Below are 71904 nucleotides of genomic sequence, written 5' to 3'. Positions count from 1 at the left end.
TCTCGGCACTGAGGTCACTGAAGCAGAATGAAATGGATGAAGAAAGACGCAGTGACTTCCTTTTGCTGCTCATCTACGTGCTTTTCCTGATGGCCCTCCTCTTTGTAGTCTCCATGTTTGTTTTCTGTGGGTCCTATAAAAGGTGGAAGCGCCACGGCGCACACATCTTTGTCACCATCTTGTTCTCCATAGCCATCTGGGTGGCGTGGATCACGGTGTTGCTGAGAGGCAAACCAGATTCAGTGAAGCGGTCTGACTGGGATGATCCTGTCATCAGCATTGCTCTGGTGGTGAACGGATGGGTCTTTTTGATCATGTATGTGGTGCCTGAACTCTGTTTCCTCACTTCGCCACGGAGACCTGGAGACTACCCTCCAGAGAACAATTTCTGCCAACCTAAAGTCCTGAAAAAGACTTCTGGAGTGGAGAATCAAGCCTATGCACAGGAGGTCAACGCACAAGGTATGATAAAACAAAGCAGTCCATATGTGTGGTATTGGTAGATGTTGTGGGTGGGAGATTTGGCCAAACAGAAAGGAATCAGGTTGTTTTCAGTGCAGAACTGAACAGAATTAAGAAGCCCGAGATGTTTCCATGTCATAACTTTCTACAATCCCACTTGGTGTGTAGAATACAAAAAAGGGCCACACAATAAGTGGCTTTGGAAAAGTCAGATACCTCTTTGCTCTAGGTGGGAAGACAGTTGCCCAGAGATGTCAGTTGTGGGAGCCCATTATCAGGCCTAAAAACAAGGGAAGGAACAGCTCAAGCCATTCTTGTATTTCTAAAAATGGGTTTGATTTATTTCTAAAATTTACCATTTGCCTGCAATAGTATATGGCCGGTTGTAATTGGCTATATGATGACAATCGCAAACTTAAATCAAAGTCTCATGGAAGCCAAAGCCAGCTAGCAAGAAGAAAAATGCATGATTACCAAGTTACTTTCAAAAATGGCAATTGCCAACAGACTAAATAATTTTTTGTGGAATAATCAATGACAGGTTACACACATGATATGTTCAGCAGTCACACTACATTTAAATACAAACGGCCTGAGTGTTGATATGGCATTTGATGTGGTGGAATAGTAAGATAATTTATCATTTAAAACGTGCTGCTATTCCTTGTTCTAAGCAAAGGATATGTTACTTTCCATTCCTTGCAATTGCAACAAATCTGAACAAATATAACTTCAAGACATAAAATATGCCCTTAGCATATAGTTCTATCAATTAAAATTTGTCCCCAATGATTAATTGTGCCCTCCTCACTGATTAATCAGCTTGCAGCCCAAACCTAACTGGGCTTTACAACAGAGGTCTGCTGTTGTAAATTAGTCATAGTGGTGCACCCAGGGCAGGTAAGCAGGTACAGTGGGAGGAATGGGGTGGGGATGGGGAGGAATTAAAAGTGCAGTCTTAGGCACTTACTGAGAAGTCCTACTGAGTTCAATGGGACTTACTCCCAGGTGTACATGGATTGGATTGTGGCCAAGTACTCTGAACAATAATAATACTACAGGTATTTATATACTGCCTTTCTTGGTCATCAGATTTCTCCTCAGACTTTGATTCAAGGCGGTTTACATAGGCAGGCTGTTTAAATCCCCGTAGGGATTTTTACAATTAAAGAAAGGTTCTATCTTTCAAGAACCACACAACATTTCAGATGGAACTTTTGCGGTCTGTTATCACTTTCTGGCCTCCTCCCACACAGGCTGACAAGCAGCTCCTTCCAAAGAGCAGGTGGAATAACTCAGCTCAGCTTGTCAGCTGCTTCAAGGTCTCGCCATTCATGGTGCCGGTGGCCTCAAACTGGCAACCTTCAGATGTTATCTTCAGGCAATTGGAGGCTCTAGACCAGACCTCCTGCCCAGATATTGCATTTGTTTGAAGAGTTGGTAGCACATTTGTAGTTTATTTGGGGGAGATACGGGCGTCTTCTTTCAAGGTCCTGCCACATTTGCAGTTACTCCAGTGTTCCCTCCACGGCTGGAGGTATCTAGTGTGAAATGTGATTGTCCCTCTTTTTGCTAGTACTGCTGGTGCTATTGGAGTGGAGCACAAAATGGGAAATCAATTTTTGTGAAAAACTTAAATCCTTGCAAAACACATCTGCTTATTTAACAATCTGGGAGGAGGAACCTGCAAAATGGGGCAAAAAGATTTGTGACATCATCATAAAGTCATATTTGATGGGCTACACAGCATCATGACAATGCAGCCTGTTCAGAGTGAGGGCAATGCTTTCCGCCCTCACTCTGTGCTGGCTTCGAGATGTTCTGGAAATGTGGCATTAAGCAGATGTGTAACAGTCATCTTGCCTCGTGACCAGATGCTCCACACAACTATCTCTTTACCAGCGGTGCTGCTACGAGGGTGTGGGCCACACCTGGTGAAGCGCATGGGGGAGGAGGGTGACACCACTACTGGCCAAAATTTTTTAAATCTTGGTATTTTTGAATAATACCATTATGTTACATATCATTTGATGCATAATTTCATGCAGAATTCAATGAAACAAACCGCATTGAAATATCTCGATTATATCAAAAGTTATAGCCAAAAAACCAGCAAGGGTGAGGCAATGGTGCATCAACATGTCCATTGCTGGGGTGTTACCTCGCCCACTGCATGAGAGAAAGTCCATTATAGAGTGGCGTGTTGGCCTCCTGCACCAGTTGACGTAAGCCCTAGTGTCACCACTGCTCAGTACATGAATGCAGAGAAACTACACAAGGATATCTACAGTGCCAAAATTGTTGTCTGAAGCTAAACTGAGTCCTCTGTGCATATGTGGTCATTCTTAAGATACCCGCTGACTGCCTTTTTTTTTCTTTGCCTCTTCTTTTGTTGTTCCTGAAGACAACGGGGATCATTCATATGTGCCTTATACAACTCACTTCCAGCTGGAGGTCAGTAAAATATCTACTTTTCATTTTTAGTATTAGTCGGATTTGTAATCATTCAGCCTCATTTTTTAGTCAAACAGCCTGAAGGGGAACTTCAAAACTTGTGTGTAATTAGACATTTGGAAAAAAAGGCAGCTGCTGCTAATATAAGATTAGCTAGGTTTGGGTCTTTATGGGACGAATCTCAGGATATATGCACTTTAAAATACCATAATACAGGCTGGGTCTTGTTATTCATGAGGTTTCCATTCCCAGAACTCACCTGGATGGCAAAAATCGCAATAAAGCAAATCCATTTTAAAAAAATGTCCCTTTGCTGGGCAGTTTAAAAAAGCACTTGCTTGCCTTTGTGATGTAAGACAGAGTCATTAGGCAGACAGTCCATCCATCAGTCTCTCTCCAGGCGCTTAGAAAGGCTTCACTCTGAGCCAGTAACCCCTCCCTTCACCCAGAGCACAGCGCCTGGAAAGAATGCAAAGTGATAATCATTCTTTCATGTGCTCAGGGGGAAGGGAGGGGTTGCTTGCCTTGGAGTGAAGCTGGAGTGAAATGCCTAGAGAGAGGATGATTGATGGATTGTCAGCTGGCTGCCCTCTCTCGCATTAAAGAGGCTATTGTTAAATGACTTTTTCCCTTTAATTGAAAGGGCCCTTCTCATTGTGTATTGAGATAAAACCGCAAGTGAAAAATCTGTGGATAATTAGGTTATACCTGCAACTCTCCCTTTTTTTTTTCTTTACTCCAGACGCTTGAGTCTCGACAGGATTTCTCCATCCCACGGCCTAAAACTCGGCCCAGCCCATACCAAGAGTATTCTGGAGGGAAAGGTCTCAAGTAAACCCTCCACAAAGTACTCCAGAGCGGCAGTGCAGAATCATCGGAGGTGCTGCTGGAAATCACTATGTATAAATCGGTGCTTTGGTTTTACTGAAACAAGGACAGACCTCAGTGCTACAGTGGATGAAGGAAGATGGTCTCTTCCCCCCCCCCACAAGCCTTTTTATTTGTCTGCACATGTAGCACTTTATACGTCTTCATTCATCCAGTTCCTTTATTTAGTGGACCTCTGTGGCTTCTTTCAGTTCTGCTGAGGCTTCTTTTCCTCAGCATTCTGTACAAACTCATTTTTTCCTTGTGATATGTGAGTAGGATAAAGATGTCCTATCCTATTTATGAAACGAGCTGAAAGAAACAGGAGCGAAGACTTAAGGGATGATTCTTGGCCCAGGCCACATCTCTGAGTTGCCTATCTATGTATACCTATGTATTTGTCCTCTTTGCATTCTGGAGCACTGAAATGAGCAGGAAGTTCAGTGATAACTTCCTGCTGGTAAGTGGCCTGCCAGTGAATCTTCTTCGTCTCGTTACATGTTCGTGATTGAATTCTAGGTCCAGATACGGAGGTGTCATTTTCCATTGTAATGGTCACTATTCATTGAGAGGTCTATGAAGGGGTTAATCCTGTTTCAAAGGATCTGCATCAGGGGCTACTGCCACACCTTTGTGGCAATGAATTCCATCCTTCAGCAACTTCCCGCTCTCTTGACTAAAGTGAGAGTCCAGGGAGTCTAAGTAGCTACCTTGAAAAAGCAAATTCTTTTTTTCAGGGCTTAAGCCATGACTCCTGCCATGAAGATGGCATGGCTCTCATAGGCCTCAGCAGCAACAGCTGCTGGGCAAGCACAAGTGAGAAGCCAGTGTGAAACATAGATGGAAGAGAGGTAGGTGGACTGAGGCATATCCATCTCTCTCCAAAACTGCACTGTATACATGTCACCATATTGATCCCAGGAAATATAGGCAAGTCTATACACAGAGCACTTCCTCAGACTTCTTCCTAAAGAAGTCTGTACACGCGAGCCTCCTGCATACTGATTTCTTGTCCTCATTCTTAGTGCACTGCAGACCACTCTAGTATTGATTCATGCATTTCCCCTCCATCACAAAAGAAGAAGACAGGGCACGTACATTTCTCCTCCCCAGCAGCGATTGTGTGGAGAGGCCCCCTGGGCTATGTGCTTCGTAATCAGCTCTGTATTGCATCTGTAGACAGTTGCAGAAAAACACAGAGAGCTCTCAGTGTGTGGGAACATTGTATGACAGTAGCCGAAACAGCTAATTTCTAGAGGAAAACATGAGATGATGTCTATCATCTGTGACATGACATGAAACCCAATCCTAGCATCTGTTTGCAAGGGGTCCTAGAAAAGCTACCCATTCACCTCCTGGCTATCCCCTGATAGCATATTGGGCACTTCTACTACCAACATGTCTGAGGTTTCTAGATAGCCATTGGCCCTTGGCCAGGACCTAAACCAACAGATCCATGACACTATCCCTGTTTCAGCTTTTTGTGAGACAGAAAGTTACAGGGCCTTGAGTGCATTCTTAACATTCTTGCTTTGGAGGTTGTAATGAATAAGGACTAGGAAGAGAAAACTGGGGAACAAGGTAGCGGGTGGAATGCAGTGGCAGCCACTAAGTGGCTTAGCAATGTTCCTTAGAGGTCAGCATGTCAGGGTAAACTGCAGCTAGTGAAGAAACTCCAGACAGATGGGTCAGATCTTAAAGAAATCCATATATAACCAAGAAAAACAAGGCACGGCCCAGCCAGAATTAAGCTCTTTTATATATCATTGGTTTCAATGGGGCATGTTAAGGGTGTGTTTACTTTGCTCCTGCTGAAACAAAAGTGCTTAACTTTGGCTGGATGTAGCCCCTAAGCCTATGGGAAAGGGGTGTTCAGGTTTTTTTTTTTTGCTTAAGTGTTTGTAACTGTATTATAATATTTATTTGTTTATTTCCTATCCTACACTGAGCACATGGCCAGCATTTAATAAATAATTATATATCGTGTGTTGTTGTTCGTTGGTTTCTGTTTATGAAGAATGCTCATCAAATACGCTCTGCATATGGACAGAGACTACAATGAGGCTTCCTAGCTTATAGGACATGTCCACCCAGACCTGAGGGCCTGTTGTTCATACATATCAGGCTTCTAAGAACACTTTAGAACAGTGTTTCTCAAGGTGTGTCCTCTGTCGTACCACTTCACATGGTCCTTCTATTTGAAGGACCACCAGAAGTAACTGGCGATGACATCATCACCTGTTATTTCTGGGGTGGGAGTGGAGGCGTGATGTGACAAACACCAGTAAGAGGTTCAGGGTGGACAAAAAGGCTTTTTTGAGCGTGGAAAAGCATGCTTTGGAGCTCTGCCCGCCAAGCCGAGCTTCCTATTGCTGTTTGTAGCATTGCATTCCTGATCTTGCTGCTAGGTGGCAGGGGTCCAAAGGTCCTGCGAGTACCACCAGACACCACCTCAGGTACCACAGATGGTAGCTGTACAACTGGTTGAGAAACACCACTTTAAAACCATCCCCGGTCCCCTTGCCACAATGTCACTCTAATGCAGGATCTTGAAAAAGGAGTAAGAGGCATCTGTAATTCTACATGTCATATAATAACATCTTGGTCACCCCTTTATACTCTTTAGCTGCTTCCGTTGTGTGTGCATTTAGACTTTAGAGGTTCTCAGACAGAGAAAAGAGTGTGGTGGGCATTGCTGGGGAGATAAATGGAAGCAAAAAGGCCTGTCCCTGGGGAATAATGGAGGGAGGGGGCAGAAAAGAAAAAGTTTAATTTGCATGGAAGGACATATAAAAAGAAAGCCAGTCATAAAGTAAGGAAAAGTACATATTCGCATTCTGTAACAGCAATGCCCTCAATGCGCTGGGTGTGACACCACCTTTCAACCCATATCTCCTCCTTGCTGCAGCTTTGCTGCCTCATCCCTTCTCTGGGTGTGACTGACAGCATGATGACCTCTAGTTTTCAAAACCAAACGGGCACCAGTACAGCATTTCTCGTCCTTGCTAGCTTGTGTTCAGTCTCACTGTGCTGGGTGCTTTCGCCCAGCCTAGTCCATTCCAGTCCCAGGCTGTTGAGTCTGCATGGCTGGTTCCTTGCACAAAGGGCATGGTTGCCAAGGGAGGGGACAGGGCGCATGGTGCACTCCCTATTATGCCATAGGATGTGGTGATGGTGTCTGGCGTGGATGCCTTTAAAAGGGGATTGGACAAGTTTCTGGAGGAAAAATCCATTATGGGTACAAACCATGATGTGTATGTGCAACCTCCTGATTTTAGAAATAGGCTATGTCAGAATGCCAGATGCAAGGGAGGCCACCAGGATGAGGTCTCTTGTTATCTGGTGTGCTCCCTGGGGCATTTGGTGGGCTGCTGTGAGATACAGGAAGCTGGACTAGATGGGCCTATGGCCTGATCCAGTGGGTCTGTTCTTATGTTCTTATGTTCTTATGCTATTGTGACTGGCCAGATGTGTGGGGCCAGTAGTGTAGCTAGAGGGGATGCAAAGCACTAAGTTTGGCAGGTGCCTGAATGCGCCATGCAAGCGGCCCTTCCTTCTGGAGCCATTCCAGGTGGTGGGAGCAAAATAGAGACAAACAATTTGTACCCCCTCTGGTTACACCACTGTGTGGGGCACTGTCTTTTCACCTCAATATGCCTGCAGTGAGAACTCCAAAAGTGTACCTTAGAGTCAATTTTCCATCCTCAGGTTTGGATGACAAATTAGTTTTGCCTGAAGTTAGAGAAAGGATCAGGGCCATGTGCTGTTGTAGGAGTAGTAGTAGTTAAGCCTGTCTTTCTATGCTATTTTATTCCATGTAAATTGCTTTCCCCTTTTTATCTAATCCATTAGGGAAAACTTAAGAGTACCCACAAGTTTTCCCAAATAAGGTGGGGTGTTTTGATATTTTTTCCTGGTTCAAAAAAAATCTCCTTAGAAAATAGTTTTAGAATTGCTACCTTTAAAATATGATGTGCTTCTTTCCCACTCTTCTTTTGAGGGTAGGGCAAAGAAAAGGGAAAAGAGGGGAGGGAAATGGATCTGTTTTCATGAATTCTGTTAGTAGGTGTTCTTTCAGATTTTCCACCCATTTGAGCATTGTTATTAAATGAGCAGCACAGAAATGGGTTGATCACCACTGAAACAACTTTACTCCCTTTAACATCAAAGACATTGGAGGGACTAAACTGGTAATCCTAAATATCCTGTCTAGGAATGGCATCCCTTCCTTAGAATCAGCAAAGCTTTCTTCTGAGCAAATAGGTCCAGCCTTTAAAGCTGGAAGTGTGCAGGCTGACAATGTGATCCTAGGCCTGTGTACTCAGAAGGAAGTCATACTTTGTTTGATGAGGCTTAGGCATGGGTAGGCATGAGGTTTGGATAGATTACAGCTTAGATGATGAGTTTAGATGATGCAGTTTATGGGCTTCTTTTTTTACTTTGAAATAGCAGCTATGTGGAGGGCAGCTCTGGACTGGGACCATAATGCAGAAACTGAAGTTATTTAACTCAGTACTCCTGTTTTCCCACCATGGAAACACCCTCTATCTCTGTCCCTCTACCACCCACGTTCCTGATTTGGATCAGGACTCTTCTGCAGTCACCAATTTAAAGTAAAACTAAACATGCCACTTACTAGGCAATAATAACACGTGCCATGCCTTGTCTAGTTTGATTCTTATCTCTCAAGGTTTCTAAAGAGATGCATGCACTAGCTCACATTTCTAAGACCTGTGCTTAAATCCAGAAGTGCCTCTTTATTTCACAAAACACAGCCACAGGGAATTGGCAGGTGCATCCGCCCGCCTGCCCCACAACTTTGATTCAGAAAGGAAGAGGGGAACAGAGCAGAAGTGGAAGTGGAGCACAAGAGATACCGTGTAGTCCATCACTCTTCTTTCGTCTACATTTCATCTTCTGCTCCATTCCTAACTTCTTTTCCAATCCAGGATGCTGGAGGAAGCCTGGCAGTGACAGCTGGTCTACCAGAAGGTCTCTGGCTGACCTTGAGTATAAGAGAGCCACTCCTTGAAGGTGCCCTTTGCCCAGCTAGCAGGGCTCACAGTTGACCCGAAGGCTACAAACTCAGGACAATCTCCTGCCTCTCCTTTGGTCCCATGGAAGATGTGCTGTGAGGTGTCTCTTCCCTACTTCTCTCCCCTTCTGCTGCCAACCCCCATGGATTCCCCACTACCCTGCCCTCCACATGACCCTCCCTGCTTCTGGTTGCCTTCCCCCCTGCATTTAGGCAGTCACTCTTTGATGTGGGCTTCTCCCTTCCTGTGTCAAATGTTCCGGACTGTCCTGCGTCTCCCCCGCCCTGAAAGTCAACATGTCACTGTGCTGGGCGATCACAAGTTTCGAAGGAAGCTGATGTTTGCTTTCCCTTCGCTATGGTGAACACACACAGGGCTGCATTATATAATGAGTCATGTGCCCCTTCCATTTCAAGCACATGGACATGACTGGTGAATAAGGTGTGGTTTTTGTGTTTTTAAATGTTTTTCCCACCCAGCCCTAAATGAATGAGAAAATACTGGGCTAGGTGCCCAACATGAAAATGAATAATATTAATGGACAAATCAAAGCATTGTAGAGCCAATAGCTTGAGTATTTTAGGTTGACCACAGGATGGTTTCAGACTCCAGGTGTGACACGTTGCATGTGTAAGAACATAAGAACAGCCTCACTGGATCAGGCCATAGGCCCATCTAGTCCAGCTTCCTGTATCTCACAGCAGCCCACCAAATGCCCCAGGGAGCACACCAGATAACAAGACATCTCATCCTGGTGCCCTCCCTTGCATCTGGCATTCTGACATAGCCCATTTCTAACATCAGGAGGTTGCGCATACACATCATGGCTTGTACCCCGTAATGGATTTTTCCTCCAGAAACTTGTCCAATCCCTTTTTAAAGGCGTCTAGGCCAGATGCCGTCACCACATCCTGTGGCAAGGAGTTCCACAGACCAACCACACGCTGAATAAAGAAATATTTTCTTTTCTCTGTTCTAACTCTCCCAACACTCAATTTTAGTGGATGTCCCCTGGTTCTGGTGTTCTGGTGTTATGTGTGACTATTACAGAAATGAAGAAATGCTGGAATGTGGGGAAGCTCAGTGGTGGGGCCATCTATGAGACTGCCTAAAGCAGTGAATTGGTAAGAGCCCCCTATCTCTGCCTGTGCTTTCTCCTTCAGCTCCTTGGATTCGGGAAGGAACAGAGTGGAAGTGTGGAAGAGTAGAAGGGAATGCCGTGCTATAGTGTTGAAGACACTCTTACCCACGACTCTCCTCTCCTCTTCTTTTCCCCACTTTCCTTCTGTATCCACAGAGCAGATGAAGTGGAGGTGGCAGCTGGCACTCTGCTGGGTTAGAGGGTGGTGGGCCTGGACAGAACAAGCATGGCTGCCTCCACTTGTAGATCTCTCTGAGGGCCTGGTCTGAGGGCCATGATACAGCTACCTTGCTGTAACTAAGCAGGTCCAGACCTTGGCCACTGCCTGGATGGATGACTACCTGGGAACTCCCTGCATTTCACTTTTACCTTCACACTGGAAGAAAGGCCTGAGGTACATGAATAGCTGCTGTGGCTACATTTCAAGGTGAAGCTTCAGAGAAAGGAATGGGAGATGACAGATTTCCTCATAATCCCCAGAATTAGCTCTGCCACCAAACTCAAAGGTCTAGAAGTATTTAGAGTCAGTGAATGTGCAAGTAAAAGCAATATATAAACTGAATGTGACTAGCTAGTTTTTCTAAGTGCAGAAGATTTTAAGTTCTGAAGATGGCACATCTTCCTTCAATCAACACCCTGTGTCAAAAGGACAGAGTTATGAATGAGTTCATAGGGGTATAAGAAAACCAAGTGTCATGGAAGATTAATTGCAAACACCTTGCATTAAGTAGCTGGTGTTACCTCTTTTTGTTTCATAAGGATCCAGAATGTTAACTGTATGCTGTCCCTCTCAGTCATTGCTCTCAACCTCAATGTATTTGGCCAAATTATGCACATGCTTAAATGCGTTTTAAAGCAACATGCTTAAACCCAGAAGCACCTCTTCTTTCACGCAGTACATCTGGAGGTGGGTGGAAGATGGAAGATCCTGATTGGGAACATGGGATCTTATGGAGGGGGGAGGTTAAATCTTCCTCTTCATGACATTTTCTTGCCCCCAAAATTGTTCCAAAGCTCCACTCTGGGGACAAATAGAAGATTGGGGCAAATTTTCAGTGGGAAACTTGACTCCAGGGAAAAGAGTTAATTCCACCGTCCCCATGTGCTATGGACTTGATCACACTCATCTTCCCTTCCACCTCATGGCTGCTTTTTGTGAATGAAGCAACAGTGCTCTTTCAAATGCATTTCAGCCAACTCATAGTTTATCCTTAAAACTGAAGGTTTAGAAGCCATATTCCACTGAACATACCATTATATGGAGATCAAGAGTGGAGAGTTGCGGGGGAGGGGGGAGGAGGGGAGCTATTGCTTTCAAGTCCTACCTTATAAAGCAGCAATTTTCAATCAGTGTGCCATGGCACATTGGTGTGCCAAGAATTATCAGCAAGTGTGCTGCAGGAGTTTGTGGGAGGGTCATTTATTAATAGAGCCAATGGGGAATGTGACACCCCCCCCCCACTGGCAGCGTAGTGTGCCTTGCAAATTGTCAAAAAAAAATGATGGCACGCCCTGAAAATTTTAGCGCATTCTCAGTGTGCCGGGAGAAAAGGTTGAAAGTCGCATTCCAGAGGCATGGCCACTGTGAGGCCTTGTCAAAGGCTGAAAGGCAGGAAAAAAAAGAGCTTCAAAATAATGAAATAAAAATAACTAAAGGTGCTGGACTGAATGAACTTTGGTCTGCCAAAGACCCATCTAGTTCAGCATCCTGTTTTCCACAGTGGCCCACCAGCTTATACAAGCAGATAAGGGAAGGGGGACTTCTCTCTCACTGCCCCTCCCCTGCTACTGGCATTCAGAGGCATATTATCACTGAACACTTAGCCATCCTGAGGGCTAGTAGTTTGGGGAGGGGCATAGGGCACATCACAGACTACAGGTGGGACCTCGGTATTCACTATCTGGTATCCATTGATTTGACTTACCTGTGATACCGAGGTTCATCTTTAAATGCCTTGTAACTAGGAAAAAAGCACCAAAATCCAATTTTCTTCTTTCGCGCTGTTAAATAATTATAATTTTATTCCACTAGATTCCATTGTGCACCCCATCTAGTGGCTGAATGCAGTATAGCAGCTATACCAATGCATTCTGGGGCAACAATAGAGGAGCAAGAAACCTGAAAGTGGATCTTTATTTTTTCGCTCATTTGGTATCCACTGATTACACAGGCCTACAAAACTGAGGGTCAGAAAAGTTTTTCCCAAACTTTATGGTGGCTTGATATGAATTTGGGATGCCGATTCCAAAAATAGCATCCGTTTTGTCCTATCACATCTAGTGTTGGAGATATAGTATAGCCGCATTAGTGAATGGTTCAAGCAGCTTCCTCATGAGGAAGCCATGGTGTAGGCTTCCTCACGAGGAAGCTGCTTGAACCATTCACTAAAGGGGCTATGCCGTGTCTCCAAAACTAGACGTGATAGGGCAAAACGGATGCCATTTTTGGAATCGGCACCCCAAATATACCCAGGAATTGGTGTGACGCTTAAGGAAGCAAAATGTGTGTTGGCCTCTGTTATTTTTGTCCACTGGGGGTTCCTGAACAGAACCCCCATTGGACAACCAGCACAACCTGCACTTTCACATTAGTCATGTGGACACTTGTTTGCCCCAAAATTCTGCCTAACGATGCTTCCTGCAGAATGGATGAATAAGGCAGGAAGACCCCACCCTCCTGGCCTCACCACTCTGCTCATGCTCAGCTCTGCATGGCGGGCAGTGGAATGGCAGTGGCTGCTCGGTTCCGTTCAAGAGAAATGGGGTGGAGTCGAGCAGGAAGAAACTGATTGGAACACAGGAGCAGCCTCTTCAGCAATGCCACGTAGCTACCAGGAAAGGGAAATGGAGAGGCCAGTGGGTTGGGCCAGGGTTCCTTGGACTGTGTGCGCTCATGTGTGTCCTTGCTACAGGAAGCACTGGTGTAATCTGCTGTAGCTCATAGCAATTGTGTTTTTTGCATGTTGTGGAAAGCTGTGGCATAGCTAGGAGGTGCAGGGGGTGGCTATTGCACCATGCAGAAAACTTTAGGGGGGCAACAAGTTGAGTTGCCAATGGCCAAAATTGTGAAAACTGAGATGGTTTTATGTAATCCAAATTACGGTTTTATGTAACCAAATTTGAGATGGTTAGTATGTAACCATCATGTTATACATCACTGGAAAGGTAATTAAATGCTGAATTCAATGAAACAAACCAAGTTGGAATATCTATATTATGTCAAAAGTTATGTCCAATTAACCAGAATACTGTTTATTGACTTAATAAATTAAATTTGATTTCATTGTGGAAGGTTTTTTTTTTTTTTTTAACAAAATCTTATTTGATAATGGGTAGCAGATACCTTAGCTATGTCAGTTCCAGGGCATCATTTTGCCCTTGACACTGGGCTATACTTTCATTAGCTATGCCACTGGTGGGAAGCTGTTGCAGCAACACAAGAGGCCTCAAGCATCTGATGAAGGAGAAGATTAGTGCTTCCAACAGCTCATGTCACATTTGTAGCCCTTTAAGGTGCCGCAGGACTCTTTTTCAGACTGGTGTTCCCATTCCAAAAAGCAGCAGCAGCCCAAGCCCACAGTACTGTGGACAGTAGCTTGAATATGAGACCGAATGTGCTAAGCGACTCCATTTGATTTTGAATGTGTCAAATTGGAAGTTCATGGTAACAATTAATTTTATCAAGTGCCTGCTGTGCCAGGAAGGTGAGGCTGTGCTATAATAACTTCCACTTCATAATATGGCTAATGAGAACTTGCTCATAAAGAATTGCCATTGTCTTAGTGCATGTTTTTACTGCCTCGATAAGTGTTTATATTTGGAAACAGGTGGCTTGTAATAAACCTGCCAGCTCCTGCTAATTGAACAGGTGATAACTGAATAAATACTGATTGCTGAGCTGCACGAATGGATGTTTAGAAAAGTATTCTTGGTTTTATTGTGAAACCTGTCATAGTTGGCCGCTGGATGGCAGACTTGCACCAAAAACTCCTCTATTTTCCTTCTAGCTGAATTCCTGCTAGATCAGGCTAGTAATTTGTACAACAGATTCATTCAATCTGCTTGTGTGCTATCTGCTGTCATTCTTACCAGCACAAGACCCCTCCCCCCCTTTTTTAAACAATGACATGGTCTTATTCTTCTTGAAAGTACCAAATTATTAGACTGTAACAGCCTTTCCAGATCTGGTTTGCAGTCTGCTAGAATTATGGAACAGGGTGGCAATTAGATTACAGTGTGGACTGCATTTGAGATCTGAATGAAGGGGTTGTGCTTTCATTGTCCTATCACGCAGGCCTCCACTCCATGAATGCTCAAATCATGAAACAGGGAGAGCAAGCAGCCTGAATATCCACCCACTCATTTTTGAAGATAAATCCACATAAACCTAGACTGCAGTTTCGGCTTGTGATAAAAGCAAAGAGCAAATGCACATCAAGTATAGGACACCAAAATGCCTGGTGAACAGATAATTCCAGATGACAGATGTCTTAAGGAAGTGAGCCTGGTTGCATACTAGCATGCCAAGTTGGCTGACTTTGGTTACAGCCTCAGAGGACATAAAACAATGTGTTTGAAAGGCTGTTTAGCAAGCTACAAGCAACATTTTCAATGCCATGGGGAGGGGTGTACAGTCTAGATTACTGACTGTTCAAGCAACTTAGTATACACTATATTTACCTTTCAGGATCTCGTAGGGTTGGCTCTATTCAGTTGGTTCAGTCAAAGGCTCTGGAAAGCTTTGCAAATGGTTGTGGGGCACACTGCATCATGGGTATTGCAGTCGTAAATCTTCATGAATGATGCTGCTCTCACATAAATGTCTCATGGGAAATATGACTAAAATATTAGGATAGAGATGGTTTGTGAATGGAGATGTAAACATTTTGTGAGAGCACATGTAGCTTAAAAAGAAATATCTTGAGAACATGGACATCAAAATTATACCTAACTTTTGTCCATGTAAATGGGATTCACAAGCAGATTCTTCAAAAGCATAGTGGAGTCCAGAATAACCTACCAGAAGTTTTGAATTCAGAAGGACAGAGAAACAACATTCCATTCAAATTCAATCTTTTAAAAATCATTATTTTGGCAAATAGAGATGCCAGATAGGTCTAAAGGTATGAATCAAACAAGCACAGAACACATAAGATTACAGAGAGCATACTTCAGCTCTGATGTATTCCAGAAAAGGAACATTTTGAAATAGTACAGTGAAGATTTTTCTGCTTTTAGTTTAGCCCAACCAAGCTAAAGATCACTCAGTGTAATAAAATTGTGCAATGCCTAGAATGAGTATGGATAAGGGTTCTACCAGACTCTTAAGGGATCATCCCCGGGGCTGCTGATAATTTGCAGCCTGGATAGGAGCAGGCCCTGAAGCCTTGGCCTGACTAAGCCAGCACAGCATCCTGGGAGCTCAGGCTGATGCAATATCTGGTGACACATACCAGGTGATTGTTACCTGTGTGTTTGTGTGTGTGTGTGTCACTCCATGCAATGTCAGAGTGACTTGGCAGTTTTTACTGCATTCTGATTGGCTGTCACTCATATAAATTCCAGCAGGAGCAAGCTGGGGTGTGGGAGATGCAGAGTGGATTTTGTGCCGAAGGCTACGTCAGTGTGAACTGTGAATCGTGTACTATTTGGACTGTTGCTGTTGTAAATATTGTACATAGTAAAGAGGCATTTGGTGGAGGACTTCTGCCTTGTGTCGTCTTTGTCGCCGGGAGTGTGTGTGCTTTGACCTCGGGAGATACGCAAGCCGAGCAGCTGGACAGCAGCTAGCTGCGTGAACGTCTCTCCAGCTCGCAACAAGACATTCTGAGCTCTGACAGGGACTAGATGGGATCTCATCTCTCCCTTCCTCTCTCCCTATCTCTCATGGTTCCAAAGACAAAGATGCAATCACATGTCCATCTCGGAACATCTGTGGTTAATGCATAATAAATGAGAGCTATGCCACCATATTCATGCTCCCTTGGACCACTTTCATCACCTGGAAGGCTTTATCTACCTCAATATGCACAGAGATTCTTGGCTCTGTTTGTTAGTGCTGTTTCATGCTGCCGAGACTGAGGATTCTTGACATAGATGCAAGGAGGGCAAATCAGACTCAAGGGCACTGTGAATTGTGTAGGTAAACGTTAACGAGATGGGGAACAGAGAATGGGCAGCTCCAGGTGTGCAGGCAGTTTTAGTAAAATCCACCTCCCCGTCTGAACCACTGCAGCTCCTGTGTCCAGGTTTGGTTTGGTGAGATGCCTTCATTCATCACAGACAAAATCATTAACTGGAGAATTAAAGAGTTTTCAGTGAAGTCTCCAAGATGGAAATGGAAACACTTTCCTTGCTTAGGTACCCATGGCTGAACAGGCACTGACCTCACCTCAAAAGGACTTGTTAAGCATGACAAATCTGTCTCTCGGAGCTATAAAATATAGTCTTTGGTGCCTATGAGTCCTTCCTGGGAAATAAATAACTGATTTATTAGACCACCAGCAGAACCTCTAACAATACTGAGAAAAATCATGCTCCCCTCATGGTAAGAGCTGGATAAGCAAACATAAGTCTGCCTTCTCTGGCCCACTATGTACTTCTAATGTAAAGTGTATGACTGGAGGAAAGATGGTTTCTGCACAGGCAGTTTTTTGTGCTATCTGTTTACGGCAGGGGTGTCCAAAGTTTTTGGCAGGAGGGCCACATCATCTCTCTGACACTGTGTCGGGGGGGGAAAAAAGAATTAATTTACATTTAAAATTTGAATAAATTTACATAAGTTTACATAAATGAATATATTAAAGATGAACTTATATGAATGAATGAAAGTCTTGCAATAGCTCAAGGCCTCTAAAAGGCCTTGCACAAAGCAAGGCTGGCCTTTCCTTTGCTGCCGCTACTGCATCACAGATGTGCAACAGCAAGCAGTGGAGGGAGCCCTCATCCCACAGCTCATGCGAGAGGTCAAACAGTCGCCCTCAAACTGAGAGCAGTTGCGTCGGGCCAGTGTGGGCTCCAACAAATCTCCAGAGGGCCAAAGGCTCATTTTAGACTAGGGGCTCCCTGAGGGCCGCATTGACAGGTCTCGAGGGCCACAAGTGGCCCCAGGGCCAGGGTTTGGGCACCCCTGGTTTACGGTATTCATGTGAGGAGGGGGTCACAGCCAGTACCACACCCTCTGATCTGTCACTGTCTATTTCCAGATTTTCTCACACAAATATGATTGTGCTTCGTTGAAGAGAGAGAAATGTTTTGCATGGATGTTGGAAACTGGCTACTATTAGGCACTCCTTCTCTGCACCCCCCCCATGTTTTCCCAGTGCAATGCATCAGACGGATCAGAATGTGTGTTTGAACACTGATGCAATTGTGCACATTCAGTGTTTATTAATTCACTGCAGTGTGGGGCTGGGAAACACATGACAATTGTTTTAGGCTAGCAAGGCACTTATAAGTGGAATGAAATTAAAAGGAAGCCATAACTTGCCCAGAGATTAATTCCTAGAATGAGAGATGCCAGTACAGAAGTTCTGATTCTGAGAGCAGGCAAGTCATGTGGATGTGCAACTTGATTAGTCCCCCTTATCTCCAGCTTTGGCCTGATATGTTCCCTGAAAGGTGCGTGAGAGCGTTTTCTCACCACACAATGCCACTCTGCTCCAGCCCTGTTTGGCGGAAGACATCATTTAGGCTGGCTGCATTAAGTGGCTCCTTCTCACAGTGCCTGAGCAAACAGAAGGGCAAGCCTGGTATATATACCAGTGCTTCCCAAACTTCTTAGCCCCAGTACCCTTTGAAAATGGCACTCCATCAGGATCCACTGAGCTTTATGAGACTTAAAAAAAAATTTCACTTTCCCAGCCTCTCAAGCCTCTGTTTTTATCCTTTTTGCTATGCTTTCTGGTGCACTTGTTGAGCTTACGTTCATCAGATTGGGACTCTTCTGGTGGCCATACATTCCACTTCACCTGGTCTTAGATAAGAGCTGAGGCACATTCACCTTTTCACTGGTAAACATGTACGGGTGGCTCAGTTTTGCTTTCCGTAGGGCTCAATTCATTTTCCTTGTCAGCTTGAAGGGGGGAACTTCTGTCACAAGAGTTTGTTGGGGCCTGCATGCATCAGAATGGGACCATTCTGGTGGCGTTGTGTTCACTTTGGCCTGCCCTTCAAACAGGACCAAGAACAAGTTTTCCGACTCACAGGTAAACATGCACAGACACGTGGCTCCTTTTGGTTGCCACACAGCTCAATACATTTGTCAGCTATCAGCTTGTCAGTTTTGCAACCCACTAAAAATCCAGTCGCAACCACTGGTGGGTCCTGACCTACAGTTTGGGAACCACTGGTCTAGAATCTTCAAAGACTACTTAGATCAGAGCAGCAAAGCGACTATAAAAGGAAAGTGACAAAGAGGGCTGGTAGAAGTGGAAGATATTGATGAAGCTCTCATTGAGAAGCCACCTGCAGAGAATAGGGTGGAGCACAGCACTGTGGGTATATGTGTAGGAGAGGGTGAAGTTGCAGCACAAAGAAGCAGTCACTGTTTCATGACAAGCCCTTGGCTGCCTCTGCTTGGATTTTGCTCACGTCATCACAGCCTTGCTCAGTGCCAGTCTTTGGCTGGCTTCACAGCTCTCCATTGTGTCCTGCCTGAATGCAGGGTACAACTCGGTTCGGCTTTGAGGTTCTGAGAAAGAAGCAGGATTGCCCTACGGTAATTTTGAAAACGGGTCTTTCTACCAAATTTTGGATTTAAAACTATCTTCAGCAATGGCTAATCATCTCTTCTTTCCAATGCAGCGATTCCCAAATGGTGCACCAGGGCATTCTCGTGTGCCACAAAAGGGAGGCTGTGATGTGCCCCTTGACACCCTGCGCCACCACAATGGGTGCAGACAGAAACACCTCTGTGCCTCTAGGGTTGTCCTGTGCAGCACTCATCTCCCACCCCAGCTGCAACAATGACCCTAGAAACTCCCAATTCAATATTTCCCTTACTGAGCAGTTCCCAGTTTGCTTGCTGATTAGTGAGAAAGGGAACGGAAATCTTGTTTTTAGGAAGTGTTGTTGGGTTTCTCCTCTTCCCTGAAGGACCCAAAGGAGAGACGTGGTGATGCTGACAGGAATCGGGAGATTGAGGAGGGGTTGAGGTCGGGCAGGCTTGGTTGACTGTTTGTAGGCTTCCCAAGGTGAGAGGTGCCAAAAATTGATGGACCCTGAGTGTCAAGGACCTCAGTATGTCACTGTTGGGGGATGCTCTCATGCTAAAACTGGCATATCAGAGAGGAAGGTTCTAGCTCAGAGAGCTTCCAACTGTGTTAGTTCTCTCTTGCAGAGATTCCTTTTTTCCCCACATGGGGACACTAAATATGTGATTGGCTACTAGCAATCTGAAATGATACCACAGCTGCAGCCAGGGTCACCTACACTGCCATCTTGGGGTGGCATCTCAGACACCCTCTGCAGCCAGGCACTCAGGGCCAGGGACTCCCCCCTGGCCACTCTCTTTGTTATGTGAAAAGCCCCCTTTTTGCCTTTTAGCTGTGATTTTCTCTCTATGTATCTGGTTATGCTATTATGGACTATAATATCATGCAAGCTAAACTGTTCTCCCAGCATGCAGGCCACATTTCCAGGACTCTGGTCAAGCCACAAGCTCCTGGTTCCACAACCACCCTTCCCATAGTCACACATTATGTGAGGAAGTCTTGTGTTTTAATCCAATCACTGTTTAAGCATCTCCTACACTACTGTATGCAAATGATTTTGGTGTTGCTGATTCATTGCATTGTACCTATGTTTTCCACAGTCTTTGTTAAGTTCCCCCTTGAGGAAGCCAGCCATCCAACCCTGATTGAATTTGGCTGATAACTGACATCCCGATCCCCATTCAAATGTATACATACTCCAAGCACCCGGCCAAGGTTGCTCAGAGGTCACAGATAAAAGTTGGGATCATTGTTGCCACAGCCTGAAGGAGGAGCCACAGTGGTCCTCATGATGACAAATGATGCAGCCACTCCAACTGAGAGCAGCCGCTTCATGAAGGAGAAAGAGCTGTGACAGGAAGAAGACCCTCACCCAGGCATTCAGCAACTCAACGTTCTGAGCGCAGTCATTGGCGCTGATGCATGACTCTGCTGTCAGGGTCATTTCATTTCAGTGATGGATGAAAATTAGCAGTGACATGAGGTGACTTTCCAAACAAAAATATATTTTTTTTCCACAACAAAAAAGATGGCCATAATTCTTTGCCCATTCTTGTCTTTCGGTTTCTTCTAGAAAGGTCTTTGGATGTCTTTGTGAGACTCTTTCCCCACACAGCCTCTAAGAAGAATATTTCATCCAAGAGGGGGAGTTCAAGTCATTTTGACACCTGAGGAAGAAAACTCAAAATGATGTGTCTCCTCCCCAATACAGTAAAAATATAATAATAAATTTAACTGGCAATTTACTACGTTTTGGACAAACTTGGCCCACAAGCACTTTCTCTTTATGAACAGAAGAGCTCTCTAAATATGAATCATCCATAAAAATTATGCATGGGAACACTCCTGTCTAATTGTCCTCTATTATTTGGGTGGGAGAAGTAAAAGTACATTGTGTCATTGGATCAACATCTGTTACTTACCTTTGCTGACTGGAAAATGAGGTTTTAGCGACTAGAAAATCAGAAATTCTCTTGACTCCCAAACAGGAAGGAAGAGGATAATCTGAATAGTACTTGATCTCTTTGATTTCCTTCTGTTCTGACAGATATGGATGAGGCTGTCAAAGAGAACAGCATTTTGCAGAGAAAAAAACATCTATATGCATTGTTGTTGTTGTTGTTGTTGTTGTTGTTGTTGTTATTGCTCTCTCTTTAAGCAGCTGGGAACCAGGAATACATTCCCAAAGCAGCTAAAAATCAAGTTGCAACTATTCTGATTTCCCCCTCCCCCCCCCCAGCTTAGTCACTGTAAAAAATGACTCTTGGATCAGAATCTCATTAATGTAATTTTTAATTTTCTTAGTATATGATTCAACGAGCAAATAAAAATTTTGGGGATGGCAGAAGGGGAACTGTCCATGAGGGGTGGCGGGTAGGGTGTCCTACATGCTGCATTTCTGAATGAGAAACAACATTATATTTCACACGAATGCTCCCAAATAAACACATTATCTCTGAAGCGAGTTCTATTGATTTTGAGAGAGTTCAACCTGCTTCGGTTCTGTCACTAATGCAAGATAGCCCATGGGGAATGGCTCTTTATCAATATTTATCGATGATCATAAAGAAAACAATTCTGAGCGCGTGAAAAGTATCTTTCCAAAGAACCGCAGGGCCCAGGAGTGGAAGACGGGTAAAAACAAGCTGTTTGTCTGGGATGACCACTTGCCCTCTCTCAGCACCGCCTTTGACCCCAAACATTTCAGTTTTGTGATATTTTTCATTGCTGCCTGTTTGCAGTACATACACATGGCTTTCCCATCAAAACCTAATCCCAATGGAATGAGCTTTCGGCTCAGGCAGGCTGCTGCAAACCAGCCATACAGCATTTTGCAGCCGTGCGAGGTCCTGCATGAACCAATGGATGTTGGGAAGCCTGCTGGAGCAGGGGCAGAAGGAGAGCAGGCAGGGGGTAGAACTGGGTAGGGGGTGGGCAGAATGAGGAGCAGATGGGGAAGGGGATGGGCGGGGCAGGCCCTGGAGGGGGTAGATTTGGCAGCGCTGCCACCTGCTGAATCCAAACCTCTTCCCAAGCCTGCTCCACCTCCATGGGTCAAAGTGGACTTGCACCAGCAATTTTGCAATAGTGGCTGCTGGGGCTTGCCCTGGGGCAAGGGGACAAATGTCTCCTTACCCTGGGAGACCTCCAGCAGCCAAAACTCCCCTACAGGATGCACCAGAGGCTGCACTAGCACAGTTGTGTGGGGGTTTAGGAAGGATTGGGCTCAGTGACATCGCTAGGAGGGTGTAAGAGTTGCAGGCCACATCAGGTGATGTGCACAGAGAGGGTGACACCACTACAGGCCACAACTTTTAAAATCTTTTCGAAAAATACCATAATATTATATATCAATCAATGTGTAATTTCATGCAGAATGCAATGGAACAAACCACATTAAAATATCTCTGTTCTATCAAAAGTTATAGCTAAAAAACCAGCGGGGGCGGGGCAATGGGACATCACCATACCCACTGCCTGGGCTATTGCCCCACACTCTGCATGGGAAGTGGTTCACCATAGGTTGATGCACTGCCTCCTACCAGGTGACACAAACCCTAGTGTTGCCACTGATTGGGCTCTACTACTACTACTACTACTACTACTACTACTACTATTCCCTGGATGAGACTTTGCAGGCACAGTGGTGACAGAGAAGAAAGCTCTCTGCTATATGGTACAGAATTGGCTGTCAGATGGACTCTAAGCTGCATTTGTTCAGATTTGCCTTGAGTCTCCATTCACTTGTGCTCCAGCTGCCATCCCTGTTACTTTATTCCTCACTGTTGCCCAGTAAACCAGAGAGAGACCTGAGCTCTGGCTTAATGGAGAGGGTGCTTCAGACCTGCTGTGTCAACTGTAGGAGCAAATTCCCTATTCCAAGAATCCACAAGAAATCAGAGTCCGCTAAACACTCCCCAGGCCATCTGAAAACCCTCTGGCTCCATTCTCCTCTGGGAGGGGATCATTCAAATCAAACCTTCATCCCTGTGCACTTCAGAGGGAACTGCAGGGTCAACTTGAAGCAGGTAACTTGTCAGTAAGTAACCAAAGACTTCAGGCACACCTTGTTCAATTCAGAAAACCAGCTCCCGCATGTGAGCGATGAACGATGCACTGAGTCAGAGTTACGGTTGTCATGGAGACCACAAAATCCCGAATTGCAGCTGTTAAAGAGGGCATAAAAATGAAAGCCCACTAGGAAGAGAAGCAGCACCAGGCTCCCCAGAAAGCATGATCAAAACCATCTCTGTCAGGATATCAAGGGGGAGCAGGCTGGTTTTTGCGTCAACAGAATTTCTGCTAGCAGTTGGGTCCGAACAGATCTCACTGCCTCAGTCAGCCAGGTCTCCAAAAGGCAGGTTTATTTTGTAACGCAAAGCCAAAAAATGGGGCCGTAGGGTAGAGGTGACACAGGCACACTTTATATGCCTGCATCACTATCGCAAACAGCATTCCTGGAGCTTGGCGCATTCACTGGTGCTGTTCTTTGTCTCCACTTGCAATGCCACATTAACCTAGTTGTGTGGGTTTTATTGAACATTTAATTATACCTTGCTAAAATAACTTCACAATTTGGAGAAGGGATTTTAACTGCCCATTCGAGGTTGATAGTAAAGTCCTGTACCAATCTTGCCACAAAGAGGATTTCAGAAGCCTTCATCACTCTTTGATTAAACCACTGGAGCTAGTAGGGGCCTGGCTGCATGAAAAGAACCCTGAAGTTCATCTGGGCTGCATTTCTTCTCCATTTGCATAGGAATTTGGTTTGGCCTCTCAGAACGTGACCCACCCCAGGGCCTCTTTCATCGTGTACAGCTTTCATCGTGTCCACTGTGCAGCTTGCCAACTTTACATTTTGTCAAAAAGGTGATTGAGCGCTCTTTGAATAAGTGGATACTTCAGTGCTTTGCTCAGACTTAAAATAAGGAGCAGCTTTAGATAAGCAGTAAGGAGAGGAGCCTTGCCAGAGCTTGATGAGAATCGTTCAAAGCGATTCAGGTTTGGGGTAGTATGAATCTATAACATGACATGCAGCATGATGGAACACACACCATGAAAAGCATACAGAGAAGAGAAAGAGAGAAGACTGGTAATTAATAGTTCTCAATGACACATTGGAAAAATGTAATTGAAGTCTAGCTCATGCCAATGTTCTCAAACAGGAGAGGGTCACAGCCCGTCACAACCCAGTCCTATGGTTTTCCCTTGATGCAGTGATGCCAAAATGGCTACCGCTGCATCCGGGGGGGGGGGGAGGCAGTTGTGGAGGTCTCCTCTGAGTAAGGGAACTACTGGCTGAGGATCTGCGCCAGCAAGACCTGCGCCAGCAAAATCGCATAGATTTGAGCTGCAGAAATGGGTTAGGGAAGGAGGATAGGATTCAGTGGCCACCACCACTGACAAGCCCACCCCCTTCCCGGAGCTGATCCACCCATTCCTACCCCAATTGCCTTCCTGTTCCGCCTTTCCCCCACCCCGGTCTCCACCTCGTTCTGTCCTCTCTTGCTCCGGTCTCACCTCTCCCCACCCCATCCCGCTTCCCCTGCCAACTTACGTGCCTCAGTGGATCCCAGCACAGCTGTGGCCTTCTTGCCAGTACTCCAGCATTGCATACCTCCACATGTTGTCAGAGTGTTTTCTACCACTATGGTATAAGCCTACAGCACCCGGTATTCCCAGGCGGTCTCCCATCCAAGTACTAACCAGGCCTGACCCTGCTTAGCTTCTGAGATCAGACGAGATCAGGCTTGTGCAGGGTAACAATTGCTGCTTAAAATTTTTCTTTTTCTTTTTGGGTTTGGAGGGATTCGAACCACCGACCTCGCGCTCCATAGCCCAGAGCTCTCTCCATTAGGCTATAGCAGCAGTAGGATTGGGCTGTAAGGATTAGGAAACTCAGAATTCAGCAGTACCAAGACTCATTTAGCACAATGTATTTTATTTTGAGATAAGCAGAAAGGTTATGAATGGGCTGACACAAGTGGTTTGTTGCTGGCATAAATGCTTGGCAAAGAAGGAGAACTCAGACCTGCACTGCTCCATCTATTTCTGTCAAGGACGCCACTGTAACCAACAATCCTAGTACAATAAATTAGGTTGTGGAACTGCTTTTATGGTGGGTGTTATACATCTCTGGCAACTTCAGTCCAGTTAGACCTGATGTGTTTTGAGATGGATGTAGCTGAAGCGCTCTTACTGAAGAGCAAGCAGTTGCTGCAGATAATCCCATTGCAAAAGAAGAATGGCTGTGACCGCAGCCACAGTCAGGTCACAGTCCAGCAGCCCCCGAGGCTGCCTTCCAAAGCTACCATGCGCCATGTGCACTGATCAGCCCGGGCACAAAGCCTCCTCAGCTGCCCTTTGCCCCGGTGACTGATTGAACATGAAAGCAAAGAAAGCCTTCCGCCTGGCTGGCTCATCGGAGAACTGCCCGCTGCTAACTGGGCTTCCAGCAAGATACGGAGGGGACTCCTGTTCTTCTGAGACAACACTCTGCATTTCTCAAGCACTTCCCATACCTATCAATTGTGAACGCTTGGTTAAGGAGGCTGACATCCAGTATACAACAAACCTAAGAACCAATTGTGGAAGCATACAAAAGAGGAATCATAACAATTTTCCTAAGTGTTCAGCAGTGCTTGATGAATGGCTGTTATGCACTATTAATTGGGCACCTGCTCCAAGTGTGTGTGTGGGGAGGGGGGGGAAGATCTCACATTTGCATATACAAATAGCCCCCCTTATCTGCAGGTCCCATATCTGCCGTTCACAAATCCCCCCCCGTCACACTCATGACTAACTGTTTTTGTTTTGTTTGCCCTCTTTTCCCAAATTGTACATTTAACTGGCAAATATTTCTTATGGCAAATTATTCTCTACATTAGCGGTGCCCATTTTGAATTTGCAGTGGCCATCTTGAAGCCACCCTGAAGTGATTCTGCAGCCTGTGAAGTATTGGCAGTCCCCAGGATGTCTTGCAGCAGCCAAGTGATTGCCCCAGAACGCTTTGGAGACACAGCCATTAACAGTTCATGGCTAAATTCTCCATAACGACACAGAGGTCTTGATGCCTGCTTCCTGTGCAATTATAGGGTTTGCTGCTAACCATGGTTTTAGGTATCCATGCTAGCAGTTGTAACTTATCCCTTGCAGATAAGGAGTACAGTTGTGGGAGGATGTGCTCAAGCATTGTACAGGCTTCTCTCTGTGACCAGAGCAGCACAAGTGTGCTTGCTCGGAAGCGTGCTTCCTAGTAAGCACACTTTCCTAGTAGAACCACATAGGTCTGAAGTCCCTGCCTCTTCTCTGCTCTTGTGAAATTGCACAATCCATTATTCTTTAATGACTAGTCTGTGGAACTCCTTGCCACAGAATGTGGTGATGGCACCTGGCGTAGATGCCTTTAAAAGGGGATTGGACAAATTTATGGAGAAGTCCATCATAGGTTACAGGTCGTGATGGGTATGTTCAACCTCCTGATTTTAGGAGTAGGCTACCTCAGAATGCCAGATGCAGGGGAAGGTACCAGGATGCAGGTCTCTTGCTGTGTTGTGTGCTCCCTCAGGCACCTGGTGGGCCACTGTGAGACACAGGAAGCTGGACTAGATGGGCCTTTAGCCTGATCCAGAGGGGCTCTTATGCTCTTATTTACTTTAGATAACATACTACAAGTTTGCAAAGGGTTCCAAACTGTGTGTGCATGTGAAGGGCATGTGAGCTTCAGATTCCTTGGCAAAGGTTTCTACTTTTTGCTTTGTTATTGGCACGCACTAAGAGCTGCGCAAAGGTTGTGGGGAAGATAGATTACATCGATGGCCTGCAGTTGGTCCCTGCATTCCCACTGCAAGCTCCTTCCAATAAACATTGCAGCAAAATGCCAGACCCACACTACAACCTTAAACTGGTCATTCCTTCTTTCCAGGGGAAGCTTAAGACAGAATGTGAGTTTTGCTCCATCTGGCTATTCATAGAGGATTTTTCCAAACAGGTTGCAACATTGGAAATATCCTGGAGGCCCTGTTAACACCTCCAAGATTGTTTCAATGTTGCACCTGAAGATTGATGCTGATTTCTGGAGGCTCCTCTTTAGGACAAATGGAAGCACCATGTAGCTACTATGGCTGATAGCTATTGAAAGTTCCTCCAGGAATTTGTCCAATCCTTTTTTACAATCATCCAAGGGCCAAACTAGAGGTTACTGCAAGGGCAAGATCGGCCCTTGCATACTTTATTCTTTTTAAACTTTTTTGTTACGCCATCAGACAAATAAAACACAACTGATCTGTACACACAAGCTCATATTCATTCATAATAGGCGCCAGTATCATGGTCAAAGATAAATACATACTACACAAGCCATCACCTATTGCAGTAATGAAAAGCTTCAGGACAAGTTAACAGCTAAAACAAATCTATTCTTCATCAAACTTACGGAAGGGGATTACTTTCAGGCAAACATTTCAGTTAATATTCTACTGCCCTTAAACTGGACATATTCCATTAGTAGGGATATTTCAGCCACACGCTATCTTTTTTATTTAACCATTCCTTCAATTTCAAAAGATTAGGGCCATGCCAAGTACTTTGCTATTAGATTTTTTGGTGGTTGTCAACAGATTCTCAAAGTTAATTCTCAAAGTATTAACTCACGTTCCTTTCTAAATAAATAAATAACATCACCAATGAGCTAAAGGGAATATTATTTCTGAATAATTTCTGACCCATGGTGTATATTAAACTCTGCCTTTTCCTGTTTTATAAACCTACGTAGCAGCCAATGTGTGTGTGTGTGTGTGTGTGTGTGTGTGTGTGTGTGTGTGTGTGTGTGTGTGTGTGAGAGAGAGAGAGAGATCTGGGTCAGGATTGTGCAACAGAGGAATGAAGCTGTGCACTTGTCATGGGCCTGATCCAAGGCACTCATCATTACTATTTGCCCCAGAAGGAGTGCCCCCATTGACATAAATGGACCTGCGGCTGTGTCGAACTTTTGCTAATCCAAGTAGCTGGTCTTGGAGCAAAAAATGAAGCTGTATAGCTGTGTCTAGGGCAGCGACTAACAAAGTTGCACTTACCTCAGAGCATGATTCTACCTGGCTCATGTGTTATTTAATAGCATGGGTAAGATTGGGTGGTTTCAAGGTGCACAGCTGAGCAAGTAACAAGGATATAACAGGTTCACATTACATAGAAAGGCATTAAAACACTCATTTCTTGTAAAGCAGTGGTGTAGCGCACGAGGCACATCTACTCATGCACATGGATCCATTTGGACATTAGAGAAAGGGACTGCTACGGAAGGTGGATGGTAGGTGCTGATTAACTCTGCCAAATAGCTCTACAGAGCGCCATTGTTAAAATATTTTACCATTAAAATTGTAATCTTCCTGTACAAACAAGGAAGAACAAATTGTTCAACATCTAGCAATGTACTAGACACAGTTGGAACTGGAAGGCTGCTGCTAATCTGCATACCGTAATTGTACGTAGTGAATGTAATTTGCATTTCAGTACTGTGAACATGGTAGATGCCAAACCACAGCAGGAGGCTGAGACTCCCAGACAATGCAGGAGTTGAGAATATAAATTCAAAGCAGTTCAAGTTATATTCCTGCATTTTCAGTCCGGCATTGTAGCTTGCAACTGGGACGCTCAAAATGCATCCGAACCATCCTGCCATAAGCGGAGAAAGAAAGAGAAGGAAAGCCTGACAAGGGAAAGGGTGGCTTCCCTTTCCTTTTCCTGTTTCATAAACCTACGTAGCAACCACTGTGCGTGTGTGTGTGTGTGAGATCTTGGTCAGGATTGTGCAATGGAGGAATGGAGCTGTGCACTTGTCATAGGCCTGATCCAAGGCGCTCATCATTACTATTTGCCCCAGAAGGAGTGCCCCCGTTGACATCAATGGACCTGCAGCTGTGTTGAACTTTTAGGAGACAGGGTTGAGAAGTGAGGTGGCTAAGTTTGCGGACGACACCAAACTTCTCCGAGTAGTAAGACCAGGAGTGATTGTGAGGAGCTCCAGAAGGATCTCTCCAGACTGGCAGAATGGGCAGCAAAATGGCAGGTGCGTTTCAATGTAAGTAAGTGTAAGGTCATGCACATTGGGGCAAAAAATCAAAACTTCACATACAGGCTAATAATGGGTTCTGAGCTGTCTGTGACAGACCAGGAGAGAGATCTTGGGGTGGTGGTGGACAGGTCGATGAAAGTGTCGACCCAATGTGCGGCGGCAGTGAAGAAGGCCAATTCTATGCTTGGGATCATTAGAAAAGGTATTGAGAACAAAACGTCTAACATTATAATGCTGTTGTACAAATTGATGGTAAGGCCACACCTGGAGTACTGTGTCCAGTTCTGGTCGCCGCATCTCAAAAAAGACATAGTGGAAATGGAAAAGGTGCAAAAGAGAGCGACTAAGATGATTACTGGGCTGGGGCACCTTCCTTATGAGGAAAGGCTATGGCGTTTGGGCCTCTTCAGCCTAGAAAAGTTGCGCCTGAGGGGGCACATGATTGAAACATACAAAATTATGCATGGGAAGGATAAAGTGGATAAAGAGATGCTCTTTACACTCTCACATAACACCAGAACCAGGGGACATCCACTAAAATTGAGTGTTGGAAGAGTTAGGACAGACAAAAGAAAATATTTCTTTACTCAGTGTGTGGTTGGTCTGTGGAACTCTCTATCACAGGATGTGGTGATGGCATCTGGCCTGGATGCCTTTAAAAGGGGATTGGACAAGTTTCTGGAGGAAAAATCCATTATGGGTTACAAGCCATGATGTGTATGTGCAACCTCCTGATTTTAGAAATGGGCTATGTCAGAATGCCAAAGATCTCCAGCAGCTCATGGATCGTTTTAGCAAGGCCTGCCAAGATTTTGGACTGACAATCAGCCTGAAGAAAACACAGGTCATGGTTCAGGATGTGGACTCACCTCCCTGCATTACAATCTCTGAGCATGAACTGGAGGTTGTCCATGACTTTGTGTACCTTGGCTCAACGATCTCCGACACACATTCTCTCGATACCGAGCTAAACAAGCGCATCGGTAAAGCAGCTACCACGTTTTCCAGACTCACAAAGAGAGTCTGGTCCAACAAGAAGCTGACGGAACATACCAAGATCCAGGTCTACAGAGCTTGCGTCCTGAGTACACTTCTGTACTGCAGTGAGTCATGGACTCTTCGCTCACAACAGGAGAGGAAACTGAGCGCTTTCCACATGCGCTGCCTCCGACGCATCCTCAACATCACCTGGCAGGACAAAGTTCCAAACAACACAGTCCTGGAACGTGCTGGAATCCCTAGCATGTATTCACTGCTGAAACAGAGACGCCTGCGTTGGCTTGGTCATGTCGTGAGAATGGATGATGGCCGGATCCCAAAGGATCTCCTCTATGGAGAACTCGTGCAAGGAAAGCGCCCTACAGGTAGACCACAGCTGCGATACAAGGACATCTGCAAGAGGGATCTGAAGGCCTTAGGGATGGACCTCAACAAGTGGGAAACCCTGGCCTCTGAGCGGCCCGCTTGGAGGCAGGCTGTGCAGCATGGCCTTTCCCAGTTTGAAGAGACACTTTGCCAACAGTCTGAGGCTAAGAGGCAAAGAAGGAAGGCCCATAGCCAGGGAGACAGACCAGGGACAGACTGCACTTGCTCCCGGTGTGGAAGGGATTGTCACTCCCGGATTGGCCTTTTCAGCCACACTAGATGCTGTGCCAGAACCACCTTTCAGAGCGCGATACCATAGTCTTTCGAGACTGAAGGTTGCCAATACAATACTATGTCAGAATGCCAGATGCAAGGGAGGGCACCAGGATGCAGGTCTCTTGTTATCTGGTGTGCTCCCTGGGGCATTTGGTGGGCTGCTGTGAGATACAGGAAGCTGGACTAGATGGACCTATGGTCTGATCCAGTGGGGCTGTTCTTATGTTCCCATGAACTCTGTGGACCTGAGAATTCCCACCATCAGCCCAGTTCAATTGCCCTAATACTGATCCAGGTCATGTTCTCCTCGCTGGCACCCAGCACCACATACATGTATAAACCAACATCACATATCTCAAATACAAGCTGGTCAGATAAGCTTGCTAGCTGCCAGCAACAAGTAGGTTTTAAAGGGAAGAGATTTAAGTACCTGAGGCTACGTAGGCGGGAAAGGGATGGGGGATTAATGGGCTGGGGAGAAGTTTTCAAAATTTGGATTGGGAGGGCCTTACCCATTACTAGTACAAACATATACCTGTATAGCTGAAATTGAAACACCTGCTGTGGACCTGCACTCATTCCTTGTTCGGAAAGGCAGACACCTGCCTGAATGAAACTTGTTCGGACAGGCAGACACCAACTGAATGAAACTCAGGAGCCACCATTTGTTCCTGTTTTTAGGAAAAGCCAGCTGTGCAGAGTGATGATTGGTTGGCCTTTGTGGCAACAATGAAGCCACTCCCCCTAAGTAGTGTTTTAAATATTTTTTTTTAAAGAAACCCTAGAGTGGCTATAAAATGACAAATCAATATTTCAACGGGTAAACATGATGAGAGCCTTGGAACAGAGGTTAAAAACCTTCCTGAAGCCCAGATAAAGACAAAAGTCCACCCTGAATCACAGCCAGGTTCATGTAGCAGGAGAGGAGTGAAGGCAGGGAAAAGCAGAGCAGGTCCCACCGAAGAAAAATTGACACTGACTCCTGAGTGGAGTGAGGTCTTTTAAGTAGTCTTCATTTTCCATTGTGTTAACAACTGTTTCCTCTTGTCTGTCCTGAACACCAGGGGCACAATGCCCTACCAGGGATCATAAAGAGGAAGCATTCCTCTCCTATCTCTTAGATGGTGCCAGATGGAGTTCAAAGATGATTCTTCTCTTCCTCCCAAAGCTGGCAGAGAGCAGCTCACTTTGGCTGGTTCAAGGCCTGACTTGTGGCCTCTGAAGCAGCTTTTGTACCCAGCCTGAAGAAAGAGGCCAGAAGCACACTCTTGAGCATAAGTACAGCGTACATTTGCAAATCGCTGGTTTAGGATGACAGTTGCAGAAATATATTTAAAACTGGTGTGCCGTGGCACATTGGTGTGCCATGTAAGGTCCACAGGTGTGCCACAGGAGTTTCAAACTCGGCAGTTGAAAATTGCTGGAAAATTCTTCCAGATTCTGCAGCTCTGTTTCTAGGGCAACTGTCTGGAGTAACAAATTGCCGGTCCCTCTTCCTCCACTCCGCCGGCGGAGGAAGAGGGACAGATAATTCATTACTATAGACAGTTGCCCTAGAAACAGAGCCACAGAACCTGGAAGAGTCTCCCAGAAGCCGGAACGGACATCACAAGAGGCGAAGACTAGTGTGCTGTGAGAAGCAAAATGTTGAAAATTGGTGTCCTAAACACACTGATGTGGACATAAATGCTACTGTCACAAATGAGAATGACTTCTGAGAAAACATGCTTAGGATTGATGTGCTGGACTAGGGTATAGTAGAGACAGAGGCATATACAGCAACAGTAGCCAGCCAAATCACCAGTGCACCCTGGGTGCTCCTTTCCACTTCACCTCCTAAAATGGTTTGAAAGGCGATCCTGTGCATCTCCTCAGGTGATGAAATGTTCGAGTTTCCCCTTTGTGTGGAATGCATGTAGCAAGTCTGCCCTGTGATGCTCATGCTCCCTCTCTGGGTATTAGAAAAGGCATCAGAAAGCTCATCACCCTCAAACACCCATGTAAAAGAAGTCCCATGTGCACCACCCCAGTTCTCAAATTTCTTTCTTTGGAAATAATTTTGACAAGTATTCGTGTGATCAACAAAATTACACTGTTGATGGATCCAGCTACACCCTTACAAACATAAAAAGCATGATCTTAAAAAATGGGTGCTTAATAACAGTCTATCAAATCCATGTTTAGATAGAAAATTGCATAGTTGTTCAGAAGCTGACATGGTCTTCAGCAAAGATGCTGGATGTTCCATCCGGTTTAAATTCCATTTCTTATTTAGGTGCTTTACTATATCTCAGCAAGAATTTGAACAGAGATTTATGGGACAGAATTATCCAATCTTTCAATGAAATAGTCAAATTGGAGCCTTCACACTGAGGTTTTCCAAGCTCAGTCTCCCCTTTCAAAACACGGGAAGAAGCAAACTACAGGTGCAGCACAAGTTAGGTCAATCCAGGGATCATCAATCCAGGTCAATCAAGTTAGGTCAATTCAGGGATAACTTTAGAGTTGGGGAGGCCAGCGCAAGGAGTTGCATTGGCTTCTCCACACCAGATCCAGGCCCAGTGCGGTAAGTTTGCATTGGCTGAGCTTGGCCGACACATGGGTCGGTGGGGGACGGCAGGGAGGAGGTGTTTTGAGGCGGAGGGCGGGTGGGCAGGCAGTGGACACTCCCAGGGAGGCAGGGCCAGGATCCGGTGGTTATGATCTGAGTTAGACCCATTGGGGCCAGTGCAGTACAGCGTAAAGGGAAAGTTTCCCCTTGCCTTGGGTTGTGCAGATTCTGGCCCCAAACTTGCGCCTGGATGCAGTACAGGCCCGCTGACCTGCCTGCTCCAGCGCAAGTTAGGATTGGGCCCTAAGCATTTTTGTTAGAGCACAGGCAAGGTTGTGTGATTGTGTGTGCGTGTGCATGTGTGTGCGTTTCATGTCTACTGTCATCTCATACAATCACAATTTGGTGCCCTGTACAAAATTCAGAATCTGGAAAAACCTTGACTTTCATTTTCAAGAGTCAGTACTTTTTATCTGTTAACTGCGGTTTCATGAAACAAACTGCTGACATATCAAGTAATTGAAATCCAGTGTATTCATTACAAAATAGTGAAGATACCATTAACCTTGTTACCCATGTCCAGAAGTTACTAAAAGCGAAGCATTCCTTAATCAATATGCTTCATCTCACTGGAAAACCTTAAAGATTAGTACGCAATCTGCACCATTTCAGAGACATGCTGGCCCTTCCTTTAGTTAGCATCTACTTAGGGTGGTTAGGTAGCCTTTCCAAATGTGGGGCCAACCTAACAATCTGGCATGCAACAGGGGACCCACTCTTAATTTCTTTACATTATTTTCAGCAATCCTCTCTCCACCGTTCCCTTTTCAATCTCTCTGTCCTCTCTGCTTGGGTTTTGAGTGCTCTCATGCGAAACCCCAATTTCACACTACCTCTACATGGTAACTTTCACATATGTGTCAGGCTCTTAAAATCTCCATACCAGGCGCAGTTTGATGAAAATCTCAAGAGAAAGAGTGGGTGGGGAGGCAGGAGTTACCTGGGTATATGGAGTTAGCAAATGGGGAAGAAGGACACATAGGAATACAGTGGAACAAGAGAATGCTCCCATGGAAGAGCAGCAATGAAGGAGAAAGAGACTCTTGCCCCAAGAATGGCAACTATGGTATGGGCAATGCTGTGGGGATGGAGGTTATTGAACTGCTACAGATGCCCCGCTGCCTTGTGTCTATGGTTTCATGCGTTTCTCTTGTGCCATTCTGAACAGCCTGGCAATTTGCAGCAGCTTTCTTTTCCAAGCTTCCTTTTTCTGGAACTTGGCATTCCTCCCCCACCCCCAGCATTCAAGCTGCACATGCTCCCATTTAAACAGGTCACATCCCCAGAGCAAGATTAACCCCACTCCCCCCCCCATTATATAGACACAAAGTAACAGCACTGCTAATGCATTAAGAGAAAAGAGCTGGATCTCCTGGGCAAAGGAAGTGTTGCAAATTACCTGCAGAGAGCTTCACAGTGCCCAGAATGCCACATGAGTCCTCCCCAATTTTGTATAGTAAAACAGCTTTGTATAAACACCCCTATACTACAGCTGGCAACGGTGATAGTTGCCAATGCTGCGGCTTCTACTTGCTGTAATGCAGCCAACCTTACCCAGAGTTGCACTCAAAGGATTGGGCTGTCAAAGCTGGCCTGACTATCAAAACGCCAAGTGAGGCAGCTTGTGGATTTCACAGTCAATGTATCATCAGCTAGTTTGGCACAATCCTTGAGAAGTGCCTGCGGAGAGGAAGACATGGACTAGAGGCCAAAATGTTTGTTAGTAGGTTGGCCATGCCTACAGGAGTGCCCACCTGTTTCACTGATGCCAAGTTTGTTGGCCTGTAAGCACAGCTGGCTTATTAGTCCTCTGGGCAGGCTTGGGTGACAGCGGATACTGTGAGGCCAGCGGAACACATTATAGCTTCTTTCATCCCTTTTTATTGACTGATGAGGTGGTCCATTTTGTTTAGATTTTGTATCAGGTCAACCAATGTGAGGTGGACAGCCTAAGACAGGGGTGCTCAAACCCCAGCCCTGGGGCCACATGTGGCCCTCGAGGCCTCTCAATGTGGTCCTCAGGAAGCCCCCAGTCTCCAATGAGCATCTGGCCCTCCAGAGATTTGTTGGAGCCTGCACTGACCCGACGCAACTGCTCGCTGCATGAGGGCGACTGTTTGACCTCTCTGATGAGCAGTGGGATGAGGACTCCCTCCACTTCTTGCTGTTTCACGTCTGTGATGCAGTAGCGGCAGCAAAGGAAAGGCCAGCCTTGCTTTGTGCAAGGCCTTTTATAGGACTTGAGCTATTGCAAGACCTTCATTCATTCATATAAGTTCGTCTTTAATATATTCATTTATGTAAACTTATGTAAATTTATTCAAATTTTAAATGTAAATTAATTCTTTTTTTCCCTGGCCCCCCGACACAGTGTCAGAGAGCTGATGTGGCCCTCCTGCCAAAAACTTTGGACACCCCTGGCCTAAGAGAATAGGAGGCTGTGCGCTTAAGATGATCATGTGCTCTTCAGCAATGAGTCAGAGAAGAAGTGATTCAGCCCTAAGTAGGCAGGTGGCTCCCTTTTTCAGGTGCCCCAGAAGACAGGTGCATTGGCTGAGCATGTTTCAAGTGCACTACGCTTTGTCACAAGTATTGTACTTCTATTGCTCCTTTACTAAGAAATAGGTTTGCTTTGCCTGTTTACTGGACATGAAAAGCTTGGCAAGGGCAGCGCACCCTTTTCAAAGGACAATCGTCTCAGAGCAGTGGAAAGTCTGCAACAATTGTATCCATTATCCACATTACCTGAAGATATTTTCCTCATGTTCCCTTCCCTCCCCCCCACCCCACCCCACGAACCGGTGCAGTTCTCTTTTCCTTTTCATTGCTCACTTTTTCAACAGCCAAATCTCATTGCGTCGCCCATACGGTTTCATGGGGGGATCGTAACCATTGCAAAAATAGTAGTCTTTCTGGTAGGTCACCTCCTGCCCCAAGGCAGATTTCAGCTTGGTGGCGTAATTTACATAATCCACTTCTTTGGCATAGCCTCCAAATTGCCTATGAGGACAGACAAGAAAAAAAATGTAGAGGGTCACAAGCAGAGGAATTCCAGAGAGCAATGCCATAAAGATCCTGAGCAATATCTTAAAAAAAATAAATTTGATGGTAGTGGTATGAACCTTCTTAAAATATTCTGACTCTCTACACAGAGATGGGCCTCAAGAGGAGGCAGCTGGCTCAGATGGCAAATTTCGGTGCCAATGACAGCACAATCCGTTACTTACGTGTGCGTTACTTACTCAGCAACCCGTTACTTACATGTGCGTTACTCACTCAGTAGTAAGTTCAATTGTGTTCAGGGAGGCTTACTCCCAGGAAGAGGGGTAAAGGATTGAAACCTAATTCAGAAGTGGGACAAAGGCTGACCTGACCAATGGGACACAATCCACAGGGACATTAAACATAGGAAGTGGTCTTTGGCCGAGTCAGATCCATCTAGAACGTATTGCCTAAAATGCCAGCAGGATTCCAGACAGGGATCATTCCAGGCAGGGATTATCCCTGGAGATGCCAGGAATTGAACCTGGGACCCTCAGCATGCAAAACAAGTGTTCAACTCCTGAGCTACAGCCCCGTCCTCAAAGTTCTCCTATAAAGGCCCCTGAAAAAGGAAGTCTTTCTTAAATGGTCCCCCTGCCTGATTTTCCCAGTCTGGCATGGTGGCATCAGATACGTACCAATTCTCCCCCACTATTTAGCTGCTGACCCAGTAAATCAGTGACATGAGAGCAGGGAGGGATGTGCTGAGTGCTAACCACTAGGCGCTACTTCTCTTAGACAGCCTCTGTTTTCCCTAGTAGCCTCCAATGGAGAAGCAATAAATCAGATATTGTGCACCAAGAGGCAAAAAGTCTCTCTCCAGTCATATCTTCAGTTGCCCCGACTTTTCACAAACACTGAATTAGTCAAACTGTGCATCTCACCCCATCGGTGACAACAGCGACAAGAGACTGGGGCTTTGGTAAAAAGAGGGTCAATTCCTATTTGCCCATGTGTCCGTCATGGTTAGACTCAAAGTGTGTATTTAGTGGCAATTCTGGGAGACGTCAGTCAAGGGAACTTCATCTACCACAACAGCACAAGGAGTTGTTATAGTTAAGGCGACTGCCACAAAGGTAAAGTTTGCCAGAAAGGCCTAATGTGACATTTCACGTCAGATGCTTAGAGGGAACAACAGAGATCAGGGCTGCACATTCTCTTCCCTGGATCCCTAGGATGAAAGTGGATTCCCAGCCCTCTGTTCCGCAAAGAGAGACATCCTTCTTGAAATATGGTCCGTGACAGCAGACTTCAGCACACATCCGCAATAAAGTCTAGTTTTGCCTCGACATGAGAATGACACCCAAAGGCCACCTGGGCTGAAAGATCCACAGTGTCATTCTCCTGGGTCTTCACAAACCTGTTTCTCAATTGGAAATGGCAGGCACAATTCATTCAGGGCTTCTCAGCTGGGTTCAAAGGAACTGCCATATTGAAAGTGACAGGCTATCAATTCCCAATACATGTGTTGATTTAGTGCTCTGATGGAAAGCTGCTGCCTAAGAGACAAGGAATCATCTTTCTGGCTCAGACCAATAGCTCAATTCCACAGCCTTTGATCCTCAACCTTGGCTTGTTCTGGATTCTTTAAAGCTGGGGTTTCTCACAAATGGGGAAAATCCCACCCGCAAAGTTGTCATGAGAGGCAGGAACATCCAACCACCCAGCCCAGTGTCTACATGCATATTTTGACTGGGGCAGCTGCCAAAGTACAGGCTTACCCTTATCTCATTGACACAAGCGCTCCTAGAAGCTATCACGTCCAGGCAACTGTGATCAAAAGTGATAAACACAAAGAGCAACCCCACAGTTTGGGTTCAACGTCTAGGACTAAGGAGCGAAATGTGTGTTACACACAAACATGTACAACAGAACCCCAAACTGCTTTAAAAAAAAGAAATTACCCCTTCACAAAGCTTTGTATTCAACATAATTAATCCTTGAAACCCTGCTCTCTGAGCTACATTTTGCAAAGGAGAAAATAACACTTCCTTGGGGATTTTCTTTGGAGATTCTGACAAAAGAGGCACTCTGCACATGCTTATGACCACACAGGTTCCAGAGCTTGCTTGGTTCCGGAGATGAGTGCTACTGATCCTTGGTTATGATGAGGATAATTTGTATTCTGCGTCACTGTACATGGTGCTTTACAGAGATGCCTATTCAAAACATGCAAGCCTCAGCCCCAAGAAATTTACAATCTGAATACTGCCAGCATGATAACCATGACGCTTGCCCCGATGTGTAGAGATACCTGAGCTTCCACAAAATCAAAACACATTCTCTTTGCTATTTCCCTTTCTCTTTTTAGCCCATCCTTGCATGGGGAAGGAGGACTCCTTTTGGTCCCACACCTAGCTCAGTAGTAGTAACCACAGGGTTGACGTCGAGGCAGAATTAAGACCCCAGGCATTCAACACCCACCAGGAAGGCATAGCTGGTGGAGGCTGTTAGAGGTAGAGGTTAGAGGTGGAGGCCCCTGCATTCAAAACACCTACGTGGAGTAAACAGTCATTTCTTCCCGCTTTTCAATCTGGATGCTCTCGTCACTGGGCAAGGGAGGATTGGCCTGGAACTGGCTTGGAATGCGCAGCAGGACTTTCACCTTATGCTGCAGCGACCCGTCGTCCTCAGGAAACACCGTGGTACACACTGGAGCCATCATTCCCATCCCAGCCCCTAGAAGAGAAACACAGAACAGAGACCCCAGTTTCCTGAGATACGGGCAGCTCAGTCCTACAAAGTTCCCTGTGTAGCAATGAAGCCGCATCAATAGGGTGCGTGACATATTCCACAAGGGGGTTTTGGATCCTGAGGAGGCCTCCAGGGCAAGGGAGCACTGGCTCACTGGGTCTACCTGCACTCAATATATTGCTGGCTCAAATCCACATGGGCCTGGGTTGGAGGACTGAGGCCAGGAAGGGGGACAGGATATCGGCTGTGCTGCCACGCTTATGCCAACCCCTTCCTAGCCTCCATCTGTCATCCTTCCCATCTTCCCACCCCAGCTCTGTCCTGTTCCTTCCCCTCCCCTCCCGTTCCACCCCCTCTTTGCCTGCCCCCACTCCCTGTGCTGATGTGCTGGCACCAGAGGACATCCTTGGGCCACTGGTGCATGGAGCCAGCCACTCTTCACTTGCCAGGCCGTGATGAATGGCATGTCACGTTTTGCGACAACCATAAAGGCCTTACGCTTCTAGAATGCTTATCCTGGTTATGTGCGGCCCTTTTAGGATTGGGTCAAAAATAACACAAAGCCAGAAAGGTCTAGTTTTTCCCAACAGACAGACAGACATGTGCTGCAAAATCAAAAGCTGATGGGAACTCAAGAAAGACTGTAAAGTTTCTTACCCTGGTCATTGCTTCCTCCAACATATTTGAGAAGTTTCAGCACTGACTCACGTAAGGCCTCATCAAAAGGTTTTCCAGTGAGCTCGACAGTGGCAAATTGTCCACCTTCATATGTCCTTTCTTCGTAGGCCACCTCATCCTGGGAATGCAACAGTCAGATACTGTAACAGATTCTCTGGGAGATGAAGCCAATGTGTGTCTATGTAAGGGAAAAGATCTCTGCAAGAAGCACTGAGCCTGTTAGACTAGCTGTCCTTTTAAGAAAAACAATTGATCATACAAGTCAGCAAAGCCCAAGTGGTATAGTGGTTAGTGTCGCAGGAGAAACATAGGTTCATATCTCCACTGAGATTTGCTGGGTCACTTTGGGCCAGTCACTATCACTCAGCCTAGACAATCTCGTAGGAGTGTTGTAAAGGAGGGGGGAAGTTGCATGTGACCCTTAGCTCCTTGGAATAGTAGGAATATGGGGAATAATTATAGTATCCAGACTGTTGCTCTGGAGAAGGTGCCCCATTTAGCTACAACAACATTCATTCCACACATTACACTTCAGTTTGTAATCAGTATAGTTCAGTGAAGAGAAAAAAATACACATCTTTGTATAGATAATGCCAGTCAAGCAGCAATAAAATTGGACTCAATTTTCTCAATTTGCACATGCCTTTGAGACATAGTGGATTTCCATTTGCATGCTAATTTTTACACTAGAAGCAACAACAGTTCTTACTGGGATTGGTGACAAGGCCCAACAGTAATCCTAACCACTGCATTGCACCGTAAGGAGTTTCTTGGGCCAAATCTGCTCACATCCCACTAGTAGTAGGGGGCTGCACCAATTTGTAATAGGGGACAACCAACGGACCTCCAGATCCCATTTCCTGGTGATACAGTCACTTCAACTATAAATGTAGAACTGAAAATAACTAGCCTTCAGTAGTGTAGCTAGAGGGGGTGCAGGGGTAGCAATTGCACTGGACTGCAGGCTGCCTGGGAAACAGTCTGGCCGCCCACTCATTGCACCCCTGCTGCAATCACTGCTCTTGCCAAAAGAGTGTGACATGACCTGGCATCATTAATTTTGCCCCAGGCTCCAGAGTGGCTAGCTACACCTGCTAGCCTGTAACCTGTTTACAAGGCGAACAAGAAAATATACCACTCATCCCATTTCCTTACCACCAGTGACATTTTGTCCTGTGCCAGAGGTTGCTAGACAATGGATTCATCAAGAATGCTTTGGACAGATGACTGATGGATTGGAAGCAATGGACAAAAGACCAACTACTCACTGATCCAATAAATAATTTGAGAAAACACTGTGGCATGAATTTGTTGGCAATCTTCAGTCTCGAAAGATTATGGTATCGTGCTCTGGATGGTGGTTCTGGCACAGCGTCTAGTGTGGCTGAAAAGGCCGATTCGGGAGTGACAATCCCTTCCACACCGGGAGCAAGTGCAGTCTGTCCCTGGTCTATCTCCCTGGCTATGGGCCTTCCTTCTTTGCCTCTTAGCCTCAGACTGTTGGCCAAGTGTCTCTTCAAACTGGGAAAGGCCAGGCTGCACAGCCTGCCTCCAAGCGGACTGCTCAGAGGCCAGGGTTTCCCACCTGTTGAGGTCCACTCCTAAGGCCTTCAGATCCCTCTTGCAGATGTCCTTGTATCGCAGCTGTGGTCTACCTGTAGGGTGCTTTCCTTGCACAAGTTCTCCACAGAGAAGAGCCTTTGGGATCCGGCTGTCATCCATTCTCACAACATGACCGAGTCAACGCAGGCGTCTCTGTTTCAGCAGTGCGTACATGCTAGGGATTCCAGCTCGTTCCAGGACTGTGGAACTTTGTCCTGCCAGGTGATGCCGAGACTGCGTCGGAGGCAGCGCATGTGGAAAGCGTTCAGTTTCCTCTCCTGTTGTGAGCGAAGAGTCCATGACTCGCTGCAGTACAGAAGTGTACTCAGGATGCAAGCTCTGTAGACCTGGATCTTGGTATGATGACATGGCATGGCATGATGTGGCATGAATAGCTGATGACATGATGGCATGATGTGGCATGATGGCATAATGTGGCATGAATAGCAGATGTGGCATGATGTGGATGTGGCATGAATAGCTGCTATTTTTTCAGGCATGTTTTACATACAGATTCCCTAAATGATAATCAGGTAGCAGGAATGACCACGACACTTGTTCTCTGTGTAAACTGCAGAATATGGAGCTGGAAGGTAATGAGCATCTGGGCCAGAACTGTGCAAGACATTCATTCCAAGCACAAGTGCCATTTGAGTGATGATCACAAAGCTGGATGGACGCTAAGGTAATGTAAAAAGTGACACCGGTCGCCAGCCTAAACAACTGTTAGGAAAAATGAATTTCTTGATAATATTTTTCTAGCAAACTGTCCTACCCCCAAGATCTCAGAGTTGGTAGCAACACCATCTGCCTATGGGCTGGGGGGGGGGGGTTGTGTCAGTTATATAGCTTGGGAGGAGCGATGGTTTTATTGTATGTCATTTTCACTTAATACTGTGAGCTGCATTGGTGATATATACAGAAAGCCACATTCCCATTTTAAAAAGTCAGTAAGGAAAAGTCCTCCTCCAGATCAACAAAATAACCATTCAAATACAAAACACCATACAGTATTATAATTCAAAATATTCCACTTAAATCAAGACATTACATATAAACTCCAATAAGATTGATGTTCAATGTTTGCAGGAAAAGATCCTGAGACTGTAATTAAGGTATAAAGAAAATCTGAGTACTTAACACCTTTGGAACAAAGGTTGAAACTCCAATGCAAAGAAGAGATTAATAGCCCAATCCTGAGTTGCCGGGCGCGCAGCTGCAGCGGCACCAAGAACAGCTGCCGCCACATCCTATGTGCCTCAGCCTGCCGCAGGCGGCATAAGGGAAGCAACCCAGCAATGGGGTTACTCGCTTTAGGTTAAGCTGTTCGTGTAGGGCGCCAAGCCCTACACGAATGGACAGGATCAGGTGGAGCTGCCCCTCTGCCTCCCTGCTCCCTCCCTCCAGCACACCTCCGCTTCCAGCACACCTCTCTCTGCTCCCCGCCTCCCTGTCACGCCTCCTCCTCACCCTCTCTCTGCCCTCCGCCTGCCTCTCCTCTCCCCTCCTTCGCTTACTGTGCCGCGGCTCTGCCGAGCAGTGGAGGCCAGGCACCCACTCAGCGCTAGCCCAGCGCTAGCCCAGCACCAGCCAGCGCTGGGTTAGCACAGGTGGTAGCCGGGCAGTAGAACTCGCAAATGTGCCTTATGGCACATTTGCAACAGTGCGCGGCGGCACAAAGCCACTGCGCCGAGCTCAGGATTGGGCTCTAAAGAAGGCTGTGGTAGACAAATGGTTGGCAACCTTCAGTCTCGAAAGACTATGGTATAAGCCTACAGCACCCGGTATTCCCAGGCGGTCTCCCATCCAAGTACTAACCAGGCCTGACCCTGCTTAGCTTCCGAGATCAGACGAGATCGGGCATGTGCTCATGGTAGTCAATAATTTTTGCATCAATAATTTTTGCATATAGACAGGGCTGTATAAATGGGTTGATTTAACATGTCAAGAATATTTCTAGGCTGTATGTTTATATTGTCTGGTATGGTTTAAATATAACATGCAAGGCTATAAAATATTGGCTATCCTGTCACCAGGAGCTCCAAGTTCAGTTGTCATCTTTCCAGGGGCAAAAGTGCTTGCTAAATAAGTAGTTTAGACTGGCCCCCCTAAGAGGTGTGCCTGGGCAAAATTCTGCTTCTGATAAGCCATTGACAAGATCCCAAAGAGAAAAAGGTCATACACAACATATTAAGCTATGTCATCGTGGGCTACTGGTTATTCCTGAATAACATAGGAGCTACAAGAACAAATAAACTCCCTCCCAAGATTTGATTAGGACGATGTGTTAGGATAGCAAGGCACACTGACTTCTATGGTCTTCTCTATGGTCTTCGCCTCTTGTAAAGTTACTTCTAGCTTCTGGGAGACTCATCCTGGTTCTGTGGTTCTGTTTCAAGAGCAACTGTCTGTAGTAACAAACTGTCCCTCTTCTTCTGCTGGTTCTGCATTTTGCTGGTGGAAGAGGAAGGATGGGTAATTTGTTACTGCAGACAGTTGCCCAGAAACAGAGCTGCTGAACCTGGAAGAGCTGTTCAGGAATTTTCAGTCGCTGTGGTTGGCATACCTGTGGACCTTTCGCAGCACACCAATGTGCCATGGCACACCAGTTGAAAACAGCTGTGTAAGGATATCAGTTTCAGAAAGGTTTTGGCAACAGCAGAATATATACAGACACTGATATCAACGAGTCCATGTGGTGTGCTAGTTAAGAACATAAGAAGAGCCCATCTGAATCAGGCCAAAGGCCCATCTAGTCCAGCTTCCTATATCTCACAGTGGCCCACCAGATGCCTCAGGAAGCACACAAGACAACAGGAGACCTGCATCCTGGTGCCCTCCCTTGCATCTGGCATTCTGAGGTAGCCTACTTCTAAAATCAGGAGCCTGCACATACCTATCATGGCTAGTTCAAAGGGCTTGTACAGTGCCAGCTCAGCAGTGAAGGGAGGTGAACTGGTTGCCCCGAGCAGTAGATGGGCACAGGCAGCCACTTCTGTAGCTGCCTCAACTTTCCCTCGCACCCCTCTGCACCCCCTTCCTTACTCTGAAAGTAGAACAGTAGAGCAGTGCTGGAACAAGGAACCAAGGAGAAGTAGTGCCCTCTTTTCCAAAAAGAAGTGTTTTTTTGTTTGTTTGTTTTTGGAGTTTTTTTTACAGCAGGAGGGAGGAGAGGCCAGGTGGCCACTCTGGGTGCAATCCTAACCCCTTATGTCAGTGCTTTCCAGCACTGGCATAAAGACAATGCAGCTCTGAGCTAAGGGAACAAATATTCCCTTGCTTTGAGGAGGCCTCCGTGAGTGACACCCAACTGCAAGATACAGCACATGCCCCATTGGCACCACTATGCCAGTGCCAAAAAGCACTGACATAAGGGGTTAGGATTGTGCCCTCTGTAATATAGCTCTCATCCATAAATTCACATTCCTGCTCCGTCACAAAAATTGACCTCAGACAATAGAATCAAGCTAGATTCAATGATGGATGCTCTGTGTACATGTAAGGGGGGGGGGTATTATTTTTTATTTTAAAGAGACATGTGGACATGAGGGGGCAGAACCCTCTACCCCAGTGGTTCTCACATTTTGCATTGGGACCCTCTTTTTAGAATGAGAATCTGTCAGAACCCACTGGAAGTGATGTCATGACTGGAAGTGACATCATCAAGCAGGAAAATTTTTAACTAACCTAGGCTGCAATCCTACCCACACTTCCCCAGGAATAAGTTCCATTGACTATCATTGTTAAAAGCATATACAGAGTAGTCTGTTAAAAGTTCAGGTCTGTAACATTCCCCAATCCAGTCACATGCCATGGTAGCATAAAGTCTAATATAGTAAAAATAAAATATTGAAATGAATGGGGACCCACCTGAAATTGGCTCCCAACCCAGAGTTTGAGAAACACTGCTCTACCCACATGTAGTGGCTTATTTCCCTGCAGGTTCTCTCCTAAAGTGCTTCCCAACATTGGAAAAGAGCACTGGAAGGGAGGCACATAGCTGTGTGCATGTTCTGTGTGCCTCACTCACATGGGCCTTTTTCATGGGCCTCCAAGTTCTATTGTATCTGGGGCAGCTCAGTCTGTAAAACATTTTGTGGCTGCACAGTGCAGTACAGAAGCTTTTTCTCTTCCCCCTCTTTCTTTTGTTCTTCTCTTTATTAATCTCCAAAGAGTAACCAGCCTCGAGATGCTTGGAGGAGAGGGTCAGGATGAGGAGGCAGGAGTCAAAAGGAGGCACTGAGAAGGGTGAGCGGGCAGACAGGTTAGTGACTCTGTTTTGTCAAACTGTATTGCTGTCTGTCTCCAATTATTGTGTTCTTGTGGGACACCATCAGCCCACTAAGTATCTTGAGTTTCAAACCAACCGACCCAAAACTGCTGGTGTTTATGTTCAGCGTGACCCCGTGTCTCAGCCTTGTACTTCACAGGGCTGCCACAGATCTAAGGCACCACTTCAGATTCCTGATAGTAAGGGTGCAATACAAATGCTAGCTGTGGCCGAAAAGAACCGGGAAATTTGTGTCAAGCAGAACAGAAGAAGAAAATGCCACCAGCTGGGAAACAGCAGGTGACTCAAAATTCTTCCCTTTGGGGAAGAAAGAGTTATGATCTGGTGCTGCCATAATGCTGGCTGATCTATGACACCACATGCCGTGAGGCCCTGACAGTGGGCTGTTCACATTATTACCCTTTAGCCCGCAATTAGCATCAATCTCTCCAATGTATCATTTTCTTTTTACTGAATGGCTGCTGCAATAGGCGGTGCATCTTGGGGGTTTAAGAGATGCATTTTGCCAGGAGCCCGAGACATCCTACAAGTGAATCACAGGATTGTTCTGCAGATAATTACAAAGAAGTCTCTCTCCTACCACAGTAACAAATTCAATCCTTTAGTGACATCTCCCAGGGTAAGCAAACAACATATTGCATGTGTTGTTGCCACTTTCCTTCAGGGAAAAAGGGCTCTGCACCTTTTTCATATCTGCATGTCAGGCAGAAATCAACAGGTACCATTTATTCCATCACGGCCTCTCCATGCAAGGAGAGCTCACCTGTGGATCTCTGCCATTCAAAAGACAACAACCCCAATACCAAATGACTTCATTAGCGGCTGCAGGCATGGTCTCTTGGAAGATAATCAGCAAAAACAGCATGGATATGACAACAGAAAAGGTACATGTGGATTCTGGAAATAACAAAGCATGATGCTTATTGGAGAGCAACGTGCTCTCTTCCAAGCACAATGGTCCCAGGGTTACTTTCGGTTGCTGCACCCCTAGATCTCTTGTGAGGGTCACATCCCAGCACCTCCAAGTGTTCAAGTAGGATCAGGGAGACCTCCTTCAGCTAGGTTTGTTGAGAGTGTAAGGGGGGGGGAGAGAAAGAGAGAAAGATCTGAACTTCTTGGGGGAAATGTAAGAACATAAGAAGAGCCCGGCTGGATCAGGCCATAGGCACATCTAGTCCATTCCTGTATCTCACATTGGCCCACCAAATGCCCCATGGAGCTCACAAGACAACAAGAGATCCTGCTGCCCTCCCTTGCACCTGGCATTCAGAGATACCCTCCTTCCAAAACCAGGAGCCTGCACACACTCATCACATCTTGTAACCTGTGATGGACTTTTTTCCTTCAGATATCTGTCTGGAGATGCCTTTTAAAGGCATCTAAACCAGGCACCACCACCGCATCCAGTGGCAAGGAGTTCCACAGATTGAGGTGAAATAGCAGCCGCCACTCCAATCATGTGGCAAGGAGTTCCACAGGCTGATGTGAAATACATCGGTCAGACAGATTGTCACTAGGGTTGGCTGATTGGTGAATGGCAACATCTGCATGGCCTCCTTACTTGGGGCACAGGAGGTCTGGCATACAAAGAGCTCCTTGTGAGTAGACCAACCACAGCACCTCCTCTGCTTTCCCCTCCCCTTAAGGGGGGGGCGAGCAAAGCACCACCCCCCGCTCGAGCCCTCCAGGGCCCCAGCCCTCCTCCTACCTTCTCCCCCTTGCTCAGGACTCGGCAGGCCCAAACCTCCACGGTGCCAAAAAGGGAGTTTCTGATCATTCCAAACATGCTGGCCGCAGGATCGGGGCCGCCCTGCAGCAGCCTTGCGCGACCCGCGGAGGAGCTCCTGTATTTCCGCGTCCTGAAAGCGACACCAGATCCTGGCGTGGGAGGGACATGGGAGGGGTTCCGTCTGCAGCTGGAAAAGCAGATCTCGCCCAGGGATCGAGCAGTTCGCTGTTCTTGCGGGAGGTAGGAAGAAGGGCGTGTGGGGGCCCAGGAGTGAGGAAGGTTGCCAACTTTTTCCAGCTGGCCCTGCGCCTCTGCCATTAAGCACAGCCTGACAGTCTGAAATGAAGCTGGTGAGGCTTTTCTTGCCTTCAAAGGTCTTCCCAGCAGGGCCAGTCACAAAAGAGTTGGCAGCTCATGCTGGCACTCCTTCACACATTATGAAACACCTTTGCAAAAAGTCTCGCCTGCGTAGGCATTCACATACAACAAAGATTGCACTACAGGACACATGAAAGTGTGTGGCACCACTGGGGCAAATGCACGGTTACCCGTGCTGCAGACCCAGGATGCGTGAATGATGCTCAGGCACGAGTCTCTGTGCCTACTTTAAAAACATATTTCCGCACATGGGCCTCAAAAGCAGAATGTACAGAGTGGCCAATGGAAAGCCACGGTCAGGCACTGAACAGTTCTTGCTGCTAAAGCACAGCTCTGTCCAGGTTTTTACTCTGTTGTCCGCCATGAGCAGAACTCGGCACATTTATGCTACAAATTTGAACAGGCTTCATTGTCCTGGCTTCCCCCCAAAGAACAGGGCAACATAATCATTTTGTAACAGAGAAAGTATCATTTGGAATGCCATCGTGGCATAAATGCAGTAATTACGCTGTTTAGTTCAGCAAAAGTTGCACATAGACATAGAATTCTGCTTTTCCCATAATGCTGGCAAGGACAGTTCCATCCAGTAATTCCACCTGCCGTGCACTGATGAACATGAACACATCCCTCCCCCTCCTCCTGGCATGCTGTTCTGCTCCACATAACCATGCCGGACGCAGATCACCTGAGCCACAAGTAATTTTTAAGCAGTAACTAATGACATATGAGGGCAGCTGTCAGCAGAATGGCGCACCAAGAAGGGGGCAGAGCTTGCACGCTCACACGCCTCTTTGTGTAGTAGGCAGGGGAGCAGCAGATGGCATTGTCCAAACTGTCCCATCCTGTCCCTTTGCTTCCAAGGTGTGACATCAGACCTTGGAGCCAATGGCAACCACATAATGGTTGGCAACCTTCAGTCTTGAAAGACTATGGTATAAGCCTACAGCATCCGGTATTCCCTGGCGGTCTCCCATCCAAGTACTAACCAGGCCTGACCCTGCTTAGCTTCCAAGATCAGGCATGTGCAGGGTAACACCTCCGATCTACCTTCTCTGGCTAGAAAGTGGCTTCAAGAGAGGTTGAGCAGGCAGAGGGGAGTGCATAGTATAAAGAGAGGGGTTCAACACTCACAACCTGTTGTAGTGATGGGCTTCGTATTAGCAGACTGAAAGGAAATGGGGTTATGAGAGATTTGCACTTGTTTCAAGGATGAAAAAGTGCTGGTGAAGGAAAGAAGGAGGGAACAATATCTCTCAAATGTCCCTTCTATGGATCTTTGGTGAAATCAAAATGCACATTTCTGAATAATCATGTATTCCCTAGAAAAAGTTAAAAAGATATCTGAGGCATTTAAAGGGGTTTCACTTCCTTTGACAGGCATCTTTATAGCAGCATTAGATGTAGACATGTCCAGAACTAAAGAAACCCACAACAAAAACAGAAGATATTATGTTGTTGTGAAAGTGGGAATTGGATGTTGTGAATGAGCATGGTGCTAGAGCCAGGCTCTGAGACAAGGCTTAGCCACTGTGAAGTCCTTCAGTAATGATATTGCACACGTTTTCTTTGAGCCAGTCTTTTATTGCGTTAACCCTATCAGGACCTCAGAAGAAGCCAAACTTCTTTCTTCACAGGCCTAATTCCTCTGAGCTGGCCTTCGTGCATAGATCCTCCTTCTCAGCAGTGGAAGCCTCCTTGACTGGATGCTGTTGAGCCTCTGGCTCCTCAGAGCTCTGAACCGAATGGGGATGAGGGCCCGGTCCATGATTTTAAGTCGCTCTGTCAACTCCGCCAGCCTCTTCTTCATTGAATGGACTTGCTTCAGGAGGTTATCGATTGCCTCGGAGATGGGCCGGAGGCTGCAGACAGAAAAGGGCAATATGAAGAACGGAGACAGTAATATGTATATAGATACAATGTAACGCAAGTGCTACCACTTTGTGGATGAGCCATCTCCATTGGGGCAGTACAGGAGACCGTGTGCCCCAACTCTTATGGGGGTCAGTAATCAATGTGGTTAGAGGTTACAGGTAGGAGGATACTTAAGGAGCATCTTCACATTCATTTCAGTCCAGGTTCATGAAATCATGAACCAGAATAATGGGAGTCATTTGTGCACAAGAGGGACAGGCACACTGCTTTCAATCCCCTGGCCCATTCCTGATCCTTAAACCCAAGCGAATGTGTACATACACATCAGACCAAAGGGCATGATACACATGCGCGTGAATGCTTAAAACCACCTTTAGTGCAAGGTAGGCTCTTGAGGATCGATGGTTCTTCACCAGAGGTCCATCAGAACTCACTCCCATCCTATTGCCCTCACCTGGCAGCCTCAGGCATCATCACTATTGAGAACAAGCCACAGAAGCCCTTGAAATAAGAAACCGCACACTGTGTCCCAAATGGCAATTTGTCCTTAAAACATAATCTGCACAAATATTTCATTTCTAATATCATTTTGACTAAATGCCATTTTAAAAAAATAAATAAAGAGATAAAAGAAACAACCCCAAAACTTGTCTACAAATGTTTCTGACATGGGAGGTTGAGTTGCACCACCTGATTGAAGAGAAGAATCCATCAACAACTGTACTTATTTGTTTGCCATTTTTCAGTCCCATTAAAGGGATAATCAATGTGGCTTACAGAACAGAACAGCAATCAGAACCATTGTAAAGCACAGCACGGCAATATTAAAATCCAGTTGACCAAAACATGTAGAGCAACTGCAGTCAGACCAGAGCAGACATAAAAGCATACAATTCAACATAACTATTAACAAAAGGCCAAAGAAACAAGGTCTTAACTAACCTTTAAGCGTTGGCAGTGATGGAACCTCTTGGGCCTCACTAAGATGACCTCACAATCGTAGGCGGTGCCAGAGGAAGTGAAGGTGCCTCCCGGGACAATTAGCTCTCCCCACACCTCCTCCCCCATTGCTGGAGCCATAGCTGAATCATAAACTGGCCATGAAAACCAGTCTGCAGTCCTAAGCGTGCACAATTGGAAATTAACTCAATCGAAACCAAGAGGACTTACTTCAGAGAAAATCTGTTTAGGGCGGGTGTGTTAATGTGGAGAAATGTGTACTGTTCGCTTTCCAAAATTTAACGTGAGACTGGGACAAGGCTCACCTCTCCAACACACTTTTGCCCTTGTATGACCTCCTCCAATATTCTTTTCTGTTGCCATCACTACTGTTGGAAGAGTTTTTTTGTTAAACTGTATTAAGATGTGTTACACTGTGTTACAGGGGATTCCATAAAGGGATGGGGTTAATAAGTAAGATTCCATAAAGGGGCAGGGTCAATGCAGTAAGATTTCATAAAGAGGCAGGGTTAGGAAAAGACAGTTGAAGGGCAGTTTACTACCTGTTTTAACTTACCTGTTCTCTGGATGTTGTTGGGTTGGAACCAGGCAGAGTCCTCGATGTTCTTTGGTACTGTTAGGAGTTGATTTTTCTATCACTACTCATAATCATGTCCGTAAAATAGTAGGGATGAAAATTTTGAATGCTGAAAATGATGGTGCAACACATACACTGTGCTTCAGCTATTATACGGTTCACACAGAAACTGGTACCGGGTGTTCACCAAGTAATCATTGTTGGGATGCATGTTCCCTGCTACCATTTCATGATGAAAGCCTTCATGAGACTGCATTTATATGGAAAATTATGTAGTTGTGTGTGTACGCGCGCACCAGTTTCAAGGGAACACCATTAGTTAAAGGTACAAGCCTGGCAAATCAACACTGCAAGTCACAGAGGCCTCCTCAAGGTATGGAAACATTTGTTCCCTTACCTTGGGGCTGCATTGTGGCTGCACCGGTGCTGGAAAGTTGGATAGGATTGGGCCTTTACTTACTGTATTTCTATTCCACCTTTCTCCTGAAGGGACTCTGTAGTTGTAGGCTACAGTTATTCTCAAATCTCAAACTCTTTTATTTACCTCCTTTCTTCTATCAGGGCAGCTTACAGGGGGCTTTCTGAAAGGGGCACCCATGCCTCCCTGCTGTCTGACTGTCCCCACAATTCTGCCACCCCTGTGCATGTGTGCGCACCCACCAGGATGAAACCTGAGACCTCCTGTATGCGAAGCTAGTGTTGTAACACTGAGCGACAGCACTACATTTGTCCGAGTTTTGTCTAAGCGCTCAATGGACAGAAATGCAAATACAAATCACTGCTGCAAACATTTCTAATCCAACTGAAACAATATGACATGATGCAGTCTTGGGAAAACATATTAGTGTTGGCATTTATTGTACATTTAGCTCTGACATTTGCTCTGACGTAAATTAGAGACACCTGCACACTGAACGCCCATCTAGAGTCCATTTTGCACTCATTTTGAGAGTTTTGTTCACCGGGGATCTTTTCATGCTCACGCAGCCAGCACTATAAATGTTTCAAAATATAAGCAAACATGAAACGTGTGAATATCGTTCCATGTGCAAATCTGCCCTTCTTTGTTTCTGACAATTACATAAAGGGTTAATTTTACTAATTCATTTTATTTACTGTCAGTGGGATGGATTTTCAAGAACTTTTTGCTTTTTCAGAACTTTTTCAATCTCTTCCAACATTTCTGGGCAGCTGCTTCTATTTAACAGGAGAGTCTGAATTATGAATGAGAATTTCTTGCTCTCCAGAGAAAGGAGATTCCCCCCCCCCATAGATCTTTAGAGCTCTGATTTGCTCATCCGTTGAAGTGAAGTGCTTGAATGCCGGCCAGTTTCACTTGCATGGAGAAGATGCAGCCTGATCTTACATGTGCTGGCTCAGAGATAAGCCACTGCGTTCAGAGACTTGCTGCTTATGTATATTGACATGCAACTTGAACCTGTGCAGATTTACTTGGTAGTAAATCTCACTATGACCAACAGGGCTTACACCTAAGAAAATGTGCATAGGGTTGTAGTGTAACATCCCAATCCTATGCTGCCCGGAGCACAGGGCTGCTGCAGCACTGAAAATAGCTGCCGGGGCATCCTGAGTGTAACCCAGGCAGCCTCTGGCAGCTCCTTGGGGGAAGGCAAGCAGCCCCACAATGGGGCTACTTGATTCTACAGCAGTCTTTGGGCTGCCGCGGAAGCAAGAGCCTCTGTGTCGGGCCACTGGCCCGACACGGAGGCTCTGGATACAGAGGAACAGAGCTCCTCCAGTTCTGCCTCCCTCCCACCCTGCTCCCTCCTCTCAGCTTGCCTCCTCCCCGCCCTCTCCCCACCCTCCCTCCGCCGCCCCTGCCTCAGAACGCCTCCTCCCCACCTCTCCCCACATCCCCACCTACCTCTCTGCTGCCCGATGGTCCACGCAACTGCCGAGTGGCAGAGCACCGATGATCCACCGGTGCTAGCTCAGTACTGAGCTGACACCGGCACTGAGGGCCGCGAAGTGCTTTCTGACACATTTGCGAGACTCACTGCCGGCAGAGTGCCGGCAGTGCAAGCTCAAGATTGGGCTCTATATCAGTTTAAAGCCAAGGCATCTAGATGAATAATGAGATTGTGGAACAAACAGTGAATTTTCCTTTTCCAACAGCTAGCTACACATTTTTCTGTTTTTTCCAGTGGGTACTAAATGACGGCATTTTATCAACATGACAAGCTGCTACTTACACTGGAGAAAAGCATTGAGAGAGGGCATTATTTGGACAGCACTGAAAGTGTCACCAACCAGGAAGCTAATAATAACCATCCAAGAAAAGAGTTCTTTACATCTGCCTGGCAGGATCAATCACTGAATGTGCTGAACATTTTAGCACAAATCACAGGGGCTGCACAGGAGAATAAGGAATTTGGAACTGACAGTGTTGGCCGCAGATGACAAGAATACTTTTTAGATCTTCTCCACATCTGACAACTGTGAAAGGGGACTGGGACCTCACCTTGGACCTCTGTGCATTCAGCCACAGCCTGAAAGGAGCTTCTATGCAGTTGTACATTTGTAGGTTCCGTGCATGACTGAGAACCCACCATTTTACCACCTCTGTGCTCTTCAGTTGTATACATGAATGCAGCACCCCGTTTTATGCCCTAAGCCAAATGCATGGCGATGGGGGAGAAAAACCAGCAGGCATGATTCCCCCCACCATGTGTTCAGCAGATGTGCAACAGAAAGCCTGAACAAGGCTCTGGACCACTAATGTAGCTGAACCAATAATATAGGTGCAGGGGTAGCAATTGCACCAGGCTGCAGGCTGTCTGAGAGTAACAGCCTGGCTGCCCATTCAATGGCCCTCCCCGATCACCCCTCTTGCAAAAAGTGCGGAGGGAAACAGCACTCTGGATAGGAAGTGGGAATTGCAGTCTCTGACTGCATGTTCCCCTTGCTCTGGAGGCTTGGTGGCTGGCCAGGGGGCTTGGGGGGCAAGCAGGAGGAAAGCTGGGGTGGGAGGAGGAGGTGGAGCAAGGGGAACGAGCAGCCAGAGACTCCATTTGCTGCTCATGCCTCTTGGGGGGCAGGCAGGAGGGGGCTGGAGTGGAGAAGGCAGCAGATTTTATTTTTCAATTAAAAAAACAACCAAAACCTTTGGTTGTGATGTCACACCCAGAAATGATGTCACTTCCAAGTGTGATGAGGGGGGCATCATTTTTAACTTTGCCCCAGGCGCCAGGGTGGCTAGCTAAGCCACTTCTCCAGACTTGGTTAAAGCAGCATAAGTGCCCCCTACGCATGGTGGAATTGGGGCTTGTGTCACGTTATCTGCATCTGCACATCCCTCCTCTTTTGGTCTTAGAAGCTGATTTTAAACAGGACAGGAGAAACAGTTTCTAGAAATAGGGATGGCAATCATTTCCACCCCATTTCATTTCATTTCTTCCAGTTTTGGTATTAAAAACCTGCTTTATATAGCTATTTGTTCATTTAAAATTAGGTTAGTTTCAGAATGAAAATAGGGAGAATGGGAAAATCCTTTTTGTTTTTGGAACTGGAGACTACAGCTTACCTTGTATCACAGCAGAGCATTTTTTTTTCTTTTTAAACTGTTTACATTTAAAAGGAGCAGTAAAGCCCCTTTAGGCACCTGCCTTTGGTGGGAGCCATTTTTCCCCCACAATGCCCCAGGCATTGCATTGTTAGGATTGCAGCTATGTCATGCAATCATATGCATGTTTACTCAGAAGAAAAAAAAAAAACCCTACAGTGTTTAATTGAGCTTACTTCTGGTAAGCAGACATAGAATTTCAGCCTTGGGCTGCAGCCCTATTTACACATACTTGGGAGTAAGACCCACTGAACACAGTTGGATTTCTTCCTAAGTAAATGTACATATGTTTGTGCTGTTGGTGTCTTATCGAGAGGCAGGAGAGGCTGCTCGCACATAATTAATTCCAGTGTCTCTCTCCAAACTAGATTCAGAGAGCTCTACTTTTAATGCTCAAAATCCAGCCACTAAGCCACTCTTTCCCTAGAACCCTAGCCACTAAGCCTTTCTTCCTCTCTACGTATGACGGCACTTTTCATATGAGGGAAGACCCATGACCTTCGCATTCAGTTGGTCATGCTTACCTAGAAACTTCGGGCAGCAGTGTAACTGGGTGACTCAACAGAGAGTGCTTCATTTGCCAGAAGATGCTGTTCCCCCACTTCTCCAGCACACGGGTGATGCTCTTTATGCCTTGAATATTCACCTTCTCTGCTGTAATGTCAGGATTCCAGTGGAAAGAGAAGTAAAAAAGAAGAGATTTCAGGACAAAAAGCAACTCCAGTCAGTTTTTTTTAATCTATTCCCAAAACTCAGATTTTATTTTATTTTTATTTTAGTGATGCTCATACATCCTGCCTTTCCCTCTGAACAATCAGAGTGCTCAAGGAGACGAGAGAGAATATTTTATTCTTAATTAGGCCTGTATGTTCTTCTTGTTTCTGTTCAGTTGCAGAATCAGTTGCACTCAGATTCCTAATTATGTTAGTTCTCTTTCTTTTTTCTTTTTTTTAAAAAGGACCAAGTTTCTAGCCAACATGGGAATGGAAGTAGGTCGGGGGAGGATATCTGTGATCATAAGCTTAGGGCTATAGAAAAATGCATAGGTTCACAGATACTGAATTTCCATTTAAGTCCTTATTTTATCTTTAGTGTTGCAGTACACAACCCAGCACTAGCTGCATAAACATCTCATCCCGACAGAACAAAGTGGGAAGATAGGTGCTGTGGTCAGATATGCTTGCTGAGGAGACAGCTTATCTTGGGCGCACCACTTTTTAAAAAGGCATTGGAAATGTGCATGAATGTTTGTGGTGCAAGGCTGAAGATAAGCGAGGCATATCCCTCAAATATGAAAAATACATGTGTATGAGGGGGAGAGAGTAAAGGCAGGGCAGTGCTGCTGCTTAAGGCAGCAGGAGAGAAATTTTGCCCACTCTTGTCACTTTTTCAAATGGATACTACAATGTGATCACTGTAAAAGATGTCTACTAGAGTTGCATAGGTAAAAATGGACAGGTCTCTGCCTCCAAAGAGCTTACAAATGACTCTCTAAATGTGCCTTCTGTATCACTGGCACTTCTCACCTCCTTCTCTGTAGTTCCACTCCTCAATCTGGTTTAGATACTTCTTCTGACAGACGCCACTGGGAAGGAGGTGGAAGAAGAGGAGAAGTGGGACAGCACTTACGACAGGCAATATCATAGTTTTCATGTTCCTACTGTAAGAAAATAAAAATAAAATGTATTCCTTTAATTTTCCATTCTATCAGAGGCACTTGTAAACAACAGAAAAATCATACTATACAGCACTTACAAAACTGTACCATCTTATAGAACAGGTGCATATGTGGATGCTACTCTATGGCTATTCTTTGCCTGTCGAAAATTAGCACTTCTGAAATACTCCAGCTCATCAACACATTAGCTTTCTATGTATAGAAAGATTTTTAGCAGCATTCAGTGATGCATTCCTTCATATACAGTCTGAAGTGCTGCTGTTCAGGTAGAGCTATACCATGTTTCCTTTCTGCATGTCTAAATAATAAGATATCTAAATTATATGAATCATCATGTTAAAAGAGAGATAGTACTGTGAAAACTTAGAATCCCTTGAACAAATTTTCAGTCTTCCTATAATAATAATAATAATAATAATAATAATAATAATAATAATAATAATAATAATAATAATAATAATAATAAACTTTATTTATATCCCGCCCTTCTCCCCAAAGGGACCCAGGGTGGCTCACAACATATTAAAAACAGATTAAAAACATAATTTAACCACAAATAAAAATGTGGTGTTTTTAAGTGCTTAAGCAGAAGCACACAGAAAGCCTTGGTGCGATGGCAATTGCGGGCAAACCCTCCCTTGTTGGCAAACCGACATGGATGCTAGTTCCCAGGCTGAAGTGTGACAATAGCTGATACAGCACTCTGTGAAGAAGCACCCATTGTTCTCACCCCTGTATGAGATTCTAATGTGGCTTTATCTGAGAACTGAATGTAGCAATGTTGCAAGTACAATAAAAACGCAGGAGGAGGCTAGTAGAATCAGCTTCTCTCTCTCTCTGCATTCTCAAACCTCAATATGTCTGCTGTCTCTTGATTTTCTGTCTGACCATTCATTGCTTCTGCTCTCGCACCTATATCCAGCAACCTGACCCCTGGGCTTTGGTTGCTCCCCAAAGGGTAACTGCAACAAAAAACATATTAAAAACACATTAACATATACCCATAAAAACCATAGTCAGATAAAAAGTCAGATAAAAAGAGCAAAACGTAACAAATCAGAGAAATCAGGCCTGTAAAAATACTAAAAGATACAGAAAAGATGTTTAAAAAGGCCATGCACTCAGAAGGCTTCTTTAAACAAAAAGGTCTTCAGGCCTCACCGAAAAGTCTCAAGAGAGGGAGCCATTCTCAAGTCAAGGGGAAGGGAGTTCCATAATGTTGATGCCACTACTGAGAAGGCCCTATTTCTTGCCGCCGCCCCACGTACCTCCTTAGGCAGCGGCACTTGTAAAAAGGCCTTCTCTGATGACCTAAGAGGACAAGCCGGATTGTACGGAAGTAGGAGATCTCTGAGATACCCTGGCCCAGAGCAGTATAGAGCTTTAAAGGTCAAAACCAGCATCTATGCAGTTTAAAGTTCTCTTACCCAAAATATATTTCATCATTCAGTGTCAGTGTTAGCATGAACTTTTCAGGCCTCTTCATCTTGCAGAGATATCAGTAGCATTTTCCTCTATTACAAAATAGTTACATAGCCACTTGCTGGTGTTGTGATAACGAAGGTACTAGTTTTATACATTTTTTTGGGTGGGAAGACCATAAAATTAGATCTTGGACAAAGGTCAGTAGAACAATTGACATACTACTGACAAAGTCACGTACTCCTAGAGATTCTGTTTTGCCAAGACATTATGGGATGGTGGAGGCTCGAAATCCCTTTATTGCCCAAAATTAGAGTTGGAAGAGTTCCCCTTGAGTTCAAGTATGGCTTAAAAATACTAGTTTACAACAGCCATGAATAGATTGAGTTTTGTTTTGTTTTGTTTTTTTAAAAAACAAATGTATGGAAGGAAGAATGTTTAACATTTTTTTGGAAGAGATACAGCAATGATTTATTCTATTTTGGAACAATTTAAATTGTAACTGTCAAGCCAAAAGCCATGTTTTATTGATATTATGAACATTTTCAGATTAATCTGTCAGTTCATCAGAGGCGAAGGCTGTTTTATCTCTTAACTAGAGCTTTATATATTGGATTAATCAATCTGGGAGTGTCTGTTGGCTAATGAAAACAGCCACATTTTTAAAAAATGTCTGTTCTGATATTAAATTCTGCGTAGAAAATGATTTATGAAAAATAAAGAGTTCTGTGAAGTATAAATATTTAGTGATGTTTCTCTTACCATAGAAACATCACTTACATCTGCCTCTGTCCTTGAGGCCAAGACAGCAAAACATGTGATGACAAACACTGGAGAAAGAGAAGGCCCAAAACATCTGAGGCCCTTGTTTTCTGATCTACAGCCATGGAGTGCTTCAGAAGCTTTGTCTGATGCTGTTCAGCTCCTGTGCGTCAAAAAGACGGGTAGGGAGCAAATCACTCTGTACAATTGCCAAGCAAAGCTTCTTCCCATTGTGTGCAGTGGCTAGATGAGAAGACAGAATGCCTTCCAACTCTTTCTTTCTTTCTTTCTTTCTTTCTTTCTTTCTTTCTTTCTTTCTTTCTTTCTTTCTTTCTTTCTTTCTTTCTTTCTTTCTTTCTTTCTTTCTTTCTTTCTTTCTTTCTTTCTTTCTTTCTATGAATATAAAGCTTCCGTCTGATTCTTATCAAACTGATCTGCAGAAATACATACACACAGGTTCAAAATATTCCATCATTTGTAGCATGACGGCCGACAGAACCCAGATAGAAAGAGGACATGCATATAAGGGCCTAATTCCTCCCCTTGCTCTATTGCCACAGTGGCTTCAAAGATGGATGGGGACATGGTGTTGGAAAAGTAGGGGCATGAGGTTGGGGAAAAGGACTCAAACACTCTCCATTCCCTCTTGGCAAACATGAGGAGACTTGTGCTAATTAGTATTCATCTCACACACTGGTTACTTTTCAAAATAGCACTGCAGTCCTATGCCCACTAACCTGTGAGTAAGTACCATGAAACACAACAGGACTTACTTCAGCAGAAACATGAATAGGCTTGCACTGTAAGTGGTTCAGGCTAGAACGGCCATCATGTTCCGATGCTTCCCATGTTGTCTTCAGGTCTTTCCTTAGATCTGATTTGTGGCCAACATTCTTTTGACAATGAATGGCAATTGCAGCACCAGCCTGTCCAATCTGGACAGCTTGTCTAGTGAGACACTACTGTCCGTTTAGGTAGTAGCTTCCTCTCCCTTCATCTGTTTAAAGTGGCTATTAGGAAGAACAGGGCAAGCAGAAAACTATTAATCAAGGGACAGTTGCAGGAAGAAGTGGGACCTTTGCTGAAAGGGAGTTGGGCAAACTACTGTGTCTGAGTATGTAGCGGGATGTAGTTCACAGGGCCAGCCACTGCCAGAATTTTGTGGAGAAAATAGCAGCACTACATTAAGTGCCACAGGGAACCATTGTTTTAATTCCACTTCTCGCTGCTTCAGTGCAAGGCCTCAGTACTGCTAGAGGGCCCTGAGTTGCAATCCTAGCCACACTTACCTGGGAGTAAGTCCCATTGACTCTGATCTGAGTAGATAAGTCTCAGGTTAGGCTATTACTGAGGTGTACCCTTAACTATTTTCCTTCCTTGGGACTGGTAATCTGTGCTACATAGGAAAGTGATTTCAGAGGATGACCCCCCTTTGATGGACCCACAAAGACTTGCTCCCTTCATTGTCCTTTACATTCCATTTACCCCTAAGCTGAGGGCTGAATAGGGATTATTGGCACTCCTTCCGAATATTGTGATTAATCAGTATTGCAGAGCTTTTCATTTGAGAAATGAGAAAGGACAAATTCCAAATGGCTGTGACACTGCCTTCATGTGTCAACTGTTTGGCCTTACACTAAACCTGGAGAAACTGAAATTACCTTTCCAATGAAGTATGACCTTCATCTCTTAATAGCTTAGGATGGGTTCCAGGCCAGCTACTTCTTATTCTTACAGAGGATGAAGGGTTGGCCCAAATATGGATAAATGTGAGTGCATGTCCATATTTTAGGAAGTACAGTTACCTTTGGGTTTCCTATTTGTTAAGAAATCTTTGGTCAACACTGTTATATCGTACACACTTTTGAAACAACAGCCTCATCTGAGCCTACGGATGTTTGAGAAGAAGTCAGCCTGGCTTGAGTCAGGATAATATTTTGATCAGAGTGCATACGTTTTCAAATGAACAATAACCATCTCTGCCACTCCAATATGGCATCTGGACCCTCTGGCATCAAACTCCTCCTCCACATTTACCCTTGCCCCATGTAGATAAGAGTCCCAGGAGAAAAGAGGAAAGGAAAATGAAAAAAAGAGAAGGGGATGGGAGAAAGTCACCCACTCAGACTTCACCAAGGTTCAGGTGAACACATGCTTAGGCTTCCAGCATGTGGCAGAAAGTTCCACTGAAATTAACAGCCTTACAAATAAATAGTTTGCATGCTGCTTAAAACATAGGAAAGGCAAATTATAAACATTCAAAATTGTTATTATTTAGGTTGTCTTGTAAAAGTGCTTTGAACATGCTCCAAACCAGGTTTGTACTCCTAAAGTAGTGTTTCTCAACTAGTGGTACAGGCACCACCAGTGGTACTTGAGGTGATGTCTGATGGTACTTGTGGAACCCCTAAACACCTGCTGCCCAGCAGCAACCAGGAACATAACACAACAGACAGTGGTAGGAGGCTTGGTTTGGTGGGCAGAGCTCCAAAGCATGCTTTTTCATACAAAAAACCTCCCGTCCACCCTGAGTCTCTTACTGGTGTCTGTTGTGTCACATCTGGCCTCCCAACCCAGAATAATAATAATAATAATAATAATAATAATAATAATAATAATAATAATAATAATAATAATAATAATAATAATAATAAAAACTTTATTTTTATCCCGCCCTTCTCCCTAACGGCCCTTCTCCCTAACGGGAATTGTCATCGCCAATTACTTCTGGGGGTACTTCGAAAAGGTGGACTGTATGAAGTGGAACAGTGGAGGACAAACGTTGAGAAACATTGAACTAAGCAGTAGTTATTCCTGCATCTTTCTCTAAATGAGAGCCAGCATGGCATAGTGGTTAGAGTGTGAGAGTCAGGCTGCAATCCTATCCACCCTTTCCTGGAAGTAAGCTCCATTGAACACAATGGAATTTACTTCTGAGTAGACATGCAGAGGCTTATGCTGTGTGGCTGCAGACTTGCAGTATTAAATCAAGGAGTCACCCACATATGCTTATTTCAAGGTTCACGAAGGGGATCTGGTCTGCTCCCTTAAATGAACACATGCTAACTCTTCCGTTCAATACCATAAAGACAATGCAGAATCACATATCTGGGATGTGTTTTCAGTCACAGTGAAATATGCAAAAAGCCAGTCATGAGCCACTGTAGTGTGGCTTTCTGTTGCCACCACAGTCAAATTCCATGCACCTGGGCTTTGGTGATGGGCCTTCAAACCAGAGGTTGTGCTTTTCAGGCAAATGAGAGGTTCCCCTTCCTTTTAGGAGTTACAAACCTGTCAGGCAACAGGCTGCAGGTGGTACATCTAAAAGTTATGACATTGGTTATGACATTCTTTTCATGTCTATTTTTGCTTATTTCAGAGAAATTTTCCCAGATCTCTTGGTTGATTCTAGGCAAGCTATTTAAGATAATGATGATGCACCTTTAAATTTTGCATTAGCCCATTGACAGAGGATGGTGTTGATGTCAGTACAACACACCATTTCCTGACCCACAGTCTCACAAGGAGGAAGGGGAGGACTGCAATGAACGAGGAACAATTTTTAAAAGTGAAATATACTTTAAACTGAACATTCAGTACACATAAACACAAGAATCCTTTCTCTGTCCCTTTGTTATGTCCTCTGTCATGTGAACATGACATCACACATATGCACACACTCCTTTGCTCACTATATACTGCTGAAGTGTCTCTTTTTGAAAGATCAGTTGTATCATATTTCATTTGTAATTACTGTTTGTCTTCCCTGACTTTCTAATCATTCTGATTAATAATGAATAATTCTCCTTTCCAGAATAAATGTCTCTCCCTTTAAAAAAAAAAAGCTTATAATGTCAATGTCTGATCAACCGTTCCCAGGAGGGAAGGGCCCAATGGCTGAATAGCAAAAAGACTGAAACTGCAGCACAAATCTCTTTGCAGAGGTACTAAAGAGGATGCCCGCACCACTCTCTACTGTAGCCCTGATCCTATGAAAAGGGGTGACTTTGATCTTCCTTCGTTTATGAGATAAGAGGCGGCAATAAATTCTCTTACATCCGGGCCTGAAGATCTGGCCTTCTTGATCGCAGCCTCTATAAAACATAAACTGTAAAAATTCAAACACAAGCCCCAGATATTGTGTGCATTTCTGGGTCTTCTGAAACAAGCACCCTCCACTTTGAACTATTATCATTATCATACTCTGGATTGCTCTTGAACTTGATGGATAATGAACAGCAAAAGCCTATGCAGGTTTACTCAGAAGTGAGGCCCATTGTGCTCAATGGGGCTTACTTCCAGGACAGTGCACATAGAATTGCAGCTCTGCTTAGGCAACCGTAGCTTAAAAAGATGCTGTTTCTCCTTGTCTGTGACTCATTGTTTAAGCCTGGAGACAGATGATTATTTTGGTTTTGATTCTCAGAAAGTTGAAGGCAGTATAATAGGACCATTGTTGCCAGTGGAGGACACACTCATTTGTTGTGTGAGTAACTCTGAGTGTGAACATGCGTAGGAAGGCAGCAGATGTCAGTATGGTGGCAAGGGAGGCTGCTCTGACCCACAAGGTTGCAAAGCTCTGACCAACATGCACAAAGGCTCATCCATGCAATCAGGAACCCTGTAAGTTTCCTGACTGCATATAGGAACAGTGCAGACTTTCTAGTGAACACACATAGGTGTATGTGTGGGGGAGTGGGGGCTGCAGCTCTTCACATGTTTTCACTCTGAACTTTGATCCTGTTTGACCAGGATCTGCAAGGGCTGTTTTCAGATATTAAAACACATTTTTGTAGAATTAAAAACAAACAGGTCTGACATATACATTCAGCCAGGAATGACAGCAGGACAAAAATAAATCTGTAGACCATAGCTGTCAGTGGCTCCATCAAACAACTTTCAAGTGTCTTAGAAACTATTTATCTCCAGCTAGTCAATAGAGCAATGATTTTCCACCAGTGTGCCACAAACGGTCCACCACGGTGCTGCGGGAGTTTGGTGGAGGGTCATTTGTTAGTAGACGAGTTGGGGGATGTAAACCCCCTCCACCAGGAGCATGATGCATCTTGTCAATTGTCAAAAAACTGATGGTGTGCCCGGAAAAATTTAGCACCTTTTCAGTGCGCCATGAGATGAAAAAAGTTGAAAATCGCTGCATTAGAGAGTGGAAATAAAGGAGTGGAGATAACAAAGTGTGACAAAATGTCACCCACCTACTCTACCCTTCACCAATTTTGCTTTGTCTATAAGTCTGCATTTCATCATGTTGGACCTAATATAAATATGCGATTTGGTAAACTGATACAAAACCTCATACAAGTGATCACTCACTGAACATATGCAATCACTGCTTCTTCACACCATTCCATGGGAGCCAGTGCCTCCAATTGGCCCAACAAAGGCTGGATCGACAAGCAAAGCTGTGTGAGATCACTGCATCCTCTGGGGAACTGACTATGCCAAATCTTCCTGGAAAGACTCTCATGAGCTTGGCCAAGGGTTTAATCAGGCCCTGCATTTGCTTCAGACACACACATGATGCTAATGCAGAACGGCAGTTGCTCCCACATCAGCTTTTCCTTCACAGTCAACAACAGGAAGTCACCATTTTGCAGTGCAAGTCCCAGGGCAAAACATTTGCCTGGGCTGTGCTGAAATAACAATGGGCCAAACCAAGCTAGATGTGATCCAGCATCTGCTGCTGTCATTTCATTCTAGTCCAACCCTCTGCGAGACTATAGGATAATGCCCATGACCAGTAAACTTTACTATCAGAGATCTGAGTGGTCTTTGCAGGCAGAGGTGCCACCAGGACAGTAGTTCAACTAGGAAAACTATGTTCTGGCAGGTAACAAGTATTTAATCTGAAGGGCCAGTAAACTTCCAAACCAGCCCAGCAAAGATTTCCTTGCTATTGAGCGCACCAGGCACAGTATGGCCCTGGAGACATTTCAGAGTCCTTTCCTGACAGATTTCATCAGGTTCTATCCGTGTTGTCCTCAGGTTCCATCATGGCTCTGCACATGACCTGCCAGCCTTCACCTGTGATTTGCTGCCTTCTTTTGTGGACCTTCTGTGATCAACACATATGCTCAGTCACTAGTGCACTACATCCACATCCCCATTGTTGAGGACTGTCTATTCCATATGAACCTGCTTGTGTGTTCCATTCAACCACTGAAGTCCTGACTCCCCCCCCCCTTCCCACCATCCAAATTATGACAGATGGGGATGTATGACAGGACTTCCTCAACTGTAGTAGCTAAACAGAGGAATGCTTTCCTCAAAATGACCTAGTTTTTTGAGCATGCTTCACTAATGTTAATTCTGTTCATTTTTCTGGCTTTGCTGTGGGCTAGAATGCTAGATCATCTCCATTTGATTTTTCGTTTTTATTGTTTTGAGTTGTGAACCGCCTCAAGTGTCATCTGATAGAAAAGCCAGATCTAAATATTGTAATAAATAAATATTTGGAAAAGTGAAAAGTACAAACACAAGGCCCCAGGCGTTGGCCATTAATCCTTCCACTTCTTCTAGCAAGCATGTGGGGAATGCCGGTCCTCTAAAACAGGGGTCCCCGAACTCTGGCCCAGGGGCTGGATGCGGCCCATGGTGAGCCTTTATCTGGCCCGTGGCCAGCCTCCGATCTCTTGCAAGCCTCTGGCCCACTCAACTGAGCAAGACCCAAGCTATGTTCCAGTTGCATCTAGAGGGTGTTCTCAGGGTCAGGGAGCCTGCCTAAAACATCCTGGTTTTCCTGAAAAACTGGAAGTAACTTTTGTGCCCCTCTGAAGTCCTTAGAAGGTTTTCTAAGGGCCAGGAAGGCCTCAGAACACACTCTGGGTGTACAGGTATTTACTCCTGTACATTTAAGTAAGCTACTTGTGGGGTGGGAGAATGGGAGTCCCTTTGAGTGTGTGCATCATTTCTGTAGGTGCTTGGAGGAATCCTGGAAATTTGAGCCCATTCATTCATTTATTCCATCCATTTTCAACCACTGTGCCATGGCAGACTGGTGTGCCACAGATGGTCTGCAGGTGTGCCGCAAGAGTTTGGGGAAGGGTCATTTGTTAGTAGGGCCACTGGGGGATGCAAGCCCCTGTTGTCAGTGTATGTACCTTCTCAATTGTCAGAAAACTGAAAGTGTGTCTTGACATTGTCAACACCTCAGTGTGCCATGAGAAAAAAAGGTGAAAATCACGGATTTATTCATTCATCTACTTTCCATCTCTAATGTATTTATTTAAATTTTATATTTAACAAATTTTTTCCAGCCCTCGACACAGTGCCAGATATTTGCCCTCTAGCTGAAAAGTTTGGAAACCCCTGCCTTCAAAAAGACAGAGGTGTGCTAGACCTTCTTCCTGTCTTGCCACTGCTATTCTCTGCTCTCCCATGTGACAACACTTGAAGTTCAGACCTTCCAGCACGTACACAGACCTTCAGGATTTCATACTCTCAAGCAAAATAATGCACAGAGATGTCAATTTCAACCTCACATTCCTCTCCAATTCATGCTTTCCTGTTTACTTGAAACATTTCTCCCCAAGGTACCATATTTCCCAATATATTTTCATTCCTCCACATGACAGATAAGCAGAGACATAGCTAGAGATATTTTCTGGGCATCTAACCTCCCTCCTGCAGGCAACGGGAAACTGTTTGCTAAGTCAGTGTCAGTGTGGAGGAAACTTTTCTGTACTTTCCTAGTGCATCTGTACTTTTTCAAGGTTATGTCCCACTGCCAAATCTAACCTTCATGTCTGAGAGGCTGCTACCCTCTGCAGCCTGATGAGAACATGCTGTACTTGACATAGGAATGTGCGGAAGTGAACTCCACTTTATATGCTTTTGATTGTGTTTACTGAGGAAAGAAACAAAATTAAATCAGGATACTTTAAGGTTGCCAACTCTGACTGAAGCTGCTTCTGGAGATTTTTTCCCCCTAACATAACATACACCACAGTCCTATGGTTGTCTATTCAGAAAAAAATGCTCCATTGCATTAAATGGGGCTTGGGGCCAAATCCTTTCCAACTTTCCAGCACTGATGCAGCCACAATGCAGCCCTGATGTAACGGAACAAAGTTTTCCTTACTTTGGCGGCCTTCGTGACTACTCCCCCCACCGCTAGACGCAACACATGCCCCATTGACTTGGCTGCATTAGCGCTGGATGGGATTGGGGACTTACCCCCATGTAAGTGTGTATAGGATTCTAACCATGATGGTATTACAGCTGAAGTCTTATTTTTATTTATTTTTCACATTATTATATCGCCCTGCCTCCAAGGAGCTCGGTATACATGGTTCCTTCCTTCCTTTTTTTCTTCACAACAACCCAGTGAGGTTAGGCTGAGAGACGGTGAATGGTTCAAGGTCAGCCACAAAACTTCATGGCTATGTGGGGTTTTGAACCTGGATCCTCCAGGTTTAAATGCAACACCAGAATGACTGCATCATCCATTATTACTATATACTATAATAATACTGCATTAGTAATACTAATAGTAATATAGTAATATGGTAATACTATAATAATAGTGCATTAATAATACTAATAATATTTATATTCCTCTTTTCAACAAAAAAGTTCACAAAGTGGCTTACAGAGTAAAATAAGAAATTGGATCCCTGCCCCAGAAAGGCTCACAACTGAAAAGATGCAGGACACCAGCAAATAGCCACTAGAAAAGACACTGCATTGGGGTGAAGAGGTGCAGTTACACTAACCCTGCTAAATGTAAGAGGAGAACCACTTGAACAAGTGTCTCTTTGCCCAGTTAGAAGGGCATAATCAAAAGGCAGGGACTTGGGACTAACCACATGTCTACTCAGAAGTCCTACTACGTAATTTCAGTGGAACTTACTCCCAGGTTAGTGTGCACAGGATTGGAGACTTTGTTCCATTAAACTCAGTTGAACTTACTTCTGAGTAGATATGCATGGGATTGCACTTTCAGCCAAGGAAGCCCTGTTAAAATATCCAGGATTGCTTTCAGTCGACCTCTGGTGATTGATTCCTGGAGATTCCAGGCCACTTCTGTAGGGTTGACAACCCTGGGATACTACAGCAGCATTGATGAGGAGGGATACAGATCTTTAACCAGCTTTTCAGTGTGCTCACACATATACTGTATATTTGTGTTCTGCTTCCAGCCCTTTCACGAGCAAAATAGGAGAGTATGACAAGTTCATGTTGTATTTGGGCGCAATCCAAAGGGTCAATGAAATCTTTCCATTGACTCAGGTTGGAATTAGAAGCTTTGCAATCAAGCTTTCAGCCATTATGAATACATAATGACACACAGGACACAAACCCTTATCCAACTCCCACGACATTTGAAAAAAAATCTCAAAACAAAATATACATTAAATAATTGCACAAATAAAAAATGACAAGGAACTGATCCTTTGGCTTCCACAAGCAAATCCTCTTTGCCCTCCAGTGTGTTATGTATGAGATCTACAAACACTGCACTGGGATATGCTGCTATTTTGATGGTGTCGGTGCCCTGAACATAAAGATGCACTGTAGCAATCTGTCTGTGATATTGGCGTAATGTCCTTGCAAGGCTGGCAGAACATCAGGCCTGGTGATATTATTAATGTGATGCTATAGATGCTGGGATACACTAGAGTTTATATGCTGGTGCAGCAGGTCTGATGATCAGAATCTTTGGCTGCAAACCTGTACACATTTACCTGGGAGTGAGCCCCCTTGAATTGCATGGAACTTACTTCCAAAGAGGTACATACAATATAGGCTTGCACTGATAGTGTCATTGGCATCTGTGGATTTATTCAACTATCACTACAGAAGGGAAACAGGAGCAGTTATAAGGTCCTTTATGCAGAAATGGCCACTGAAGAATGAAGAGAGAAAATGCATTCTTGACAGGCAGTTTGCTCAGCAACATGCACAAGGACAATTCCGATTTGATGACAAATGTATCCAAATCAGCTGAGTTGATAGATTTCACACAAAAACTTACACTTTTGCACTTACAGTATGAAATTAATTAAGCCATTTCTGCCCAACGTTGCATATGCGCAACTGGGAGCAAATGTGTACACCTGTGGGATGGGTAGAAATGGGTTAAACACACACATCCGTTTCTTTTTAACACAAGTTGGGGACAACTCTTTGCATCTTTTCAATCTTTAAGGCTTTTGCACTATTTTGCCCATAAAATTAAAGGCCATAAAGTGCAACATCTTATGTACCGGGTCTCTCATTTTTAAACACCAACGCATACAAACATGAGTAAGAGAAATCAGGAGACCTTTCAGGCTTCTTTTTACATTAAGACTTTCTTGGTTGTCTTTCCTTAGACAATTTCCTTTTTGTTTTTACATTTAGCAAAAGGGATTATTTGAGTGAAAGAAAAGTTGGACTGTTCTGGGAAACAGAACCTGCAGGTAGGGCTGCAGGCTAATGCTCTTATTGACCCCTTATAGAAAGACACCACTTTAAGGGTGCATTTATCTCAGAACAAAAACAGGGCTCCCAGCAATGAGAAAATATTAGGGCCTTGTCCCATGGAAATGCCTCAACAGATGCATTGCTACCTAGTTACCTCAGAACATGGATCGTCTGGCTTTTAGGAACTTGTACTTTTGGGCTCAGAGCATCCACAAAAAATTTCTTTCTTTCTTTCTTTCTTTCTTTCTTTCTTTCTTTCTTTCTTTCTTTCTTTCTTTCTTTCTTTCTTTCTTTCAATGAATATAAAGCTTCCATCTGATTCTTATCAAACTGGTCAGTAGAAATACATACCCACAGGTTCAAAATATTGCACCTGTCTCTGGTATTTCACCCTATGCAACCTACTGGAACTTGAAAATGCTTGGCTGAGTCAGGTGCCCCACCGCATAAGGAAGACACAAACTCTTCTTTGCTAAGAAGGCATGGCACAGTATGCAAATATTACCTGGACTCCACAGGCTAATCCTCCTGAGATGATGCTCCCAAGACTCAGCTGCCTTTCCTCCTCTCGCAGTGCCACCCTGGTGCACCTCAGCTTGTCATGACTGACGTGTCTCATGTCTTCTCCCTATTCCACATGTTTCCCCAATCTTGGTTTCGAGCCTCTTCCAGCTGTGTCTTTCTCACCCTCCCCTTCCCTCCCCTCCATTCAAGCTGAACATCTCTCGCAACACATGGGAGCCGTATGGAACGACAAACCTCAGTCATTGGTACTAGAGTGCCTTTGCAATGTTGATTCCCCTGTTCAGCACTAGTTTCTAAGATCCTCACAATCCCTTGGCAGCTCACTTCATTAGCTGACCCTCCTTGCTGTCCATAGTTTCCACTCTGTAGTTTTCCTTCATGGAAGGCAGACTCTCCAGCCAGCTAGCTGTGAATTTGTTCCCCAACTTGCTTCTCCTGATTGCCAATTAATTCTCTGCCGATTACTTCATCCCTGATACATTATGCCAAAACTATTTCTGTTAAAATAAACAAGGCGAAGGAACGTTTTTTGGCCATGTATTTCTCTATTCTCAAGACCCTGGTCAGTCCAAATGAAACACAAGTGACCTAGTCAGCGGCTAGCGAGATGTCGCAATAGGCAACGTTAGTAGATTGAACGGGTGGTGTTCTTGCTCCTGATTCAGAAGGGAATCAAACCTCAAGATGCACTGCACCAAGAAGTAGTAACAGTGGTTTAGAAAACATGTCCCAAACCGAGCCATGAATCATGAATTACATGGCACATTTATCCCGGTAGTTTGGATACATCTGCTTTCTGCCACAAATCCCTCTTAAGACCACAATTTGCTACAGAGCTGCTATTGTTTGATTGGATTTGAGGGGTGTTGCAGTAATGGTTTTAATTATTTCCCCTCTGCGCACAGTATCTTTTTATTTGGTGTAAGCCACTGTGAGTGCCTCTAGAGGCTCATCAATAGGATATAAATGTTAGAAGTAATTATTCTCATCATACTCGCTCAGAAGGCAGCTCCCAACATTCTACCAGTGAAACATAAGTGTGACCAGCGTAGAGTTTTTCTGATATTTCAATCTGCCTTCAGCTCTGATACTGGAACCGTCACTGGCAAAGAGTACATAAAGCCGCCATCCTGGTCATGGTCCTTAATGAAACCCTTTACTTTCTCCCATAAATCATTGCCACATTTCTATGGCAGAAAGCACCACATGTAGCTACACTTTGGCAGTGAGGCAAAGGCAGCCCTCCACTAATGTCTGTAAACTATCTGGACCCCACAGAATCCATAATGCAGTTCAAAGTGTCTCTGTATGCAAAGTGCACAGTTCCTCTCAGGGGCCCTCACATTTCATTCCACAGCTGCCACCTGCCCTTATGATGGGCATTTTGATAGCACACAATGCTGGCACAGGGCCTTTTCTGTCATGGCACCCACTGGGGTGAGTGAAAATAGCTTCTTCTTTCAGACCATCACTGAAGCTGACTAAGGCAATAGGTGGGCAGAGGATGACCACTTCTGCTTCCGCTGCTTCTCCTTCCACTCCCTGTATTGGAAAAGGGAGAGGAGGGGTGGCATGGAAGAGAAAGTGTGAGGAAGAGGTATAATAGTGGGTTGGAGTGTCTCTGCTCCTTTTCCAGAGCAAGGAGCAAGAACAACAGAGGTTGGCCCACCATGAGATAAGGAGGGGCAGCATTTGGTATGTCACTTCAGGCACCAGAAAGTCTTGGGCCTGCCCCATTGCAATGCCTCACCCAAATTCCTGGACCACGGTGGTGCATGACACTCAGTCGCAGTGAGTTTAACCTCAGAAGTGACTGTATTTCAGGGAACATTAATAAGTTTTCCTTAACTGCAGGAAAATTTTGGAACTTATCATGATTTTAAAATACATATAAGGTATATGGTATTATATAATGTATGCTGTGGGCACAGGATCATGAAGATGAGACGAGCACCTCCGGATTTATTGGAGTTACGGTTATTTATGCCAGATGGGGCTTTGTTCACCATTTTTAAACTGCTCAGATTCTTCTGGGTAAAGGCATGTCTCTGTAAATGTCAGTTATTGTTAACCACATTTAGAAAATGCACTTCAGGGTCCAAAGGATCTTCCACAAGAGGGGTGCCCGGTTAGGAAGAAGCTGATGATGAAAGGTGACTAGATCTTCAAAGCTAAAACGTGTCAGGACACATGATTCTGAGCAAAGCAATTTCTAAAGTGCCTCAAGGGGAGATATTCTGTGCAGTAGAAAAGGCCAAAGTTCAAAAAACAAAGTGCTATCTACAACTGTCTGCATTCTTCATATGGCCAAAGGCCTTACAGGCATTCCATGCTCACACAGCTACATTATTGTTGAATTATTCTGTCATTACCTGACCCTACTGGTAGCTGAATGGAAAGAGCAGCAAATCGTACAGAGACACAGTGAGCAGCCTCCTTTATGAAAGACTGCATGGGGCTTGCATTCCTTGAGGCATGCTAGCAGTTCTGTAGAAGCACACTAATGTACCCTGGCATGTAGGTTGGACATTATTGACATAAGAAGATTCCTGAACACTGGCGTTCAAACTGTCAAACAGCAAACTGTCTACGGAATGGTTCAGTGGAACGTATAGTTTTGTACATTTTCAGAATAGCTTAGCATAGTGGTTCTCAAACTTTTTAGCACCAGGACTCACTTTTTAGAAT

At 45.1% G+C, this 71904-nt stretch overlaps 2 protein-coding genes and 2 pseudogenes across 2 annotated transcripts in view; 1 reads left to right on the top strand and 3 right to left on the bottom strand.

Moving 5' to 3' along the window:
- Positions 1-5769, top strand: part of LOC136657217 (retinoic acid-induced protein 3-like) — a 9318-nt gene extending 3549 nt beyond the window's left edge. Inside the window, exons 2-4 of the mRNA XM_066633929.1 lie at positions 1-462; positions 2867-2916; positions 3659-5769. The exon at positions 1-462 is cut by the window's left edge and continues 494 nt beyond it. Coding sequence (XP_066490026.1) covers positions 1-462; positions 2867-2916; positions 3659-3751 — 605 coding nt within the window. The 3' untranslated portion in view covers positions 3752-5769. The remainder of the gene's footprint in view (positions 463-2866; positions 2917-3658) is intronic.
- An 18562-nt stretch (positions 5770-24331) lies between these two features.
- On the bottom strand, positions 24332-24451 carry LOC136657805 (5S ribosomal RNA; annotated as a pseudogene).
- Positions 24452-35794: 11343 nt separating this feature from the next.
- HEBP1 (heme binding protein 1) lies at positions 35795-47169 on the bottom strand. The gene is made up of 4 exons (XM_066634359.1): positions 47014-47169; positions 39392-39530; positions 38539-38719; positions 35795-35998 (listed from the first exon to the last, which is right to left on the bottom strand). Exons 1-4 carry the CDS (start codon positions 47089-47091, stop codon positions 35827-35829), a joined length of 570 nt encoding a protein of 189 aa, XP_066490456.1. The 5' UTR covers positions 47092-47169; the 3' UTR covers positions 35795-35826.
- Positions 42784-42900, bottom strand: LOC136658252 (5S ribosomal RNA; annotated as a pseudogene).
- Positions 47170-71904: the final 24735 nt, after the last annotated feature.

The sequence above is a fragment of the Tiliqua scincoides genome, chromosome 7 (genome assembly GCF_035046505.1).
Source record: "Tiliqua scincoides isolate rTilSci1 chromosome 7, rTilSci1.hap2, whole genome shotgun sequence".
In the NCBI taxonomy this organism is placed as follows: Eukaryota; Metazoa; Chordata; class Lepidosauria; order Squamata; family Scincidae; genus Tiliqua; species Tiliqua scincoides.
This window is presented reverse-complemented; position numbering and strand designations above follow the sequence as displayed.

Bases quoted from the DNA above. Each gene is read 5' to 3' on its own strand.
- HEBP1 (XM_066634359.1), bottom strand. From the start codon at position 47,091: ATGTTTGGAATGATCAGAAACTCCCTTTTTGGCACCGTGGAGGTTTGG. The intron at 39,531-47,013 runs GTAGGAGGAGGG...TTGCATTCCCAG, and splicing joins TCCTGAGCAAGGGGGAGAAG to GATGAGGTGGCCTACGAAGA. The intron at 38,720-39,391 runs GTAAGAAACTTT...TTTCTCTTCTAG, and splicing joins TGGAGGAAGCAATGACCAGG to GGGCTGGGATGGGAATGATG.